Raw genomic sequence first — 71577 nt, forward strand, 5'->3', positions numbered from 1 at the left:
ATGGAGAGAAGAAAGAAGCATCTGACAAAAAAGTCTGCCACCGGGTACAAGTGTATATTTTTCTGTTAGCGGAAAGAGGGGAGATCAAAGATATAACAAACCGTAGGTTAGTGCACATTTGAAATGCAACTTGTTTAGAATGATAGCTCTACATACCATTTATATAAGCTCAAAACTATAAACACAGCCCGCCGTGGCTTGCATACTGAACAAGACTTTCTGCCTGCATGTGGCTGTGAGTCCTTTTCTGAATATAAAATAACCATGCGAAAGTATGTAAAGCAAAATGCCTTTATTTAGAAACTGGCCATAATTAATGATCTCTCACTTCAAAGTCTTGCCAGACTAGTCGGTTTTCCCTGGTTCTCTTAGTAAGGCACTTACTTCTGAAAGTATATATTTTTAATCTAATTAGGTACTAATGAGGGTCGTTTTCAGCGGATAGACTGAACTGGATTGGGAAACTTTTGTAAATATACAAATAGGTTTGCAAGGTTAGCAGCCTCTTCATGGGTCAATTGTTTGCAGGTGAAATACCGTTGGTACATTTTAGGTAGATTATGTCAAATACACTGCATTACTTCAGACTGATTTTGTTTTTCCCTCTTTTTATATCTTGGATGTATAAACATTGTAGAAATGTTGCATAATTAATATCACACAGGCCAAGTTTGTGTTCGGTAGAAACCTCGGGAGCTTCAGACAACACCATGAAGGTTGAGTGGATTGGCAAATTGGCCTTTATTGGTGAGGACAAGGCTACTGGACCCCAACACTAGGTGGACTGGCCAGGGGCCGCGATGATGGGGGAGGATTGAGGGAAGTGGGGAAGGACAATTGTGTGTGGAGAAATGCAAAGCAAAAAGCATTGGGAAGGGGAGTTTGTTTTTATTTTTGCTCAGGCATGTGTGTAGTCCGGGACACATCTGGGGGCTGTCATCTCTCTCGAATTTTGTTTAAAACTCCATTATGCAAAAAGGCACTCAAAATTATCAGGGATTGAAATTAAAAAAACAGAAAATGACTTTCTCTAATGCTGCAGGATGGGATGGTAGCTCCAGAAGCGATACAAGTCAAGCTCAGTCTGAGACAAAGGACTAGGATTTATTGATCCCCCTTTGGATTTAAAGTGTGGTAGAAATGTGTGATTCATATATTTTGTTCTTATGCCAAGTTTGCCCCTTTTCTGTATTTTTTAATATAGTTTAGTAATACATGTATTTCTTATGTAGAAAATGTGTTGTAGAAATTAATCTCACACACATTTCCAACCTATAAAAAGAATAAATGTCTGTATAAATGCAAACATATTGATATTGGCAGGGTGATTGCTTGATTATGGGTATGTTTTCAGCCAAATATTACACACAGATTGGGCAGAGTGAATATAAATATGCTTAGGTAACTGAGTTCTGTTTATTCTAACATTCTGTATAGGGTCCTCCTATACTGTAGAGCGAATGTCCTTTTCCCTTATTTATTTTCTTCAACTTCTCAGAGGTCAGGTCTGGACTGGCTTGGAAAGAAATGCTTTACTGTGAAATTTGATAACACACTGAAAGGTAAAGAGAAAACAACCACAGCTCATTAATATTAATACATCTATTTTTAAAAACTGGAGAATAGGATACATCTCCGACACAGAATGATGTGAAAATGACTCGGCAGAGGCCTTGGCTTGCTTATTGTATTAATCTTAACACCACATCAACAAAAAAAAACTGCAGAGCAATGATTAATACAACAAATGCATTAGCTTATCAGTCAAATCCTTCCCCTGGACAAGAGACGCCTCTCACTGTGCAGCACCGCCATCTGCTGGAGCGAAGACCCCGAGCTCAGCTGTGCTCTTCTCAAGTTCTTTTGAAAGTCGCTACACTTGACAGACGGAGAACATCTGGAGAAGGAAGACTGATTATGCAGTACCAAGGGCCGTGCTCATTTTTGAGTACCTGCTATCATGCATCCATTTTATCCAAGAGATAAAAGCCGGATGGAAATTGATTCATGTTTCCCTGGCTCTTGCCACAGTCAGAGCGCTCTCTTTGTTCCAGCAGAACTCGCAGCCGAAAGCCAGCCCTCAAAACAAGGCGCCACTGACTGAGGGGGGAAAGTCAGCAGCTTCCCTGAGTGAAAACACTTGACATGAGTTGACTTACCCCGAGAGAACTCGGCACAAAGCGAGCTGATCTCCATCGCCTTCTTCAGATGCCCTGCAGTGTAACGAAACCTAAATCTGCCTGCAGTCCTAGATGTCACCTACAAGGCCCGGAGACATTCGTGGAGACATTTTAAGGACCTGAGCTGTCTGTCAGGTTTTTCAGTCCGAAACCCTCAAGCTATCAGTCAAGCCATTCCCAAGCATATGTAAAAGAATGCTTACCTTACCAAAACCTAATTATAAAATATCTCCTGGTAAAAAGGGCCAATTATTGGGATTTAACAAATGCCTTTTAGATAAACTTACAGGAGGAAAATATCAAATTTTAACAAAGTAAACATGAACAGAACAGGCCTATATTGTCCTTTATAAATACATTGATTCAATTAATCGCATACAGCAGACAAGGATCCCTCAAAAATACTATTCTACAGCTCTTTTAATGGAGGTTAAAAGTAATGTTTGCAAGGAGGACAACCCCCCAGTCCTGCATCACTCTTTCTCCAAGCACTACCAATCAGCTACACCCTCACGTACACCTACTATCACAAATACCACGTAACAAGCTTCCTTTCCCCTGTGTCAGTGGCACAATGGTACAATTGTGTGTAGATAGATACATAGGTAGATAGATATGTGTGTGTGTTATTATGTTATAATACAATGGGTTATTTTCTGTGCCAAACCGTTCTACATCTTCATAATTAATTACAAAAAAAAATGTCGCGCTATATTGCGTTTGATATGTCAGAATATCCTCGAGGCCTGCTGGGGCTGCGAAGTAGAAGCAAAACGGGTTCTTGTTTATAAAAATCCTGTTAACTTAACAATATCCACAGTGCTCCTGCCGAACACATTGACATTAATGAGGAAAGTTTTCTTTGTGAATACTTGTTAACTCTATCTTAATCCTCTACAGATTTTTATATTTGTATTTAAGAAGCTAATCATCAATCAGAGTGATGTGTTCAAATCCCTTAAAGCCTATTCTGCTAATTTACTGCTATCACATGATTAATGCTCGCTACTTCCATCTTTCAAAACCCCAGGAACGAATGGAGAGTTCTTCTTCTTGCCTGTCCTAAGACCCATAGGGGATTTATCAGGGTTTCCATTAATTTCCATTCTCTACTGAAACAAAACATCTTGTTTAACACATTAACCTTTTTTACGTTTCACTGTATTTTAGCTAGTTGGTTGGTTAATTAATGTATTAATTGAACTCTGAATTGCATTATCCAATTATCCAATTTACTTTTAATTGTGCAGTCAGTGTGTGTGTGTGTGTGTGTGAAAATATATGTTCTATAACATCTGGTTACAGATATATAGTTTTGCAAGGTAAGAAAACAGCAATTTCAATATGAAGTAAGTAGATGTTTACTGCAATTAGAGAAGGCTTGTCTTGTTGATGTGTTTCAATATATAAAATGCCTAACTGGGAGATGAATATTTACATAGTTACAGCAGTTGTGCTCTCATTATTTAAGCAGGCATAGTATTGGAGGAGATTGAGAGGTTTTATGGGAAAGATGGGATTTGTCAATATGTTAAGGGCCTCTTGTTCTTCTAGAGGAGTGGCAGAATTGTAGCATCAACAGAGAGAGCGCATCCATTTGAAAGAGAACCACATTCCCCAGCAGATGCCCAAAAAGGCACTCGACTTCACCGACAAGTGCTGCCCAAACAAGTCCAGCACAGTGGGATGGCATTGGATACGGACAGTTACACCAACGAATGCATGGAGAAGTGCATCGGGAAGTCATAAGCACTGATTGATTATGTGTAGGACTAGGAGGGGACGGGATCAATGTGTGCTTTGGAGGTGGGGGAGAAAAAACATGCCAAAATAGCGCAGTTAACCTCTGATTACAAAACAGATTCAACAAACCTAAAACAGTGATTCTACTATTGGGAGAATCACCCCCTTGATAAAGACCAGCACATACTAAATCTTGAAGTCAAAATCAAACTGGCAGAAGTGTAGAATTGAGAACAAGGGCAGTGATGTTCAGACTGTACAATGCACTAGTTAGAGCTCATCTGGATACTGTGGACAGTTCTGGGCTCCACACTTCAAGAAAGATATCGCTGCTCTAGAGGCAGTTCAGAGGAGAGCAACCAGACTTATTCCAGGTCTGAAGGGAATGTCCTACTGAGAGACTGAGGGAACTGAACCTTTTCACCCTGGAACAGAGGAGACTACGTGGGGACTTGATTCAAGTCTTCAAAATCATGAAAGGCATCGACCACATCAAACCAGAGGAGCTTTTCCAGATCAGCAGGGACACACGCACCCGGGGACACAAATGGAAATTGGGCTTCAAGGCTTTCAAGACAGAAAACAGGAGACACTTCTTCACACAGAGAGGCGTCACAATCTGAACAAACTCCCCAGCGATGTGGCTGAAGAGACAATTTGGGAACATTTAAAAACAGACTGGATAGGATCCTTGATCACTTAGTTATTAATGGACACCAAACGAGCACAATGGGGCGAATGGCCTCCTCTCGATTGGACACTTTCTTATGTTCTTATTTGTGGATGAAGAGTTATGATACCACAAAACATCTGCATAAGAACTGATATTATGCCATTTTGACTTGCATAGACATGTCTGTATATGTATTTTTAAGCATTTGTTTTGCACTTAATCATAAAATAGGGTTTTGCCTGAGTGAGTTTCAATATTTGTGGATTATATTTATGTTTACGCATTTGCCTTTCAGTTACTCATCAACTAAAACACAATGAGTGACGAATACAAATATCCTTGCATTGTATTTTTGTAAATGTTAACGTTATTAATTTGAATAGGAGGTATTCGACATACTGACAACCGTTGCTTATTAGGTAACAGTTGACTACTAGATAAATACAGCAGTGTTTGACACGCAATCCTCTTGGAATAAATCCTTAATATACGCATACACTTCATTTTCTACCTAGAGAAATCCAAACTAAATTAGCCAACAAAAATGCGGACGGGGGAGCATAATTTTGGCACCACACAAAATACGTGATCTCACAACAGATGAGCCATAGATGACATTCGGTGGCACAATTGCCATATTCATGAGTTCCGGTAAAGGGTTGTTTTTAAAGGTTAAGAGTATATTTCTCCAGCACTTGACAATGTATATCGGCCCTTCTTCCATGTCATTGAAATCCCCTTCAGTGAATGACATTTCCTCAGAATTCAGGTAATGCTTTTATGTACAGAATAATGCATGCAGCCGCCACATTTGTCACCCGGGCTCACCTGCTGACTTTTATCAAGCAATTTCACAGGAAATGCCAGTTGAAGGAAAGCACAATTGAGAATTCAGCTAATTAGGGTGCCTCAGTCAAAGTTATTTGATGAAACTGATCTGAGAGATTGATCTTCATGCTTCACTTGCTTTCCAACTGTGCCTTGTGTTTACTTCCCCAGGCAATTATCATCTGATTGAGGTGGAAGACAACTGTGAAAAGTTGATTCTTTGTTGCATATTTTGAAGGCGCACAACTATGGAGATTTTACGGCTGCTAAACTTCTCCCAAATTACGGGATGAATACTAAAACTGGTAACTTTAACAAAGATGGCGGCAGAAGTTTTACAAAATCATTACAAAACCTGTATTATAATTTAGTATTATTCAAAGTTCATTACATTCGAATCACTCCAATACTTATTTTAAAATAGAATTGATATAGCTGTATTTGAAATAGAAAACGGGGTTTGCTTTCAAATATTACCATGTTTGGTTGTTTTTATTTTAAATAATAAATATTATGGTTATACTATTTATTTAATTTACATTGTATTTATTTTCAGTTTGTATTTTTATGGCTTTTTCCGATCAAAGTGACACAATACAATCTCTGCTTATTTTATATCCAATCAAGCAATGCATTCCAGCAGATTGTATAATTACAGTCAGGAAGGTGCTAACAATGAACAAACTGCTAGTACTTAAGGCTGATTTACACATGCACAAGTTTGGCCCGGTGAGAGAAGCAATAAAGAAATTTAAACATTTAAAAAAAGAGCTAAGGAAATGGTATATCTTCGTGAGTGAGCTTGGCAAGGCACAGTGTTGTGAAGAGGTAAGTGTGGAAATGCAGGGGAGGCTTTTTGCTTTGATTTTCGTCTTCCATGTTGCTTCGCTTCCCTAAGTCATTCATATTTAAATGTCTATTCTCTTGCCGATAAGAGCGCTGGAATGAAGGCTCTTTGCCGGAGGTGCTTCCACAGATGTGGGATCTTGTCTAGTCAACACAGAAGATTTAATTTCATTATTTTAATGAAACAAGTAACAATGAAATGTGTTGCTTTCAGTAAACTCATCCTTCATTCTTTACAACAGAATGATAAGGAAATAATAATGCCAAGCTTTGGATGTGGGATTTAGTTGTTTCTCTTCGAAGCCAACTTGGACAGCTTTTTTTAAATGTGTCTTAATTTATTCTGCTAGACATCCTATCTAATATGACTGACTGACTCGTGTTGAGCAATTAACCTCAGTCAGGTAACCGTCCGATCTGAGGAGGAACTCTAGACGATGGTAGGAATTGTAACTAACTTGCAACTGGAACTCTATGATTTCCTTTCAAGTTTTCCTGTATGTTTTCCATTTTCTCACAGCATGGACAGGTGGATTCTGCACTTCTAGGCTGTATGAGAAGAAGGTGCTCAGTGTCAATCTGTACAGACTGCTCTGCAATCGGTTGTGGACCACAGGCTACGGGATGGTGAAGCAACAAGACATGATCACTGAACTCTGCAATGAATCTTGGCTTTGCTAAGAAAGCAGGATTGTGAACACAAACAGCCTCCACTAAAAAAAGACATACAGATCAAATTTCTTACTGTGTTCTCTGTGTTTTAACATAGTATTCCACAACTATGGTTAACAAAATAAATTATTACTATAAACAAACATACAGGTATATTTAAAGTAAGTGTCAACCTCTTGTATCTCCCCAAGGTTTACCAAAAACATGTGCCATGTATGTTAACATAATATTAACATTAAGTGGGTTACATTGTAGGGTATATACAGAAAAGTATGGTAAAGTAAGATAAGAAAAAAAAAAAAAAACATTCCCAGTGTCGCATCTTGTAAATTAACACTCAGTAACCACCTAATATGAAACTAGACAGAAGAAAATATACTTGAGATTAAGGTTAAGACCATAAAATGCTTTTTTCTTTTTAATTTCATAGAGCAAAAACATCTCCTTTGAAAATAAGAAAGAAGTATGTCAAGGTAAGTCAACAAAAGAGGAAACACTCATTATTTGTTTCATGAGACAAAGGTATAGGAGCACGATGATGAATGATAAAAGGGACAAGTATATTGGCAGAAGAAGGGAAAATGATTGAAGTATATTCTCTAGGGGAAAATAAATACTTTACTGGAACTGTACCCTACACTTACAGTTAGGGACCTGATGAAATATGGTCAGATATGAATATATTAGTGGTTTGAATTAGAAAATGTTAAACCACAACATAAATAAATAAAATGTTGGATAAACTTTGGGTATAAAATTACTTAATCTGACAGGTTAGTGGTGAGTGAGTGAAGAAAATATTTTGCTGCAGAAATTCATTTTCAAAGTTAAAAACCGTCAAACTCTCTACACCAGTTAATTAACTGTTAATTTCTCTCTGCTCTCTTATTAAGAGAAAACTTTTCATTGCCTAGAAAATGTAATATTTTTTGAAAGAGTAGAATATAAATGACCCCTTTTCGAGACTAAATTAGGTAACTACTGCAATATGTCTTTTGCATTTTATTTAAAAAATAACTAGAAACAATACAATTAAAATGACCTTGTTTCATGATTAACAATATTTCTAAGTGTGATATAAAATCCAGGAAAATCAGGTCCTAATATATATAAATATATTAATGTCAATGGAGCCTAAAGGACAAAAGACTGATCAACCAATTATTCATTTATCAAACTCTTCCTAGAGAAATATATTTTGACCCTTTCAATATATGTACCTTGCTTCTACTGCATGTATAACAGCATTATCAAAAAGCATTTCTAATAAATATGTAACTTTAATCTTTAAATATAAATTAGCCCTTTTCAGTCATGGCTCTCTTAATATGGGTCAAAATAATGAGTTGAGTTAAACCAGGTTCCAGGATTATATGCATCTACATGTAGTTGAACATATTCCAACCCTTCATTTTGAATGGTATGTTGTGATTTGATTTAAAAATGACTCAATTATAACTTTAGAGATGGTTGGAAAGTGATTCAGCCTCTGGAGAGAACTGGGCATGCAACCGTAATAGTCAGGTTCTGCTCCCGGGTGTTGTTAACAGTGCAACACTGCCCCCAGGGGGCGGCGCGTCACTCCAGCACAACGGCACTTCTAGGTCAGTTACAGAACAGGTGGATGTAAAATCAAAGCATTTTTATTTTACTTTTGTGAATGACTTTGTGGTACATGGTTTCTTTCTCCAAACTGGTATATTTTATAAAGAAAACAGTTTGAGAAGAAAAGAAAAACCATAAAAAAAATTATAATAATTTCCCAAGATTAAAGTGACATGAAACACCGAATTAAGAGGGACAAAAACATGGTGCTCAGCGGCTCCCTTGACTGTAAAATATGATCCCCTCACGTGGGAAAGATATAGAAGCCTGCAGATTTATACATAATAGGCTGGACTTCTGTGGTGGAATATTAGACTCCGCCCACATAGAACCCTCAGCAGCAGAGCTTCTGGAATGTTTTTTTTATTGGTCCGTTTTTTTTACTTCATAACATCCATGTTCATAATAAATCCACTTTAAACTACACTTCAATAGGGTACGAGTAAAGCTGGAGGCTTCTGTATATTTAAAGGAGTGTATTACTTACAGATCACAGATCATATACATACAACTCTGGAAAATCAATGTTAAGTGGTCTCAATTGTTTCCAGAGCGGTATATAGAGGATGTAGAAGTACCCAGACAAAACAAAAGGGGGTGGGGAGGATGGTGGAGAACAGGAGAAACTTAAAGAATCTAGTCTTTAAAAGATTTTTTTTTTTATTATTTTCAATGTAAAAAAAAAAAAAAAAAAAAAAAAAAAAAAAAAAATCTGGAAACTGGAAACCCACCCATATCTTCACCTAATGCTTTTCTTGTCCCCAAATAAAATAAAATAAAATAAATCATACTAAAATCTATGTACATAACACATACCATACAAAATGTATTCAAAAAGTCTATAGCTACCCAGGTTCCTAAATAAATGAACAAATATCACAAACTCTACAGCTCAACTGTCAAAATTACAGGATATGAAAATCTGATTACAGTAATTTATACACAAAACCCCAGTATTTCACCTAAACTAGTTTCTAAATGTGCCTACAAACATTATACCACTTTCAATGTCTCAGTTTGTATATAAAGTAATGCATATACTTTCACAATAAATAAAAACAATCAGGCACATCTTCAAAAGTTCAAACACAGGTCCCAGTAACAGACAAAAAATATATAAAAAAATAAAAGGCAATACAGTTCATGAAATACATTACACGCTATACAGACAGAAATAAAAATAAAAAAAGTCTGGGCAGCAAACTTTTTGGTGTCATGAAAATTATGTACTTCGGGTTTCTCGTATCTACTAAAGCTTTCCCAGTGAAGCATTTCCGTTTTACAGATATATAGATTTATATAAATATATACAAACAAAAAGTAAAATTCTCATAAAAACATTCTAATTTATATATATTTATTTAAAAAGGAAAAAAAAAATAATGCCAGGAGGGGAAGCTTATGTAGATAAACTTCAATAACTTAGTCGATTTAAAAAAAAAAAAAAATGAAATGACGTTGAATACAGTATCTTATAGCCCTATTTCAGTCTTTAACGTAAAACTAGGATTTTACAATGTGTATAGCACCAGTAAAGACCAGATGATAGTGCGGCTGTACATTATTTTAAAGTATAAATATTAGGAAAAGCAAGGTACTGTACCAATTTATAAAATAAACCAAAAAATCTACAGAATAAGTTAAAGCTTCAGGCATTATACATCTATTTACAAATTTTATTAAATATAGAACTACATTAATATCCAAAAGGTGGAAAGCTCTTTGTATCGTGAGTTATGGGCAATGTCTTGATTCAATATGGCAGTGAGCGTTCGAGTGACTCGTCCTTGGCAGAACAGCTTCTGAATCGAGGGAAATCGAGGAATATAGACTCTAGCACATTCATCAAGTAACAGCGATCAGCTCGTAAAGCAGAGCAGGCGAGGTGGGCTGGCGGCTGGGGAGCGCCGGCTCAGTCGACGTCGCTGAAGTCGCTGGCCGGCTCGCCCTGCACTCGGCTCAGGTGGCTCATGGCGCGCTCGAAGGCGGTCCTCACGGCTTTGCGGACGCTCGAGGTCCGGCCCTCCATCATTTTGATCTTGTCGATGGTCTTGTCGATTCCCAGGGGAACCATTTTTGATTTAGGAAGCCATTGCCTGGGGAAAATCAGATTGTGAATTAAGGACTGGAATCCACAGGCTTCGCTAGGCCAATCTGTTTTCTGGAAAAGCTGGGTTTATCACAGATGACGGACATAATAAAAACAAACTTCTATAGTTATTGCGTGCAGTGCCTCATAGACCCTATTGGAAAAGCTAAGAGTTCATACCCATTACATGACATACAACTGCATGAGATGGTAACACTATAAACATGTATAGATTTCTTACCAGCTCCTTTTGTTGTCGAAAAAGAGAACAAGGAAGAGCTTCTCTTCTGACTTATACTGCATTTGTTCACCTATCCTAAGGACATCCATAGGAGGTATTGGTATTGACACCCCGTTATGGTGGCAACCAACACGAGGCATTTTTGGATCTATTATCTAAAAACAGAAAGGAAGGAAAAAAATATATATTAGAGAAAGTGCATTTGACTTCTAAGGTGTGCGGTGTCTATTTTATAATGCAAACCTACAGAGTGCTAGTCACACTTCTGATGACATGGTAGCCAACAGAGGTTAGTCAAAGTGCTTCTCGGTACTCAAATGAACAGGTGAGGACTTTGACTCTTATCAAGCACCCAACTGTTTCTCTTATAGGAGAAAAGCAACTTCTGAGAGCGATCACCCCAAACACACAAAATGCAAGAATCATGCGACTCAATTTGTAAAATGATCCCAAGGAGACTGAACGCAGCGCAGATCAAGAGTATCTGATGTCAAATATCTGCCTGCACTGATGACACTGCAATTATGAGTTCACCGTTGTGAACCTAGATCAGGTGTAACACAAATCATGGCACCAAGTTCTTGATTGTTAGATTAAATACAACTCCTTTACTTCAGTGTATGATCTTGGTTAGACAAGACCGATCAAATCAATGAAAAACACCGGTGAAGAGTCATGCATCTTCAAGTCAGCTGATGTTCTAAGGAGTTTTAACCTTAATAGACAGGCAGTCAGACTAATATTACCCATTAGAATACAAGAGGGTCACTAATTAAACTGACACTAACAAAGAATACATAAACAGTGCACTATACATTGTAAATGTGGTACTCTTAATCTTAGAATTTGCAATTCACCATAAACACACTACAAATAATATACTTTAAGTTTACATTTTGTATGCAATTCTGCCATCTGCAGGTTGTGTAATGAAATACTAATTTGAGTTTTGTTAAATGGGAAGGTTTCCAAACATCACACATACAGAAAAACACACAAATCCAAACAACAATATTTAAACCACAACAATAACATTTTCTAAGCATATTTCTACACAACAAAATATCCGGAACCAGAATGAAGCACTGTAAGTAACTTACCAGGGCAGGGTAGGATGGGTATCCACTACATTTTGCCCAAACTAGTTTAAGAGGTTCCAGAACAACAGTTGCAGCACTAGCAGGCATCCAGATATTGCTGTTGCCAACTTCTATGAGAGCAGGAATAACGACAATCAAATTATGAGGAGTTCACTGCAATACAGAGCAAAATTCTTCCAAAGCGATGCTTATAAGGATAGAACAGTAACACACAGGATCACACACACATTTCAACATTGCCGTGGATTTAGATACGGTGTATACCATAAAGGCATCACCAATACTTTACAAATCGCCTGGTCCAGACTACGCATCTCCAAATCACCATTTTCTAAATTGATACCTAAGCAAAGCAATGATAGAACGCAAGATAAAAGCCTTCATACAAAACTAACTGCACCCTCACATTGAAATGAGAACAAATCCATTGATCAAGGAATTATTTCTTCCCTGGGCTTTTTCTGAAGCCTAGTTTGAACTCGAGGAAACTGGAAACACATCAAAGGCTACCAAGGATCAAAAAATTCATGTCTGGCAAATATGAAAGCAAAACATTCATTACAAATTAAGACGTAGGGACCAGGAAACCACAAAATCTTAACTGGATCGTTGCCTTACAACATGAATGCATAATAATGAAGGCAACAAGATCACCTGCAGTGTGTTATACATCTTGGGGAGAAAATGAAAGCAAACCTACCTGCCGCAATCCGTGCAGCTTTGGCAAAGTTTCCAGTTTCGATACAAGCTATTAACTCATTTTTGTCTTCAATGGTATTCCTGCGTACAAGGGCTGGTTTTCCTTTGCCACACTTTGGAAGGCTGAAACTTCAAAGACAACACCCCGTAAACAACAGCAACTTAAACAGGGAACAATATTTAAGAAAAATTAAAATAAAATTTCACAATATTGTCTCTTTAAACAGGTAGATTCTCATTACATTCTAGAGATCTAACAAAACTAAGATCAGCAAAAGTGTTTTAATGATTTTTTACATTTTGGTCAGTATGTGAACCACTTAGAAGACACCCTGTTGTAAATACAATATGCTATCAACAGCACTGGGACAAGAGACACATTAACACACTAGCTGGGACCACCCCATGTCTAACAGATGCTGCAGTCCTACAATCAATCATTTCTGCTAGCTTTTGACAGAAGAATAGTTTCTAATGCCTCAAGAGAAGCAGGTCTCGGTGGCCTCCAGTCTGCCCTTCCAGTTGATCACAGATATGTTCTAGAGGACGAGTGTCAGAACAGAATTTCAGTTCTACACGCCACAATACTGGGACATGGTGCACTTAAGATGTACAGGCACTCACCATGAGATCCCACGAGTGCTGCCAGTACACTGTAGTCCAGAGTCTCACCGTGTACTCCTGCTTATAGAGCACTTCATACACCCAAAAAAAAAAAAAAAGAAAAAAAAAAAAAAAAGAAAAAACAGCAGCCCAAGTCCAGACTATAAGGGACTTGGCGACAGCATCACACTTCAGAGCTGTGAAAGTGGAATCTCTACTGGACGTGGCTCTACGGGTCTATGGCCCACTCCGCGGTCCCAGAACCATCGCAGCAGTCTCTGTGCATGTGTGTGTGTAATGGTCTTGTGGGTGGCGGCCCTGCTATGAAGTGCCCTTCCTCGCCACTCCCAGACACACCCGTGTGGCTGTTGATCTCCTGGAAGATGACATTTTAGGTCAGACATCCAGGTTGCCAACACCACAAGCTTGCAGTGCCCAACCCTTCACATTATCTCGGGCCTGCCTGGTTTGGGTTCCCCTCGGACAGGTCCAGCAGTCTTCTACTTCCATGCGACATTCCCCACAGTGGACTTCGGGGACCGTAAACTGTCCGAAATCTCACGGACGGCAGTGTGTGATATGGCAACTACCATTCCGTGTTGAAATGTCGTTAGCTCTGCTCCGTGCGCTACTCTGGCAGGAACTGGCTGTAACAGGTTGTACATTGCCTTTATATACGGTTCAACTAAACATGCCCGCCACACAACATATGACCAGCAAAAGTCTCTGTACACACACATCTAAACACACAATTTCTACAGCTAACAGGGATTCAAAGTGGTTTACATGCTGACCAAAATGTTAAAAAGTTTTTTTGAGAAATAAACATTTCATATAAATTACGTTAATGTGTACTTTGCTGTATTTAAGTGAACTTATCCACATTAACCCATCATTTTGACAGTGGCCACAAAAACTGAAGCAGCCTTTGAGAAATGTTCTCTTGTTAAACATGCCATTAACAGTTGTGTGTAATAACCCTGAAGAACTACACTGTGCATCAACATTTTAGAAACAAAATCAGACATTTCAATGAAAACAAACAAATATAATCAGTTTAATGAAACATTTTACATAATACCCACTAAATCCCAGAAAGTGAAGTACCTTGTGTTGCATAAGAGGCTGCCACTTGAGGAGATACTCGATTCGGAGGCACATCGGCGACGGGGTTCTAGTTTTTTGGCCGGATTGAGTTCTTTGTGTTCCTCATTGCCAAACCCATTAGAGAGCCCTAAGAACACAATTAACAGGGACATTTTTTAATAACACAAGATTAAAAAGATGGGGGACGGATCTGAAGCCTAAAGAACTCCTATTAGTCTTAAAATAGCTGTTTGATTTATCTTTTCAATATGTTGCACAGAGAAGTATTAAAGAATAAATGGTCTAATATGTCCCAGATAACAGAAACCTCATCGTCCATTTCACTACCATTACGAAATGCAACATTCACTTCAGACGCTGCAGACACAGAACTGGCCCGCTTTAGTTTGACCACCAAGAGAGCAGAAAAGGTTTACCCGTGTCAAAGCGCTTCACCGGGGATTCCTCTTCTCCTTCACTTTCTCCACAAGCACTCCGGGACCTCTTCCTTGGCTGGAGAAGAGTCTCCAATCTTGGAATAACCACAGACAAAAACGTTTTGGTTCCTAGCTGCGGAGAACTCGGCTGCGCGTCACCGATTTTCCCAGGTTTTTGTGGACTTACACTTTTAGATTTTCGAAAAAGTACGGAAGTCCGCCTGTTGACGTCGCTCGAGGAGTCTGCCAACGTCGAGGTGGCCACCACACTGACATCGCTGTTTGCCAGCAGGTGCTCCGGAGCGTGCCCGTTTATTAATATTTCCTTCGGAGGGGGGCTGGGACATGTCTCGCTGTCAAACTTGACCCGTTTGTGCAACTTATTGTTCTCGGGGCTGGGGTCGATGGGTTTGAGTGTGGGCGGTTCTGAATTACTGTCAGAATTTAGAGGAGGCAGCAAAGAGTCCGATGGTTCTAGCTTTGGTGGTAGCGACTTGTCTCCTGTAAAACAAAAGGACAAATCCTGCAAATTATAAAAAGGCACAACGCGGAATAATGAACAGTGAACCTTTTAGGCATTTTCTGCTAGACAGTTTCATATACATAGCATTTATAGACTGGTATCTAACACCTAATGGAAGTCTTCTCTCAACAGTGCCTGCAGACATCTAAGAATTTGTTGACAGGGTATTATGCTTGCGTTTCCCAAACACACCAGCTTACTTTGAAATCGTGACAATTTAAAGGGGATATGAACAAATGTAACTACTTTTTAAGTGATAGATTAAGACATCTAACGTAAGTCTACTCCATTTAGCAGAGCACAACTACTGCTTTTCTTTTCTATAGGAGCGATCCCAGAAAAAACACAACACACACCATCATCCTCTGTATTTTGTCCTGCGGGCGCGACCTCTTCGACAGGCGGTTTATTGGTCTGCAGATGTGGGGCCTGAGTCTGAGTCTTCGCCAGGCTGATCTCATATCGTACGTTGGCGATTTCTTTTTTCAACAGCTTGGTGCGCTTATTCCGCGAAGCACTTGATTTCATCGCACTCGTCAGGTCAAGTTTCTCCAGGAGCTCTTGAAGCTGTTGCTCTAAAGGCATGTGCTCTCGGTTTGCTGGAATCAGTAGCCGATCCACTACAAAAGAAGCAAGATGCATACATCACAAATGGCCCCTTTGTATATCGAAAAATAACTTGTATATGGAAGGACATACTGACTACACATTACATACAAAAACAGGTGTTAGAAAGTAAAGAAACACTCCATTGGGGGAAGAGAGAGAAAATAAAAGGTTTATAACAAATAAAATTTACCATCTTCCCAAGAAAAAGGCGGTGGTGGTTCAATCTTTGGTGGTTCAGGCAAGTGCATTCCAGTTTCATAATCGAATCCTATACATTCAGCTTCACGCCGGCTCTGCCTCAACACAGCCCCTCCCTGATCTCTCAAGCGGACGGCAGCCCTGTAGAAGATCGTCTCTTTCGCATTGTACTTCATACAGTTCTCGATAATGAGGTTGAAATCCTCCTCGAACTCGTCCAGGTTCTTATATCCGTGCGATTCAATGCGCTTCCTCATGGTGGAGAAGTCCATGGGCTGTTTGATGTGGTCCAAGTAATCCGGAACCTGGGGAAGAAGATATACACTTAAATCATTTGTACTAATGCGTACAATTACAAAAACATATCCTCTGAAAACACACATTTCTGAATGTGCAGCAGGTATTTTAATCGATCGGTTTTAGTTTCTAGAAAGCAGTTATTCAGAGTGAGCGTATGAAGCAGAGAACAAACCTCTTTAAGGCTCACTGGCTGGGCAAATATCTTGGAAGTGTCCTTCTCCTGCAGCTGCTCGAGGACTGAGCGCAGGAGGACTGTGAAAGGGGTCAGCTGCAGCTCCAGAGCAACCTGATGGACTTTAATCTGTGCGGAAACACAACCGGCCATTAAGTATGCTTTCAAAACCCAGAGAGAACTTTCACAGGAAGCAGAGGCCTCATTTCCTGTGAACTTCATGGCGCACCTCAAACAAAAAATGGGTGAATTATGTTGAAGTATATCTTTGTTTTCTCTCACGCAGACTTTAAATCTTTAAACTCTATGAATGGAAAATAAAAACATGTAAAATAAATGAGCGCCAGAGCTCTGATGAACTGCAATTCAACTGCAATGCGTTTTCACATCAGGTAAGTTATATATAAAATATTAGGCTATTTTACGTCCTTATGACTCAAAATCAGAAATACATACATGGCATTAACTTGTATAGTACTTTCACTCATACCTCTTCTCTTTTTAACTTCTCCCGCTTGCGGATCAGTTCCACCAGCAGCCGAGCTCTCTCCAGGTCGTGCCGCAGCCGGTGCCAGCACTTCAGCTGCTCTTTCAGTACGCGGCTTTCTTCGTCGTTCTCTCGCTAGGAAAACAGAAAAATCAAATCAATGAATCAATAAATAAAATGACGATTGGTGGGGGTGCGGGACATTTATTACATGAACTGTGAATGCTACAAAATCTGTGAAGATGCCTGAAAGAACATTTGTGGGGGAAGATGTCATTTCTAATACTCATCATATGAATTTTTCCAAATGAATGTCTACTGATTGAAAAAAGCAGCAACAACATATTCGACAGGTAATTATTTCACACTTTGATGTGTGTTTAACACAACTTGCACCAGTTATCAGTTGAGCAGTGTTTGAGAAGCGTCTATCATATCGCCGGGCCCAGAAGCGGGTTCTTGTTTTTTCTATCAGTTTACCAACATGCACATTTTAAAAGACTGGCTGAGGATAACAAGCACTGAAATTTCACTTTGCTTGTAGCAGTTTGTTTCCCTCGGATTTCACTATTTATATCATGATAATAAAAATACTATAAAATAACTACACTCCAAGAATGAATGGGATAGAAAACTTGTCTGGTATTCTTACAATTTATATTTTTATTAATCTTTATCAATCCATGTAATAAATTAAACCGTCCCCCTCAATGGCAGAGCAGGGGACGGTCCTGAACGCACCTGCTGCGTGTTTCTCTGTGACTGCAGGCTGGACTGTAAGCGTCTCAGCAGTGGCACGCCATTCCTGGACTGTCTCTTCAGTGTCCAGTAATTCAATATCCGCTCGATGAAAAGCTTCTTCCTCTGAACAGCAACTTGATTGAGAATTTTGTTTAACCTTAAAATAATAAAAATGTTTAGGGATATTACAAAACGTTTCAGTGAGTTCAAGATCATGAACTATTACAACAAACTCAGACTACTCCTAAAGCCCTGTGAAGACAACAGTAAGGATTGCTACAATCTGTACAGGTTTCCTGTTACACAACACATCTTTAGCAATCATTACTTTTAACAATACCAGCCCAAATACATGACACTTTGTACTGTTCAGTTTCCTGTTTCTTGCCGGGTTTACAACATGCATATAAACGGTGACCTTTACCAGGTGAAAACTATGGGGTTTTGTACTGCAGTCTTCAGTTTACCTTGCTTGCATCAATTCTGAAGTCTGAAGTGTTTTTTGTGGCAGAGAGCAGAAAGGACAATTACCTGAATTTGGAGAAAGAGCTTCTTCCCTTCAATACTCTCCTTACCAACTAGCCAGACCGCTAAATACCTCTGCTGGGGCACTTATTGTTTACCACAAGACACAATGAAATGCACAGACAGATATTACCCAACACGTCTAACTTCTCTCAGAATTGTTGGACATTTATTTCCCATTTACCAACCAGTGACTAAGTGCTGCGCAGAAGTTCACAGACCTTTACAAATGTATGAGTTATCAATAAAGTACAATAAAATTAAACAAAACAGAAAATACAAACATGTATACGTAGAGATGATTGAGAATGTCATGTTTTTCAGCCATTTCTTAAGATCAGTTTGTATGGATCTTAAATTTAATTTTTTTATTAGGGTGCAGTCTGCAAAAGAGCCGTCAGCATCGAGTCCAGGCAGGACCTGAAACCGATCAATTACGTGAGCACTTTCATATAGAACAACAACGAGACTGTGAGGACAGAGGGGAAAACACAAAAACATACCTTTGAGGAGGAATACTGGGTACAGATACGGTTGGAACAGCTGCCAAAGGTTCAGCTAGAGCTTTCTTACTCTTTTTATTTCTTTGTCTGCCTTTTAATCTTGTCCTTCCACTTTTTTTCTCCCCCTTCTGACAAAGTCCGTTTTTGGTTTTGGCTTCTTCGTAGATCGTCAAAGGCCTCCTGACGCAGCCCGGCGGCGTGTGGGCATCACAGTAGGCCGTTTTCTTGACCGAAAACGTCGTGGCAGTGTCCGTGACCTCCCTCACGGGCTCCATTTTCATGTACAGGCCTGCCTTTTGAGCACAACTCACGTGAAACGCCGTGTAACAATTTGCTCGGTGGCACTGGATGCAAGCGCCGACGCCCTTCTCTTTACAGAGGTAGCACGTCAGTTTCCACCTAGCTGGGGGGATGTTCCTCACGCCATCGATGGGCTCGATAAATACCGTGTTTGCAAAGCCCACCTCAGGTACCCACAGGGCGCAGACCACGTGTCCCCAGCGATCATCGTCCGTCTTTTTAAAAGCCCCGCCCTTATTGGGGCAGAGCACACAGTCCACAGGCTGGGAGGGGGACTGTAAGCAATGTCTGCAGAGCCACTGGCCCTCGGGGATGTATGGCACTCCGTAACACTCCTGGTGCACGGCCAGGTTGCACATGTCACAGAACAGGATGACATTGCTGTTCTGGCACTCGCCGTCCATGCATATGCAGCACACCGCGTCCTCGTCGATGAGGGACTGGGGGTCCCCCTGGTTCTGGCTCTCGAAGAAGGACTCCTTCTCGAACCGGTCCATGAGGAACTCGAAGACGTTCTGAGAGACGGCGCTCAAGCCCTCACTTCTCCGCTTCTCGTTCACCAGCTCCAACCAGGCGTAGTCTTCCTCGTCCATATCATACTCAACCTCTTTGTCGAGCTCGTCCGGGGACTTCTCGACGAACGTGTAATACGAGGGAGGTCGCCGAGGGGCCGGCGGGGGGTTATACTCCACAATGCGGATTTTGGGTTCCGGGAGGGAGCTTCCAGACGCCTGCACCCCATGTGCGTTTAGCAGTGCGGCGTTCTTCTTTTTGAGGTTGTTTTTCAGTCTTTTGGATCTCACCAGTATCTGTGGTCTCTCGCTGTTCTCTTTATTGCTATTACACTCGCTCAGCTCTTGGGCAGTGAGGTCATCTTCCGATATGATCTCTAACGTGTCGAAAATACTTATTCTGTGCAGGCGGCCATCAATCTCCATCTCAACCATTCGCTGGGCTTGCGCGTATGTCAGAGTCTCCCGCGTCGGGGAGTGCTTGATGTTACAGGGCGAGGTGGACCGTTTGGCTGTTGACACTCGATGATGCCTGCTCTTCCTCCTCATATTGGACACCTTAAACCTAGGGAGACAAAATCAAACGTGGAAATTAGAAACTCACAAACAAGGACAAACTTGTGCCAATTTACTTGTTTCATGATTTATAAAAAGCTCTGAACACCATTTGTAATCTCTGACTTTGAGAGCGCTTTTTGATCTACAAATGAAGTTATTAGGGTGCACAACAGATAAGGTGAAACCACTTGGAATTTCCAACTATTCATGACATTTTTTATTATATTCCTCAAGTAGCTTCTTGTGCATTATGCCACAATGGTCTTTCAACCCTTGTAGTAACACAAACAAAGATGTCTTTAAACAGACACTGGCTCAACGTGTTCAGTCTGATGAGAATCTACTGCAAATACAACAAACCTTACAGTAGCCATCTACGGACATCCTTGTATTTATGAAAAGCACAGCGTGTTACAGTAAAGTGAAAAGTGGGACAGTGCTAAGTATAGGTCTACCACATTTTAAATAGGGCAGGTAATGGAGCATAACAAGAAAGCAGGGCACAAGATTTTCTTAATGGTACAGCATCAGAAGGAAGTGGAGAATACCCTATTAAGAAGCCATGTAGCAGAATATGTTGAAAATAACTCCACTAATAAACAGACCTACTGGTGTGTTTTTCATAATCTACGCTGATGGTGCAATAGTGTCAAAAGGTCAGGGAACTGTACATAGAGCCTGGTTTAAAATGTATTAAGAATACTATATTTCAAATGGATGTATTACAAGACAGTTAACATCTAAATACATTCCTTATTCAATTTATTTCTAACAATTTAATGTTTGAGGTATCTGATATGAATAAAATAATGTAGGAGGGTGATTCTTTTTTACTACATTTCATTTTAATATTAAAATAATTCAAACAATATTGTGAATCAAAGCTTCTATTCCGTTTACTATCAATATTCACCTGCGACACCCCCTTACTGAGCTGCCAGTGACAGGATTATAAACTAAAGGTTTGGTGACAGTTTGTTTTCCTGGTTATGCAGCATGTTCCATTACACTTATTCCTCATTTTGAATACAGCGTTCAATGCGTCTGTCAATGCACCTCACACTTTACAAAACATATGTACTGTTACTCAGTTAATCTAACAAAGGGATAACACTGGCCTATAAAACCAAGGGAAGGCATTAAACCTGACTGCTCTGCTTGGCTGTGCCATGGGTCTGCTCCAGGGGGGGCTGTTGCACAATGTACACCAGCTCTGAAGGATGTACACAATCCATACAAATAGAAAAAACCCAACGCAGAAGACAGTGTGGCACTCCCGTAGGTCCTACAGCAAAGGTCAGCAACTTTGGAAAGCACCAGAAAAACCCTGTGAACCTATTTAACAGGTCTTGCCCTGTAAGAAGAATCCTAACTCGAATGAACAACTTGCAGCGTAATCTCTTTACAATTGATAGCCTGAGCATTTACAATAGTGAACAGTCAGGTTTGCCAAGACAGTATTAGACATGAATATATACCACAAATTACACTTTTCATAAAGAATACAATTCATATATATGTTGATACACATATAAAACTAAATTAAAACAGCTTGATGTCTTTTTGGAACATAAAAGTGGAAGTAAATTCAGTTGCCTGTGCATGTATAATCAAATATAAATCAGGCACAATTAAACAGGGGAGAGGTTAGCAGTTGCAGAATAATGTTTATATCATTGGGTGGAAGGGAAAGTCAGGGAAAGTTGTGTGCCTTCAAAAAACACTAAGAACAGACAGTGAGCCAACACCACAGAAAACAGCTGCACTACACAACTTCCACAAACTAGCAACACAATCTAAATTACAGCCTACACTGCACTTGGCACTAAATGAAAGTGCCCCAGAGAGCCTGTGTGTGCAATAGTGCAATCATGCAAGTGGTACATATAGTAAAAACCCTCCAGGTAACGCTGGAGACGCCCGCAGCAGCACAAACAGCCGTTTTTAAAGGCCCTTTGTTAACCGACCAAAACCAGGAACTTGTACAACAGCAACTGTATCCCAGTGCTGGAATACTGCCCGGGTGCGTGACGTCACTGCACCAAACATTTTCCCGGGCCTGTTTGAATCAATGGGACACAGCAGCCTCGGGTTATACATTTTAATCTCTCCCGGCGAGGAGCCCGGCTGCCAGGGCCCCGTGTGGACCCTCTGTGCCCGGGAGGGTTAATGATGCCCGGTGTGGAAGCGAGACGGAGCCTGCCTGCGGCCTGGGGTGCCTGGGACAGTACACAATAATAAAACTGGAAAAGACAAATATGGCGTCCAACAAAACAAGAGAGCGAGTGTACACACGCCAAAAGTAGCCGTATCCCCCCCGGTCTGGGCCAGAGCCGGGGTCTCCGGGCACCTCCCCGACCCGGGCAGAGCGAAGCGTGTAAGCGGGGGAAGGTGGAGGGCACAAACCTCGCAGTCCCACGGGTCTCGGCTCCCCCCAAGACGGCGGCGCTCGCAGCAGCAATGGCGCTGTGGCCTGCGGAGCGGCTGTGATTCCGCACTCTCTCGTCCAACGGCCGCCGCTCGGGCTCGCCGCCGCTCAGCTCTCCGCGCTCGGGCGTCGCCACCGCAGCCGGGCGGGTGTGTATCGCGGGTCGGTCCTCGGCGGGCAGTGAGCACGGAAAAGGACCATTCGGAAACCGAGGTCGTCCGCTTGCCAGTGCCGAACAGCAGCTGCCCAGCGCTCCTCTCTCCCCCAACAACAATGCGGCGGCTGGAGGTCCCACCCGCCACGCAGCACGCAGCACGCCGCGCACAGGCGCACCGAGCCTGCGCACCGCCAGCAGCACGCCGGCCAATCGCGTCGCTCTCCAGTCACTCCGCGCACAGCAGTCTTCGTCACTTTTATTATTATTATCAGAATTACGATCTGTGCACACCGTCTTATTAAAGAAAGATATTTCTACACGCACTATGCACTGGCATTGCCCTGGCACAGTTGTTGCGCAGCAGTGTGTTGTGTTGATGCACGCTTTCAGAAACTGCTGAGAGAGCTTTGGGTTCAGAAAGTAGATGTAAAGTAATGCTTTTGCAACCATATCTCTGTATTTTTTCCTGCATTTAATCAGTTTGTATTAACATTTGATTCAACTTGAATACTTAAGCAGGCACTAAGCGAGTTTCCATTTGGGAAAATAAAATAATAATAATAATTATTATTATTATTATTAATACATATTATGCATTTAAAATGACCACAAAACGAGTGTATTTATATCCGTGTTCGAGTGGGTGGGCGTTTGCAGCATTTAAAATTTTCAAAAACTGTTTTTTTTTTTTTTTTTTTTAAAGCACCTGTCTTATAAACGGGACCCCCGTGCGATTTCAAACGCCGGGAGAAAATAAATAAATACACCAGATGCAATTTAAATGCCAATAGGTTTGTCGTTTTGCCCCACCTATAATGGCGCCTCCCTGCCCCTGGAAGTGACCCTCCAGGTCAAGAAACCCCGTATATAGGGTTTAAATTAAACTAGTGCGCTAGAAAGAGATAAACACACATTAGCGATGGATTTCAGCGCCACGTTTATTAACTACGACACTTCGCCGCTCCACGACGCGCCTGGGGGTCGCCGCCTGTGCCGTGGAGGGTAGATGTGTGTTTATAGAGGCGAAGATGGGTCATTTCCCAGTGCCGAGGAAGCGTAGTGAGGATAATGTTTTTGTTTTCTTTTTATTACTACATCGCCATTTTGGAAACCCTTAAACCCTGTGACGTCATAAAAGCACGTTCCTTCCGTCCTACGCGCTGGAGATCGCTGCCGCTGCCGAGTGCGAACTGCAGAGGAGACAAAGCGACCAACTAATTGACTCTTCGCTTCAATTAAATACTTTTTAATTTAACTGTTTGGTTCCCGAAGCCGACTGCACACCAGCTCAGGGCGTCCAGGTATGTGTTTCTTTTGATTGGGCCGGTAGACCGTGCGGGGTTGACTTTTGCCTGCAATGTGTCCGGGGGTGTTGGGCTGATCCGGTTCTCCGGCTGGTTCTCCCAGTGTTCTGCTGCCAGGATCTGGTTCTGCCTCAGCAGGTTGAGTTCCTGTTTGGCCTACCATGGCAGGGGCCTGTGCTTTTGCTCTGGAGGCATTGAAACCCGACGTGTCGGTCTCGTTGGCGAAATTGAAATGTCACCGTTGGAAGTTTGGCTGCACTTTGGATCTGCACTTCTCTGCTTTCTTTTCCTTTCCTCGGGTTTGGATCGCTGTCACCACAAGTTAGATTGCCAGGGCAGTTTGTGTTTGTTATTGTCCATATTGTGACAGACGTAGGCCTCTCTTCTATTGTTCGGCTAATTTGTCCAGCTGACAGGGAAATGGATTTGGACACCGCGGATCACGGGGGACTTTCTTGTTCAAATGAGAGCCCCTGTTTGTTGTGAGGTGAGCGGTGGTGCTGGACGGGTGCAGGTATAGGACATCGTGCAGTAAAAACGGGGGTTGCATGCATGTCGGGTGAAGCTGGCTGCGTATGGGATGTGTGCGGTTTTGATGAAATCGACCCAGTTTGGTACACTGTGGCTTGAAACTGTAATTGTGCCGCTTAGGGGTCTTTTAACCGGAAAAGTTGAACATCTTGGCATTGCTGAGCCCGTTCATGCGCCTCGGCATCAGAGGGGGGAAATGTTTGATTTGAACAATGCAGAAGGTGTATAAAACGCTTTATTTTGGGTGCAACTGATGTATTTGTGTTTAGTTGGAGGCAAATGAGCGGCTGGTTTAGGAAATGCTCAAGAGGGGAAAATGCTCCCTTTCTGTTGAAGTTCCGGGTGATGGCTTTGCTCATGTTTACAGGGAATTCAAAAACCATTTCCAGTTTGTTCTAACTGTAGATTATCGACCACTCATTTCTCCAGTCTTATTATTTCAACTGTAACTTGCATTACTGTTGCCTATTTTAAAACCGTTCTGCTGATATTCATAGAAAAATAGTTGTTGTTATTTCCCCAGTATTTATTTTTAAATGTGTGTTTATATATAAAAAAAAACATTTGAATTGTGTGCTTGTTCTGCAGGCACCAGTCTGGGTTGTGTAATAAATGTCCTGCACAGTAGTATAACAGTCAATGTAAACATCAGTTGTAATCGAATGTATTCACAAACTTAATATGATACCATTATCTGTTCATTCATTAAGTTGTATTAATCAGTACATTTAAGTTATGATTTATTAATGATTTAAAAATAACTGCCAACCAGCTTCTCATTTTAGTCACTATAGTTCTCCCTAGTTCAACAAACTTTGAAAATATTATAATTGATAGATTAATAATCATGAAAGCAAATCCGTTATTTCAAATTAAGGATCTAAATGCTTTACATTATAACTGTAGGCTATATGTGTGTTGATCTGTGTATGTATGTGTAGCTACTGCTAGACTGCATTTCTCCTTTAGCACCTGTGCTTTCCATATTCTAAAATATATAAGTATTGTTTTTTAGTATTTTAGGCCTAGTAGTCTTTTTTTAAATCCCAGGTAAGTTGTCAATGCATATGGACTTTTCTGCTCCTCTGAGGAGAAGCATGACTATATAAATGCCTTACAACATAATGGGGGGGGGGGGAAACACATTTTGTTTGGAGATGCTTAAAAAAAGAACAGCCATATAGTTACATTTCTTGCATCAGCCAACCTTAATGTCCACAATAATAATAATATATCCATTGTCTGCTAAAATTCTCTATACTGTCAGTTTCTTATGGAAGGGTTATACAAAATCAAAGAAAATGGGTTTCTGATTTTCAGTTTTGGATGAAATGTACATCCACAACCCTGGGTTTTGATGAGAGACACATTTCTAGCATGCCTGGAGTATGAGTCTAACCCTGCCCTACTGATTCACATGGGTAGCTGCACTGTCTGATAGGAATCTTCCCTCCTCCTGTAATAAAACTTAACTTACTTATTTAGTAGTAATAATAGTAACAATGAAGCTTGTGATTTCTATTTTATATATCATACTTTAATTGTCCAATGTAAAGCCTTTAATTGGAAGGGTGTGTAACAATCTGTCTGTGACTGTGTGTGATTTGGGGATAGTTTGCATATGTAGTAGTTTGATTTTATTTTATTACATTGGCACTTGATATGACCAAACAACTGATATCAGAGTAACACAAACACTTTCTAGTTGCAAATACTAAATCTTGTGCATAGTACATTTGAGAAGCCTCTAGCAAACAGAAAACCTCTAAGGTGGTGTGTTTGTAGTTTACAATTGGTGGCTTAAAGTTTAATCCAGGACTTCTAATGTGCCTTACAAAGCCTTAATCAAGATGTACAATTTTCTAATCACCTTGTGAATTTCAAAACATGCAGTAAATTGTTTATTTGTGCTTTACACATTACATGCATTATAATTAAATACAAATATATAAATAATTTAAATTATGTCAATAATGTGCATGCATTGTTATGAACTAAAAATATCACACCCTGAAGCTAGTTTTATTTATGTATTTCTCATTTGCTCCACAGGTGGTATTGCACAACAAAGGAAGACTAATGATGCCGCCAACGTTAAAGTAATCGGAGAAATTAAACACACCTGGAATAAACCTTCACTTTTCCTAAATTCCATTAGACATCGTGATGAACCTTTAAAGCACTGAATTACTGAACCTTTTAACAAAATAGAGACCCATGATTCTAAATCATAGTACGAGTTCTTGACTGGCTCTTTTTAATAAGGACATTTGTAAGAAAGCAGTATTATAGTCTGCTAAAATGGATGGCGAAGAACCCATATCTCACAGTGGTGATGATGAAACCCCAAAACAAAACAATTTGGTGGAAAATGATCTAAAGACGGAGGCTGAAGAAAATACTGTGACAGACGAGGAAGGGCAAAAAAATTACGGAAATGTATATGACACTGATGATGGTGCTCTCTTTGACGCTATGGATACAAAATCTGTTTCATGTTCTCCAGAGGCTAAAGATTCCCCCTCTGAGACCTCTTCTCCTGAAAGGCTGTCAGAAGATACACCCCCTCCGCTCTCCCGTGACCAGGCATCGATAGATGCAGCGGCTGATGTGTCTTCTTCTGAAGAGATGTGTGACCGAGAGGATTCGGTCACCTCTCCTGGTGTAGAAATGGAAGGCCCAAGTTTGAATGAATTCCAACACTCAAAGAAAACTGAAAACCGAAAGACTGGGAAGGCACCCAAAAATGATGATAAAAGCCTGCACATCAAGGAGGAACCAGAAAGTGTTAGTGATGAAGGCATCAGTGAGCAAAGTTCAGCCTTAAACAGTTCCTTAGGCCAATATGCTAGTCGAGACAATGACGAATATGGCAATTTGCTTACCGGGTACACTAGTACACTGTATGACGTAGCAATGGATGCTGTCACACAGAGTCTTTTGTCATCAATGAGAAGTACTGTTAACCCCCGGAAAAAGTCTCCCGCCTGGAATCATTTCTTCATATCTCCAAGAGATAGTACCAAAGCAATCTGTATGTACTGTATGAAAGAGTTTAGCCGGGGTAAGAATGAAAAAGACCTCAGCACGAGTTGTCTGATGAGGCATGTGCGGAGGGCTCATCCCACTGTTCTTTTACAAGAGAGTGAATTCCCATCAAGTACTTTAGCTAGTCCTATAACATCCTCTTTAATTCCTCCCATAAACTTGCCAAATAATGGAGAGCTGACGGCTAGTTCAACATCTGGGTCACAGAAAAACGCTGTGTCTTCGGCGGAGAGCGCTGAAGAGGTTCCATCCAAAGAAGTGTTTCCTGTTACACCAAAATCAGAGAAGAGTGCCAAAAATGACAACTGCATGGCCTCATCCCCACATTCCAGTAATAATCACAGCGAAGACGCGATGGACGGTGTGTCCGATCGCATTCTCGCAACTCCCAAAAATTCTAACTCTAGGAGAAGATCAGCTGTCTGGAAACATTTCTACTTATCCCCAGCTGACAGCTCCAAAGCCGTGTGCATACACTGTATGAATGAGTTCAGCCGAGGAAAGAACGGGAAAGACCTGGGGACGAGCTGTCTCATCCGCCACATGTGGAGAGCGCACCGTGACATCGTTATTGAGGAGAATGGAAATGGCTCCAGCATTCCCCCACCGTACACGACGCCACCTACTTTGTTGCCGTCGTTCCAGCTTCAAGATTCAAGTGATGCAAAGTTCAGGAAGGAATCTCCATTCATGTCCTTATCTCCCGAAAGGATGTCTGAAGATGTACCGCAAAATCTCAGCGAAAACATGGACATCAAAGAGGAGTCCAACGATGCACCTTATCACCTACCTTCAGGACAGTCGTCCCTAGACACACCCGGAGGCGCAATGTCTTTGTCAGAAGGACTGAGTGAGAAAGATTTGCCTCTAACCTCGTCTCCTGATGACCTCTCTGAAGGCACCAATTTAAACGTAGATCAGAGTTCGGTTTTCCAACAAAACAAGAAGATCATGAAGAGAGTGAAATCGGAAGTTTGGCACCACTTCATCGTCTCCCCAGTTGACCATCTTAAAGCGTTATGCAGGTACTGTCCGTGTGTCATAAGCCGGGGAAAACGAGGAGACTTTGGAACAAGCTGTTTGATGAGACATCTGATGAGGAGACACCCCAACGTTCTCAAGAACCCAAAAGGCACGTATGACAAGGTTTCTTCGTCTCCTCGATCCCCTTATGCAACTCTGGCTGCTGCCGAAGCCCTGTCATCGAAAGTGACTGAGAACTCGGTAGCTGAGGATAAAAAACCACATACGCTGCCGGTTTTCAGCAAAAAGACTTCCAAATTGTGGAACCATTTTTCTATCTGCACCACGGACCCAACGAAAGTGGTGTGTTTGCACTGTAGCCGTACGATAAGCAGAGGCAAAAAGACTACAAACCTTGGCACGAGCTGCCTATTCAGACACATGCAAAGATTTCACGGCCACGTTCTTGAAAATAATAGCAGCATCACAGGCGTTGCGTTATCTTCCTCTGCCAACCTGCAAGCAAAGCCCGAGCTGATGGATACTACATCGTACGAAGACAGCAGTGAAAGATATAATGAGTACCATCCAGTTGCCAAAAAAATTACCAAACTCGTTGCGGAAATGCTTGCATTAGACCTTCAACCCTCATCCCTCGTGGAGAACGTTGGCCTCAACAGATTACTGGAATACTTGCAACCACAATACGCTCTACCTTCGTCTTCGTATTTCACCAGCACGGCCATACCGGAAATGTATGATCGAGTGAAAGAGGTGATCGTCACCCACCTAAAGGAGGCTGAAAGTGGCATCGTTCATTTTACCACAAGCATATGGGTCAGCAACCAGACCCGGGAGTATCTGACTCTCACGGCTCACTGGGTTACGTTCGAATCCTGTGTCCGACCTCAGGGGCAAGACTTCCACTGCTCCGCTCTCCTCAGCGTCTCTCAGATTGACTGCGACTACAACACAATGAACATTCAGAAGCAGCTCGAGTATCTGTGGGACAGCTGGATCGTTTCCTCAGGTCTAAAAATCGGCTTCACTGTAACTGATAACCAGAGCATTGGGAACGTGCTTGACGACAACGAACACACAAGCATGCAGTGCTTTGGCCACACAATTGACCTCATCGTTAGTGAAGCCATAAAGAGTCAACGAATGGTTCAGAACTTGCTCAGCATCGCGAGGAAGATCTGCGAACGCGTGCACCGCTCGGCAAAAGCGAAAGAGAAACTGGCAGAACTGCAAAAAGCCTACCACTTGCCTGAAAATCAGCTAGTTCAGGACGTCCCTTCCAAGTGGAAAACCTCCTTTTACATGCTTGAACGTTTAGTCGAACAGAAGAGAGCCATCGATGAGATGTCCATCGAGTGCAATTTCAGGGAACTTATCAGCTGTGATCAATGGGAGGTGATTCAGTCAGTTTGCAACGCTTTAAAACCGTTCGAAGTTGCGTGCAGGGAAATGAGTAATCGGACAGCTACCCTCGGTCAAGTCATTCCACTGATCCACATTCTCAATAGGAAGATAGACATGCTTTTTGACGAGACCATGGGTATAGATAACATGCTGAAGTCTTTGAAGGAGGCTATGGTGAGCCGCATGTCTGCTACACTTCACGATCCCAGGTTCACTTGGGCCACAATGTTAGACCCCCGGTACAAGACTTCGTTATTCACAGAAGAAGAAGCGGAACAGTGCAAGCAAGACCTCATCCAGGAACTAGAAGCGTCAATGTCTACCTCAGCCGAGATAAAGCCTTTGGTCTCTAATGGATGTAGTGACGTCCCTGCTTCGTCGCACAGCGCTGTGAGCAGCAAGGATAATCTGTGGGCACTTATGGATGACATCAGGAACAAGATCAAGCAAGAGGAGAGGCCCAAATCCTCCGAACTTGCTGTCCTTGAGTACCTGGAGGAGGAAATCGTCGATCAAAGCTGTGACCCCCTTGACTATTGGAACCTCAAGAAGTTCCTCTGGCCGGACCTCGCCAAAGTTGCCGTTCGATACGTGGGCTGCCCCCCCAGCATTATTCCAGCAGAGACGCTGTTCAGTACCGCAAGTAAAAACTGTACCCTGAATCAGTCCAGGCCTATGTTGGAGAATATAGAGAGACTCATCTTTTTAAAGGTTAACCTTCCCTTAATATATTTTCAGTACTGAAAAGACTTGTAATACTACTGTTTGACACTTGACAACTGGAGGAGGCCTATGCCCCAGTGCAGTGTGTGTGGGGTGGGGTGGGGTGGGGGTGAGGGTGTCGGGAGGGTGTGATTAGCTATAGGTCGGGTAAAATAATTGTTGCTGTATTTTTAATTTTATTTAATTTTATTTTTTCAACTTTGTATTTTGTTTTTCTTTCACTCTCCTTGTGCCTTATGCAAAAACTCTTCAGGTCAAAATGCTGTAAATACTTAACTGATCAAACAAACAAGTTGTAGTCCATACATTTAAAGTGAATATGTATTGTAGAAACTAGATGCCTACATACTGTTTTTGGAAATTAATTCATGGCCCAAAATGAAATGCTGTGACTGAAAGATGTGAAACAAATACAGTAATGTAATTTTATTTTATTCTTTCATTGTGAAACTGTGGCTCATGGTACTGTTGAAATTAGAACTAGTTTCCTTTTTAAATTACTGAAAACATTTCTGAACAGACAATGTATTTTAGTGCTGCATTCGCAGTGCAAGCAATCTGTTTAAAATCTACTTTTATCTCTTAAGCACAATTAAAGTTTACTTCTGAGGGATTAAATTATGGGTCACTGTCCAGTAAATATAAAAATGTACATTTATAAATATTCATTTCCGTACATAATTTGATAATTGTGTAAACATTCAGACTGGAAACATACTAATTACGTGGTAAATTGTAAATAAAATCTTTTCCCTTGGATGTGTAGAATCAAGTCTTTGCAGTTTTATATTACCTCGGCTGGGTGGACCCGTTTTGGGCACTTCTTATGAAATGTAGATCTTAAAATAGTGAATAGCATAGAGCTAATTTAAACCACAAAAGTTTTTTTTAATGCATTATTGGATTTAATGTTTTACTACAGTACTTGATCTACTGATTCCATATTTTGTTGTGTGTGTGTGTGTGTATATCCATGTGAAAGTGGACACAGTGTGATGTGATGCCACTCACATCGCTCCGTCACGGGACTGGTCTTGGGTGTAGCGGCTGTGTTGTGCAGATCAGGTGCGTGGAGGTTTGCCCACAACTATGGATTGAATCAGCGCTGGAGTCGCGCCTCACGCTGCATGTCCATCAATGAGTACTATTTAAATAATGTCATGTTCATAAGAGGATCAGGTAAAAAAAAAAATGTTTTTTAATTACTTCAGATTTACCACGACCTCATTCTAACCCCAAACATACAATGCAGTCTGTAACCGTTTTTATCTGAAAGGTTAAACTCAATCTGCTATTCAGTGTACAGTGTATTTATTCAATTTTGTTACCTTTTTGCTGGATTGATGTCACTGAAAATAATCTGAGATCACTGTTTTTTTTTTGTTTTTTTTTAAATGGAAGTATGATTCTAAAAATATTTCTTTGTGTACGTGTTAACAGGTTTGTTTGGATATTTAAAAAAATCGACATCTTGACGGCGATTACTATTTTGGAAAAATAAACTAGTTTTTATGTGTTGTATGAAATCGAATGTGCCTTTTACTTCCCCGCCCTGAAAAAGTAAACGGGCCAGACCTCATTTCAGCTGAATTGGACATGGGCGTTAGCTTATTGTTCTCGTGTTATACAGGCGAGAGGAACAGACTCGGACGTGGTTTTGGAGCAGCGGGCGATAGATCAGATCAGAAATGGTCCTAGCACACTTCCTCTGATCAGTAAGTCCATGTTCTTAGGTCGTGTAACTTATCCTAAATCACAACTTTCTCATCATTCAACAAGATCCTCTGTCACTTGCAGGTACCGAGATCAGGGCATGGAAAGTTACAAATAATAAAATAAACCACAATCTATTACCATCTTTGAAAATGCTGATTTCCATTAAGTACTTTTTAACCATTACACCAAGTCAGCCAACTTATGATCATATTGATTTGATTTTAACAGAGGGAAGCCTTTTTGGTGTTACATTAACATATTCTCATAGACACTGTAATATTGTTCCTGATCATGTATTTTACTGAAGGTCCAAAGAGTGTAAGATTTGCCACAGGTAAGAAACTTTTCTGTGCAGAGCTCACCAGCACATAAACCCATTATAAAAACTCTTGTATGAATCTAAAACCAAGGGATGCATAGATGTGTCGTGTCTATCCCAGCCCTAGATTTTACTATTAATGTTCAGTAGCATGATATGTTTAAATATAAAAGACTATCTATCAAACAGTGCAAGGTTTACTTTTCAAAATTAAAACACTCCTTGAAACAATATATCTATATACACTTCTTGCAGAACACCATTCTTTCAAAAACTGTGTGGGGAACCAATCAAAGGGCGTTCTGCTTCCACCATCGTACAAAACCCTGGCTTTTATTGTATCTTTATATAAAATGTTCTATATCACTATGAACAAGTATACAGCGGCTTGCAGAATTGTAAACTTACATATTACACTTAACATCAACCATGCCATTCCTCACCCCCCACCCACTCTAGCTCAAGTCTTATGCGAGATTTTTTCCAGTAGCACGAGTTTATTTTCCAGTTTGATCCGAAACGGGGGTAACTCAAAAAAGTGGAAGACGAGTTTGCTGAAGCCAGGCAGGAGGGCAAGGGTCCGGTGAGTCTGTGCGAAGTGAGCCAGGTGGGCCGGGTCCGCTTCCATCAGCACGTGGGAATAATTCTGCATCAGCGGGTCTTCCGGTTTAAGATCTTCCCTCTTGTCGTATCTGAAAGAAGCGCACACGGAGTCAGTCCAGCAGCAGCAGTCCTACACGATACAGTCCTTGATTCGTCCGGTAAGGTCCACACATCAGGGGGGCTCATTATCGAAATCAAAATCATTATCACTGACGGTATTTTACCTCCAGTTATCGTTAAGCTCTAGAAAACGTGAAACTCCAGTTTGTGCAGCAGTGACATCAATGTGAACCGAAACATCTGAACAGGAGAGAAAAACAAGGTGAGGCAGAACAACAAACTACCCGAGATCATATCACTACACTTCAGGTCAATTGCCTTTCTTTTTAATTCTTTTGTAAATATGTCCACCAGAATGCAAAAACAAATATTGAAAGAGTTGAGGGTAAACACAGGAGACGGGCATTTTAACTCACAGTTAAGCATATTGTGAAAAGTCTAACTAGCCCCTAGCCCATTGAAACGCAAATGTTTTCTCTCTATTAAACGCAATACATTTCAGAAGTCACCTTATATGTATTAGAATTGCACAAACCTGCAGATGATGGTATTATCGTGTGTAGTTTTTGCAATGCTCTTCCACCAGGGTAATTGAAGTAAGAAACATACAATGACATGCTTGTATATGCAACATTCATCATCAAATGTCCAATCACAATCAAAGAGCCCATTTTATACATCCAGGACTTGTGATAGTTATTTAATCTGAAAAAAATAATAATTGATAAATCATCATGAAGAAAATCGTGTATAGAAATAACTTTACTAAGTGTGGTTACTGATAAAACTAGCCAATACTGTACAACAAACATCCCAAACAGAATAATCAACTGATAAATTCCTTCATCGATTAATTAAGAAATGTAAACACTTACACGTACGAACAACCCCTGGCCGCGACTATATTGAAGACTGGGATTGTGTATATAATAAAGCGCAGTTCCTTGTGGGGCAGGAAAGAGTACAGGAACACAAATCCCACCGTAGGGAGGAGCAAGGCTCGGGTCCTTCTGTCAAGCAAACCGAGAGGAACAAACAGCGCGGACAGGCCCAGCGCCCGGGGCAAGGCGGAGTAGAAATACCACGCGAAAGGGGAAGTTTATACAGATGTCAAGGAAGTGCAAAGCTGATCACTGATCACTGAATGTACAGCAGATTGAGAGAAAATGAACACGCTTGTCTTATATGCATCTGAATAGCTGTTTGCTTGAAATAGTAGTCTTTTAAAAGAGGTGGGTTTTCAGAACCCCGCTAATCTTTTTAGCATCTTTTTAAGCGTCAGCTACACTAGTGGCTTAGTTAAGATTACATTGATAAAACCTTTTGATAAGGTGCTACTAAAACTGACACTGTTTAAGTGCATCGTTGTTAGGGCTGGGCGATATGACTTAAAAATAATCTCTATTTTTAGAAGTTTGGGCGATACACAATATATATCTCGATATTTTTTGTTTTTATCCAATCAAGCCACAAAATAAGACCAAAGACATTCAAACTACAAGTATTTTGTTAATCCTCCAATAAGCAAAACTAACAAATACTACATGCAGGCTGTCATGGTAAATATATGCAGAATGTAACACATTACAGTGCAAGTGTGTGATTACTATTACGTGTGTTATGTTGTTATGGGATATATATATATATAGTTTAAAAATAGCTGGCGTTACAATAGTTTTAATAAATTTTAAATGCGGGGTGCCTTATCCCAGGGATTTTATATAGAACAATTATCCGGTCAAGGAAGGAAGGACAGCAGCTCCCGTCTAAAAACAGTCCATATTCACTGATGTCTCAAAAATTATTTATTACAGAAAAAGTGAACATCATAATGCTTACACGTTTCAACTGATCTTCCTCAGAGCACATACACACATATACACAGTATGATTTACTGTCACATAATAACAATAACACAAGTAATAGCAATCACGCAACACATGCGCTGTAAAAGGTCCAGATTCAGGGAGATTTAGCACCCCAGGTTAATAGTGGCGCATTAACATCTGCTAGACAGAGACATTTCTCCTCTGACTGTCGCGTCTCGATTCTACTTACAAATACAGCAGGATGTTAATACAAAATAGTTATAATATTATATTATTAATAATAATAATAATACAACTGTTGAACCACTTCACCATCTTAATGAAAATAAAATTATACTTTCTGCATGTGTTTGCATTGCTTTACAATTAATTAAAATGCAAACAAAACGTTATTAATTTTATACAAATGATATCAGTCTAAATTAGCGTGGGGTGGGGGTGCCTGCATATCGAGTTCAGCCCGGCGACGAGAGCGGGGCGGACCGTGTGCGCTTGCGCATTAAAGAATCTCTTGGTTGTGTTATTGTGTGTCAGTTCTCTCTCCTCATGTCTGTCTGTTTTTCTGATGCTCATTTCTACCTGCATCCAGCACGTGTGGAAGAACCGGGAAGAACGCAAAGCGTCCTATTGACGAAAAATACTGCCGTAAAGATTGCAATTTGCGACACCACGATATAAACGATATAGCATAATATGAAACGATAGACGTTTTTCTATCGTCATTTGATATATATCGTCATATCGCACAGCCCTAATCGTTGTGTACATAACAGTCCATTCGGTTGTAGACGTTAGCATGACTGTTGAATTAAGACTGAAAACGGCAAGGATATTCCCCAGCTGGAGCTCCTGTTCAACACAGTGTTGTACCACAGGACTTGTCCTTCGGGCCACAGCAGTTGCTTCCAGAAGACAGAGTCAACACCGACAGTTAAGGCTGAAAATTAGAAATACTAAAAGAATCAAATGGACATGACATCGTTTAGCACAGTCACCTGTCTATTCCTCTCATAAAACAGTGTAGTGAGATGACATTAAAAACAATATATATATATATATACATATACATTTACGGATTTAACTAGAACTAAACCTAATAAGACAGTAGAACCATGTGAATCAATCAAATAGGGGATTCACATCTTGTTCCGGTCTGAAACAAGTCCCAATATCAGGAATTAGAAAACCAAAACACTCACTTACCGAGACACCCGATCCCAGCGGGAACGGCACAGCAGAGCAGGCGTGACACAGACAGCCTTCTCCCCATCAAAGACATCAGCAGCATCAGCCCCAGGAAAATGCTCAGCTCGGATCTGAACACGATGATGGCGAAGGCGGAGAGAGCGATGAAGGTGCCGTGCTTGTGCTGCAGCCAGGCCGTGAACGCCAGCAGAACTGAAAGGGAAATCAATTCGATTCCCACTCGTTTATTGCAATGAAACAGAAAATGAATGAAGACGTAAACTTACAGAAGCATAAAACTAACATTAAAAGACATTTAACAATGACAAATCAACAGCATCCTGTTTATCATAGTATTAAAAGAAACACTAACATTTCACAACCATCAGGAAGTGCAATTATACAGTATACCAAGTGTACCTATGGGAAGGGCGAAGACATTCGGGAGCGTCCTTGTGCTGTAGAACATCAAATGAAACTGCGAGGCGCATATGAGGCAGAAGAGTCCCGCCACCGTCGACCCAAACAGCTTCCTGACCTCCTGCTGCAATCTCCACAGAGCCAGCGTCACACAGAGCCCCAGGCAGCCTCTCACTGGTGGACACACAAACCGGTTCAGAGGCACAAGATCATGTCGGCGTCAGACCAGGGGTCCATTCTGGGTGGAACTGGAGTGTTTAGCTTAATTTCAGAAATGGGATTTTAATTGAACCATATGAGAGATGGGGGGATTGGAGATAGAACTGGCATTTTGAAAGCAGCATGTACAGTGCATCCGGAAAGTATTCATAGCGCTTCACTTTTTCCACATTTTGTTATGTTACAGCCTTATTCCAAAATTGATTAAATTCATTATTTTCCTCAAAATTCTACAAACAATACCCCATAATGACAACGTGAAAGAAGTTTGTTTGCAAATTTATAAAAAAAAAAAAAAAAAAAGCACATCTACATAAGTATTCACAGCCTTTGCTCAATACTTTGTTGAAGCACCTCTGGCACCAATTACAGCCTCAAGTCTTTTTGAGTATGATGCTACAAGCTTGGCACACCAATTTTTGGGCAGTTTCTCCCATTCTTCTTTGCAGGACCTCTCAAGCTCCATCAGGTTGGATGGGGAGTGTCGGTGCACAGCCATTTTCAGATCTCTCCAGAGATCTGGTTCAAGTCTGGGCTCTGGCTGGGCCACTCAAGGACATTCACAGAGTTGTCCTGTAGCCACTCCTTTGTTATCTTGGCTGTGTGCTTAGGGTCATTGTCCTGTTGGAAGATGAACCTTTGCCCCAGTCTGAGGTCCAGAGCTCTGGAGCAGGTTTTCATCAAGGATGTCTCTGTACATTGCTGCATTCATCTTTCCCTCGATCCTGACTAGTCTCCCAGTTCCTGCCACTGAAAAACATCCCCACAGCATGATGCTGCCACCACCATGCTTCACTGTAGGGATGGTATTGGCCAGGTGAAGAGCGGTGCCTGGTTTCCTCCAGACATGACGCTTGCCATTCAGGCCAAAGAGTTCAATCTTTGTTTCTCATGGTCTGTGAGTCCTTCAGGTGCCTTTTGCATACAGGCCTGATTGGTGGAGTGCTGCAGGGATGGTTGTTCTTCAAGAAGGTTCTCCTCTCTCCACAGAGACACGCTAGAGCTCTGTCAGAGTGACCATCGGGTTCTTGGTCACCTCCCTGACTAAGGCCCTTCTCCCCTGATCGCTCAGTTTGGCCGGACGGCCAGCTCTAGGAAGAGTCCTGGTGGTTCCAAACTTCTTCCATTTACGGATGATGGAGGCCACTGTGCTCATTGGGAGCTTCAATGCTGCAGAAATTTTTCTGTACCCTTCCCCAGATCTGTGCCTCGATACAATCCTGTCTCGGAGGTCTACAGACAATTCCTTGGACTTCATGGCTTGGTTTGTGCTCTGACATGCACTGTTACTGTCGGACCTTATATAGACAGGTGTGTGCCTTTCCAAATCATGTCCAATCAACTGAATTTACCACAGGTGGACTCCAATCAAGTTGTAGAAACATCTCAAGGATGATCAGTGGAAACGGGATGCACCTGAGCTCAATTTTGAGTGTCATGGCAAAGGCTGTGAATACTTATGTACATGTGCTTTTTTTGTTTTTTATTTTTAATAAATTTGCAAAGATTTCAAACAAACTTCTTTCACGTTGTCATTATGGGGTATTGTTTGTAGAATTTTGAGGAAAATAATTAATTTAATCAATTTTGGAATAAGGCTGTAATATAACAAAATGTGGAAAAAGTGAAGCGCTGTGAATACTTTCCGGATGCACTGTATCCATTCAATTTGATGTCTGTCCAGTTACACCTAATTTTTGTAGGTATAGATTTCTCTGAACAGATTGGGGGGAAAACAAATCAATATATCAATACCCTGTGCAGCCTGGCGTGTGCCCTGTTACTGGATGAAACAGTTATTGTAAATGGATAAATACTTATTTATACTCAGTTTTTGATTTCAGTTTCCACCATAAAGAGGAGTTTTGAATCACTTAGCATGTCTAATAGTAATTATATATGACTCATCCATTGATCTCTTGACATGTGAGTAAATTAGTATTACACCATATAAAACATAAACCTTGACCAATTATATGATTCTCAAAACTTAAGAGGTGGCACAAGTTGTTCTTACCTATTATTTGTGAATAAAGCTTTGATGCTTCAAGTAGGTGCAGCAGGTACACCAGTGGTGAGCAAAGCAATGAGATGAACAGGGGTCCGAGAAAAGTCCTGGGGACAACGCCAGGAAACGCATTGTGATCATACTGTGGGGAAACACACGCAACACAACACTTTCATTTGCGCAACAGATACATGCACCGAAGTGCTTTTCATTTGTATGTTAATCAATGTGAGACATGTTAATATGTGAATGTAAACACAGTCAAGAAGCTACACATGCTCCCTCACCTTTTCTAAGTCGAGTCTGTGATAAAGGATGTCATGCGTCGCTTGCAGATTAAAGCTTTCTTCCACCTTGGTAAACGGGCACAGTGTTAAATGCGCGAACACGGCAGAAAACAACAGACCCAGCAGCGAGCAGCCCGCGGGACTCCTCTTCTCTGCCATGACGCTCCTCTGGGGGTGAAAGTTGAAAGGAAAAAAGGTCGCGGTCTTGTTGTGGCGCAGACGTGCGCAGATCTGCGCTGCTCCGCCAGTGGGATCGGTGGGATTGTGCAGATCTGCGCAGAATTGCGGGAATCTGCGCTACGGGAATGCGACCATTCGTGAGGAGACTGCGGGCAGGGCTGTCTATGCACTGCCTGACTGTGATGTGTTATTTTACAGATCATCCATATTGCATTGTTGTATATACGATATATAATCTGCACTGCGTCTTCGAGTGGAGGTCTGAAACCACGGTAGCAGCAAGGATAGTTGTTTGTATATATATAAATAGTTAAATAAAAAATAGGCTAACTTTTAAACCCAAAATGGATGCACCATGTGTGGGAATGCGTTGATATGTAAGTCAATGGGCAGACGTCTGACAATGCTGGTTTCATCATACATGTACAGTTTATTTGTTATGTAGTTCCCCCCCGTGTCAGTGCATTGACTACAGTTTTCACACATTATAATCAATACAGAAATGTAGTGCACTTTTCGTGCTATACTATATATAAGCAGGCGGTATGAGCTCGGTGTGCTTTATGATGTCATAATGCCCACTGGCGACACTGTCCCGCCGGTCGCGCCTGTGTCCGGACTCTTGAAACGTCCACACGTGGGCCGCGCATTGTCCCACGCGTGGAGCTCTGTGATTGGCTCTCCTCTTGATTGATTAGCCACGCCGGCCAATCAGCGGAAGCCACAATCTGCACAAGAGCCTGACGCGGAAATCTGAATTTGATGCATTTTTTTAAGCCGGGAAGCAGCAATCAGTGTATATAGGCTGTGTGTGCCTCGGCTTAAGTGACCTCTGCTTTTAACACTGTTTCGGGGGAGGTGCTGGGTATCATATCCATGCCGTTTCTAGGACCATACGATTTTAGCCCGAACTATAAGTGTGCACCAAATACAATTAAATGCTCTGACTAGGTGTGTTGTGTGTGAATTGAGCTACTAGTGCGATGCAGTCGTTTACATGTGTGGTGACGTTTCTGTCACTTGCTGTCCTGTTGTGCTGTCAGCGTGTGGATGCCAGAGACGTAAAGGAGCCCTGTGTGACGTGCAGGACCATCACTGACAACTTCGCAAAGGTGAGTGCGCTTCTGTACAGGACAAACGATGCGTGGGACAACCACAAGCCATTATTGAGTGTATTTTATAGAAGTAAATCTGTGTTTTGAATGATGCTTCATGAGATCCTACAGCTTTATGAATGTTTGTGCTGGTGTGTATGAGTGTCCTTCATTACATATATAATGCATTTGTTATTGTTATCATTAATGGTAAATGGCGGTATATCAAATTTTGTAATGGCATTGGAAGAACACCAATTTGTACTCCGAATTCTAAATTGGAATAATGGAAAAAGGAACGATTATTTCTATTAACAATAGGTTTTGTTTTTGGTGATTGAGACTTTTTAAAATTAGTTTATGAAGGTTTATTTTCTTTAACCATGATGTAATTTGTCACGAATAATTATAGCGACAAAAGGAGTGGACGACCTATTCATACGATTTTGCATATTTAAGTGCAGAAGCTGAAGTTCCATCATCGATTTGGAATGCTTATGTATTCACGCCCACACACTTATAACATTTGTTTAATCAAATTAGGACATTTGCATATTACTGTCCTTTTTTACTTTTTCTTTTAAGGGATTCGATCGAACTGCAAAGAAGAACTTTGGAGGAGGAAACACTGCCTGGGAGGAAAGGAAACTGTCTAAATATGAAACGAGGTATAAAACCAACAAATTGACACTTAATTGATTTAGATTGATACTTTCTGTTCTGTACTTTGATGTCTGTGGAGTCTCCTTGCTATGTGGTTGACCGTCATCTGGAGTTTCTGCACAACAAGCCTGGCAAGGACAAAACGCACCCTGTCAAGGAGTTAAATTGCCATCTCCGTTTCCTGCAAAGGCAGGTGTTTAAAAACCGCCTGTGCAAACAGCTCTTTTAGATCATGAGCTCCTATGTGACGTTCTTGGCAGACGGAACATGGGATGCTCAAGCTGAATAGCCACATCCAATTCTAGTTTCTTAAATGGAAACCTAACCAAAATGTGTCCCCATTTGAAAATAGTGTGCTTTGAAAATTTGTATTTGTGTAAGACATTCCTGAAAGACCCCTCTGGAGTCTTCTCCCCAAACACACCTTTATTTGAATTTTGAGCAATGTTTCATTCTAGTGAATAAATTGAAAGGTTTTGCGTAAATTTTATTGAATTCGGGGATCTGTGCCAATACACACGTCTGCAAATCCATTGCAATCTAAGAATTGGCACACGTCGCCTGAACTGCAATTGCCTTGGGTAGTTGCTACTGCATCTAGCATGAATCAGTGTTCAATAAACTGTATTCAATAATTTAAAACCTTTTAATAAACAAGGCACAAACAGAGATCGTTTAATATCTCTGGATTGGATTAGCCATGTAGGGCAGCAGCAGTACTAATAATCATTGCTGTTGGGTCATCTGTTAATGTAATGGTTTATATTTGATATTACATCATGCTCGCACTAAAGTACGAATTTTTGGCATTTAAACTGAAAATGTAGGGCTGAAATTGTGCATGAGTTTTTGCTCTGGACTTTGAGTCCTCCAGGATGATTTTTTTTTTTTTCTCCCCTGCACATCAACTTGGCATTGTATAAACTGGCTTTGGTGTAAGAATTTAATTGACAGAGGCGGTCTGTGATTGTGCACAATTATGACAATCTCTTCCATATAAATGTTTTGTTCTTTCTTTATACCCCCCCCTGTTTTGCACAGTGAGATTCGCCTTGTGGAGATTATTGAAAACCTGTGTGACAGCAGCAGCTTCGAGTGCAACCAAATGGTAGAAGAGCACGAGGAGCATTTTGAGACCTGGTGGTTCAAAAAGTTAGTGCTTTATTTATTTTAATTAATCTAATATGTTGAAAAGTGTGGGATTTAAAACCAGGGCTGTGATGTTCAGACTGTACAATGCGGTAGTTAGAGCTCATCTGAATACTGTGGACAGTTCTGGGCTCCACACTTCAAGAAAGATATCGCTGCCTAGAGGCAGTTCAGAGGAGAGCAACCAGACTTATTCCAGGTCTGAAGGGAATGTCCTACTGAGAGACTGAGGAACTGAACCTTTTCACCCTGGAACAGAGGAGACTACGTGGGGACTTGATTCAAGTCTTCAAAATCATGAAAGGCTTCGACCACATCAAACCAGAGGAGCTTTTCCAGATCAGCAGGGACACGCGCACCCGGGGACACAAATGGAAATTGGGCTTCAAGGCATTCAAGACCGAAAACAGGAGACACTTCTTCACACAGAGAGGCGTCACAATCTGAACAAACTCCCCAGCGATGTGGCTGAAGAGACAATTTGGGAACATTCAAAAACAGACTGGATAGGATCCTTGGATCACTTGGTTATCTATGGACACCAAACAAGCACGATGGGTCAGATGGTCTCCTGTCCTTTGTACCCTCTTCTTGGGTTTCTAATATGTATTGGAACTTTGGAAAGGATCTTGACTTTGTTTTGAGAAATAAATGGCGAGATTATTAAAGTGTACAGGAGGCATGAGTGGTATTGCATTTTGAAGGATGTAGCTTTCGTATCGTACACCTAATCCTGTACAAGTATTTCAACCACATGATCTAAGCTATATCCTCCTCTCTCTTCCCAGGAAGGAGAAGTACCCTGACCTGTTCAAGTGGTTCTGCATTGACACCATTGAAGTCTGCTGTCCTAAAGGAACATTTGGCCCGGATTGCAATGGTAAAACGTCTGTGGTAAAATGCAATTTATTAAGAGCTTATTCCTTCCAGTTCATGCATGAGATTTTTTTTATTTACTTCACGCAGCAGATGCACTTTTCTGCAGCTTTCGTCGCTTATGGTTTAAAACGTGTGCTTTGGCTAATTTCAGTTCACACAGTTCAGATTGCCAGTGCATTCGCCCTCATGCATTTACAAAATCGTATTATAACGTGGTTTATAGTCTGGGCTTAATCTAACCAGTCTCTGTCCTGATGGCGATGCGCGTTGTCTCGCCATAGCCTGTGTTGGTGGATCCGAGAGGCCCTGCCATGGCAGCGGTGTCTGTAATGGTGATGGCACGAGGAAAGGGACGGGCAGGTGCAGCTGTAATCGAGGATACCAGGGCGAGTTCTGCTTGGACTGTGCGGCTGGCTTCTTCAGCGAAGAGCGCAATGACACGTTCTCTCTCTGTACAGGTAATGATGGGGTTTGTACGTTTCAGTTTTTTCTGTATATTCCGTAATGGCTTTGCATCTGGTTTGGCAGTCCTGATGAGATGCATTTTTAGAATTACAAGGTTGTGTGAAAATATTCGTAGTAAACTGGGTGATTTAATATCGAATGTTGTGAGCCCATGGGACTGATCACATGGTTTCTGCCTAGTCAATGCCCAGAGAGTGGGTGAAATTCAGTTCAAAGTTACAGCAGCAAGACTAAGAGACCAAAAAGGAGAAAGTAGAAGCAATGTATTCCCACCCCCAGCCATTAATTGAACATAATTAATTGAGATGATTAAATCAGAATTTCAATTTCAGATCAAAGTTGGGGCTCGCCTATTTGTGTGTGCGTGTGGGAAATTCTCTTCACAGAGAATTTAAACGTAAAGTTATGAAGTTGAATTCATGTCTTTTTTTTCATTTTGGGAAGAATGTCATGTCTCTTGTAAGACATGCACAGGAGCGACTAACCAGGAGTGTGAAGAGTGCAAGACTGGCTGGACTAAAGATGATGAAGGAGCATGCAATGGTAAGCAGTCAATGTGGAGCTTCTGCAAAAAATACCAAGGATGGTGTGCAATAATAAAACAAGACTTTTGCTTTATCTTGCATCCATTACATTTGTGTCTTCATCTAACACTTTGCCAAACTGTTCCGTCTCGTGTAATATCACAATAATGTATGTTAGTGGAGGTGTTCACTTGTGCAACTGTGTATATTTATGCATATTTAATACTTCAATATAACCCGTATATTTAAAGTCGCTTTTAGAGTCAGTTGGTAAAATGAAGATGATCTACAGTCGGGGCAGGGAAAGTCCGTGTGTTTAGAAACTAAGCTGGATGCGTCGGGAATGGAGACCATTTAGGCCAAGACCTCCGCAGATGCCCTTTCTCAGGATCAGCAAATGCACCAATTCTATTTTATGTCCGTCCTTGTGGTCTGTGATTTCTGTCCCAGTGCAGCCCAATATTTGATAATAGAAAGTGGACTTTATTAATTTACCTGAATGGAAAGGTATACAAATAGCCCTTTTCACCACGTCATCAATGACCGTGTGTTGTGGCTTGTACCCATGTGATTCATTGTTGGTTTATTTATAGATGTGGATGAATGTTCAAATGAAAACTCTCCATGCAAAGAAGAGCAGTATTGCCTGAATACACCAGGTTTCTTCTCCTGTAACGGTAAATTGGTGCTTCCTATAACCTAAATGTGTCCATCTATAGATTCTGGAAACATCTGCAAGGAATTGACCCATCTGGAGCAATTCACTGAGCCAGATTAATCTACTATCATACAAGAGCTAGTATAGTTATTTAGGTCATATCCTGTTTTGCATGTTAATGTTAGTCTTGCCATTGTAACTGAAGATGCTGAACCATATAATAAAAAGCAGATTGTCCTGAACAAGGCTTATAATTGATCAGTATGGAGAACTAGAATTCCTGCACCCAAGAAACAAAATGGGATCCTCGGCATCATTGGAGACTTTGGTTATTGTGTGTGTGTTTCAGCGTGTGATAAAGCGTGTGCCGGCTGCGTTGGCAAGGGCCCCGAGAACTGCACGCTCTGTGCCTCTGGCTACGATGAAACTGACGGGAGCTGTACAGGTACGAGGATCGGAAAATAGCATTTCATTATAATTAAAAGTAAACCTTAAATTGGGCGGGTTTGCTGCAAGATTAAAAATGTGACCTTTAGTGGTGTTTTTTCCACTTTGGCTTTTACCTGTTCCTTAAGCCTTGCTTTGTGCTTCTGTAAATGGTACAAATTGTACATGGTTGTGTTGCATTCATTGAATGATGCATTTAAAACTTGTTTTATTAGATATTGATGAATGCAATCTCGAGGACAAAGTGTGTGTAAGGGAGAACGAGGACTGTGTCAACACCCAAGGCAGCTATAAATGTTATTGCTCCAGTGGATTTGAAGACAAAGAAGGCGTCTGTGAAAAAATTGAAGACGCGGGTAATGAGTAATGACTTAATTGAAAATGTGTTCCGACCAGTAAATGTGTTTACAATGTGGGTTTACATTCTTCTGTTTCTGGATGTGTCAAGGCTTTAAGAGCAGTTGGATGTTGTCTGGATGTTGATTTGAATTGTTGTGAAGTGAACAATCTGTATAGGCAGCTTTGCAGGCTGTAACACACTGTACAATGTAATGGCAAATGGTACTAAAGAACGTATTCAAAGCATTCTTGTAATTCTGTTCACGGTCACCTGTGAAGGAATATACATTTTCTGATTTACTGTATTATTATTATTATTATTATTATTTTTTTTTTTTTATATTTTGTTTTACAGAGGAGAACGTAGAAGAAACTTCAGATTCCTTACCAGACTCTCCACCAGCATCACCCCAAGAGCCGCACGAGGACCTATAACATCTTTAAACCGAGACCATTAACTTATTTGGACTGTGGCACTTATATATAACTGCACTATGTGGACCATTTTAGAGAACATTTGAAATACCTGTGGAAAAATGGCAAATTATGAATAAAGATGGGGAAGAAAACTATTTTCTAATCAACGGTAGATGCAGAGTGTTTTATTTCACCAGAGACTTATTTCTGGACGAGGAAATATTAAAATGATAGGAACCTAAACTTAAGATTTATATCATTCTAATTGAAAAACTAAAAATGTGGTTCTAGCCATTTCAGATTATTTTTGTAATTTTTAGGGATGACCACAAGGTGATGCTATAACCCAATACAAGGATGTTTTTCATCGGTTTCAAACTGCCTAAAACATTCAGGAATGGAATGTTTCCCCAAGACATTTCAAGCGCTTTGATCTTGTTTTAACCTTTTGTTTATATTCCTTGCATTGTCTCTCTCCTTCCACACAATCCCTGTACAGTACTTTAATAGTACAAAAGAGAACTCTGTGGTATTTTAAGTACTTCTCCGGACATTAACCATGATTCATAGCTCACCTCCAACAGCATTGGCAGAACTGATCTCTCCATGCATTCCTCCGCAAGTGAAGTGTGTGGAGGCCGGTCTTTTAAGCATGACGGAGGTCTGTTTTGAGGCAGCAGAGTATGGGACTCCTGTGTCAAAGTTGTGGAGTGCTGTTCCCTTTTTCACAGACTTTAAACTAGACTTCGTTTTTAGGAGTCTTCGTGGTATAGATGGCACACAGTACCTTGCATCTGGAATGGCCATCTCCAGTTACGGAAGGCCAGAATCCTGCACGTTTTATAGATGCCATTTAAATCTGTAGGAAAACCTATGCAGGTTTCTCTGAATATTATATGACGGACCGTGTCATTGCAAATTTGATGTGTAAATCGATATTAAAACCTTTGCAATTAGTTAATTATTAGCCCTGACACAAGCCAGAACTCCTGTCCTAGCAAACCTTGAGATCGGAAGCTAAGCCGACACATCCTCTGATAGTGAAGCAGGTTTTCTAGGTCAAGATTTGGTTTAAAAACTTGGGAGTGCAGTGATTGTACTGCATAGAAATGAAAAGATGGGAGCAAAAGTAGAAATGTCTTAAATTGGATGCCAGTGGTCTATAATTCAATGTGGCTAATTCACTATAATTCATATGCTGCCCAACAAAATAATGATTGACAGAAAACTGTACCATCTTTCCATGGAATTCTTGAGAATGAAATTCTAATTGCCAAGATCTTACAAACGAAAGCCTTTGTTATCAACCAAATGTCTTGTCTGTATATGATTCCTGCCTAGGGCTGGGAAGAAGCTGATCTTGGCCCACCTCCCCAGCCACTACTATCATGTTTTTTTTTTTTTTTTTGTCTTGTTTTCAAAGTATGTTGTTTGGATTTGAAGTCGGCTGGCATGACCTCATGGCAGCTGAATGGCATGAGGATGTTGCCTCTTCACGTTGGGTGGCAGTGCTTTATGGGGATATTTTTATGAATGGAAAGGAAAGTCTTTCTGCTGTTGCCAAGTTTTCTGATGACTGTTTTCCAGGTAAACATGCCATAAAGCTGTGAGATAAGAAGTGCAAATGGTTTTAGCACTTAATCTGGTGTCAATCACTACAAAACATGAAATGCCCCACAGTTTGCTTTCATCAAGGGTAACAGAGATGTATATTGATTGGATAACCCCCCGTTCACTAGTGTATCTGAAACAGGATTGACCATACAATAAGTGTGTAGACAGACACTTCACTTAGCACAACTATTTGTAAAGATTTCTCAACAGTGCAGCCTTTCATTATTCTGAAGAATTAATTAATCAATAAATAAACAATCAAACTGGATACTGAGGTAAGCTGTCAAACCATTCCTTTGTCATGGTGCACATGCAGCATTGGATCAACGATTGAAACAACTGACAGATTTCCTACATTGTGTGTTATTTTCTAAATTCCTGAGACAAATGTTCGGTAAAGTGTCCAAACGAGAGGAGGCCATTTGACCCATCGTGCTCATTTGGTGTATAACTATTAACTATTAATAACTTTGAATGTTCCCAAATTGTCTCTTCAGCCACATCGCTGGGGAGTTTGTTCAGATTGTCATGTCTCTCTGTGTAAAGTGTCTCCTGTTTTCTGTCTTGAATGCTCAATTTCCATTTGTGTCCCCGGGTGCGTGTGTCCCTGCTGATCTGGAAAAGCTCCTCTGGTTTAATGTGGTCGATGCCTTTCATGATTTTGAAGACTTGAATCAAGTCCCCATGTAGTCTCCTCTGTTCCAGGGTGAAAAGGTTCAGTTCCCTCAGTCTCTCAGTAGGACATTCCCTACAGTTGTTTCAGTGTTTTATTTTACTGCTACATGCTGTTGCATCTCCTTTACCACTGACCTACATGACAGCGGTCCCATAAAGACTCTGCCTTTTCATGTCCATGTCCTAACAGATGGCAGCACTACCCACTAAGTACATATTAGTGATTCTTCTAAAGAGGAAAAGTGATATAGCTCAGGGCTCTCTGTTTCATCCTGTATTGTGGGTAGCCCGTGCTAATCAATGACAGTTGTGTCTTTACATGTGTGCTGTTTCACAACTCGGGATGAACTCTTATTGGTCGCTGCACCACAAGAGGGCAGTGTGTGTTTAATTTTGAATGCCTTTGTCGGGAAAACATTGTGTTGGATTCAGGACTTAAAAGCAAAACTGTCCCTCAAACTGAAGCAAAGACCTGTGGGTCTGAACGCCTGGGAGAGTCTTCTGAGAGCCCCCGTGTCATGATTAAACATGAGCATGTGTTCACAGGGAAAGGTTTTTTTCCATTCGAGAGTTACGCATGGCTTTCCATTGCTGGAGTCCTGCAACCCTTTCCCTCACAGGCACCCCAAGGCTGTTTAGATGTATAGGTTAACCACAGTAGCCACTGCCTTAGTTTTATTTAGCATATGTGGCTTTTGGGCAAATCATTTCAACTGATGTCTTTACCACTGTGAGGGACTTGAAGGCCCCCAGGTAGCATCGTAAACAAACACTGGGACATGGTTTGTTTGAACTTGTCCACAGGAGCAGTTTCTGTCACTGTGAAGGCCCCATTGATACTTCTTTAGTTTACTTCTTTACACAACGAGTTGTGGGAGTCTGGGGCAAATTATCCAGCCATGCCAATGAACCCTTCAAGAGACAACTGGTTGAAACACTTGGATCAATTCTTTATAATCAATGCAACCAAATGAGCTGTATGAACCTACAAGCCTCCTTTAATTGGTAACATGTCTTATAATCTTATATTCTGATGGACAATGGGTTTTATTATTATATAATTATATAATTCAATATTATTATGATTGAAAATGTACTGAGCTCTATCCTCTCTACTTACAAAGGATCACAAACATATCAGATTCAATACATATACTGGATCCTGTGATTTTGGTTTATCAGTATTTAAAAAAATGTGGGAGGCTATAGTGCACTGGATGTAGTTTGAAATAGCTACTGTAGTTGCAATGTGATGCTCAGGAATATTGTATGACTTAAATTAAACATCAGAAAGGAAAATGTGTGCGGGGTCAAACACAGGCCATATAGCGACTGATATCCAATTCACGTTCACTTGGTAGGGCTGCTCTTTGGGAAGCAGATGTGCAATGTGCTTTTCTACAACTTCACTCTGATGTGGTTAGTCCTTCTGTGCAGTTGGACTTCAAAGCTGGGAAAATAAATATGTACAAATTCAATCAGCTTCTTGGCAGTCTATGAAGGATGTGTGCTTCTTGAGTTTGTATCAGTGTGGACAGATTTGATGAAGACAGAACCCGTATTAAAACGAAAATGTACTGTTTATAAACACCAGCCTGTGCTTCGTGGGCATTATCAATTAGCATGCCAGAATATGACTTACAGTCGACCAGATGCTAATTGGTCTGGCTGTCATCAATCTGAAGCTGGTGCACGACACCTTTCATTCGACGTGATGACAAACAGTCGGGGAATGTCACATTAAAATAATCAATCATATCAGGAAATATGATTCTAACCCTTTCATAATCTGCTTTTATGTGAGGCATATGCTAGATTTGTTTCATGTATTTGGGGAGGATTTAATTAACAACGAACTCAAACGAAATTAACTTAATCTTAAAGTCTTTTGGGATTACTAATGTTGGGATGATTTGAGAACCACCACCGTGAAGTGTCAGTCTGATGTAAACAGGCAGATAATTAAGTGTAGGTGATCAGGTAAATGGATACACCTGGAACTCATTCACGGTTTTGTTTCTTCTTTGTTGAGCGACTGATTAGAGCACTAATGATAATGGAACCACTTTCATGGACAAGTAGAAGCATTACTCCTAATATTAATAACAGAGGGCAAAGCAGTTTTGATCTGTATCTAATTTTCATTCATAGGTTCCAGCTTTATGATGAGCTTTTTAATTAATGTTATTGCAGAGGTAGTGGAGTAGCATTTGTATTTGTTTTATTTGTTGAACACCAATGCATTTACCAATATTTGTTGTCGTCGCTCAAAACTCGAAGGATGTCAAACACAACTGGCCGGTGCAGAAGCTAATATCTGAATTTGCGACTGAAAGTTTAATTCAATAAGTTATAATGACACACACACACACACACACACACACACACACTAACTAATGTTACATAATCATTTAATAAAATAATCATCTTGAATTCACCCAAAATAAATCTGGATCAGCAACTCACAAATTTCTTTTTTTTTTAAGATATGAAATGTAATACAACCTCTTACACGAAGGAGTAGAATTTGAGTTTTTTCACCATTTACAAAATTGGCACGTACACAGATGTCGCCTATGAATGCTGTATTTTAACATTACTGTAGGTCCCTTATTCCAGTGAAGACAAAGCACACAAGCCTGTATTGTAAACTCAACAGAAAGGTCATCTGAGTACAAAATACAATTTCCATGTTCCACTTTTAATGTAGAGGTGTAAGGCATGTTGAATTATAGGGGATGCTCAGTACAGGAGCTAAGCACAATATGCATTGTGTTATAGGTTTACATCATGTCTGTTTGCCTGTCTATGTATCTGTCTATATCTCTGTATATATGAATCTAACATGAACTCGACCAATACCCCAAATGTGTGTGTTTATTTGAGTAACTTACAATATAATAAACAGACTTCCTGACATGTTTGTTATCAAGAAATCACAATAAACAAAACATGTATGAACATGAACACATACATCAAAAGCTTCAGATCTCAGTGCCAATAAATGGCTTAATCATCTCAAAATCCATGATCGGAAACAGCCCGCAGTTATACAAATTAAGTTGTCGAGATACACTGCCAAAGAATGTACAACCCCTATAAGATTTATTTGTTTTAATTACTTTTCTTGCACATGACACAATATCAGACCAGATCTCTTCCCTGCAAGCAAAGGGCATATTTTTATCACAACTGAAACCATGTTGATCAAATTTGGTCAATTGATTTACAGTTAGGTCCATAGATATCTGGACAGTGACACATTGTCATCATTTTGGCTCTGTATGCCACCACAGTGGATTTGAAAATAAACAATCAAGATATCTTTAAGTGTAGACTTTCATCTTTAATTTGAGGGTAGTTACATCCAAATTGGGTGAACGGTGTAGGAATTACACCCATTTTTATATGTGGTTCCCCCAATTTTAGGGTCTCAAAAGAATTTGGACAAACTAACATAATCATGAATTAAATTGTGAGTTTCAATACTTGGTTGACTGCCTGAAGTCTGGAACCCATAGACATCAGCAGATGTTCGGTTTTGTCCCTGGTGATGCTCTGCCAGGCCTGCACTGCAGCTGTCTTTAGTTCCTGCTTGTTTTTGGGGCGTTTTACCTTCAGTTTTGCCTTCAGCAAGTGAAATGCTGATCAATTGGATTGACTTGGCCATTGCAGAACTTCTTCACTTTAAAAAAGTCTTGGGTTTCTTTCGCAGTATGCTTCGGGTCATTGTCCACCTGCAATGTGAAGTGCCGTCCAATGAGTTTTGAAGCATTTGGCTGAATCTGAGTAGATAATATAGCCATAGAGCAGCCATACACACCCATGCCATAACATGCTTCACAGATGAGGTGATAAGCTTCAGATCATGAGCGGTTCCTTCCCTTCTCCATACTCTTCTCTTCCCATCATTCTGGTACAAGTTGATCTTTGTCTCATCTGTCCATAGGACTGTACAGGGTTTTTTAGATGGTTTTTGGCAAACTCTAATCTGGACTTCCTGTTTCCTGTTTACATCTTGTGGTAAACCCTCTGTATTTACTCTGGTGAAGTCTTCTCTTGATTGTTGACTTTGACACAGATACACCTACCTCCTGGAGGGTGTTCTTGATCTGGCCAACTGTTGTGAAGGGGTTTTTCTTCACCAGTGAAATAATTCTTCTGTCATCCACCACAGTTGTTTTCCGGGGTCTTCTGGACCTTTTGGTGTTCCTGAGCTCATTCTTTGTAAGAATGTACCAAATAGTTGATTTGGCCACATGTAATGTTTTTGTGATTTCTCTGATTGGTTTGTTTTGATTTCTAAGGCAAAACTGAAGGCAAAAACGCCCCAAGAACAAGCAGGAACTAAAGTCAGCTGCAGTGCAGGCCTGGCAGAGCATCACCAGGGAAGAAACCCAGCATCTGGTGATGTCTATGGGTTCCAGACTTCAGGCAGTCATTGATTGCAAAGGATTTGCAACCTTTCAATACTGGATTTGCACGTATTGAAACTTACAATTTAATTAATGATTATGTTAGTTTGTCCAAATTCTTTTGAGCCCCAAAAAAAGGGGGGAGCACATATAAAAATGGGTGTAATTCCTACACCGTTCACCCAATTTGGAGGTAACTGCCCTCAAATTAAAGATGAAAGTCTACACTTAAAGACATCTTGATTGTTTCTTTTCAAGTCCATTGTGGTGGCGTACAGAGCCAAAATTATGACAATTTTGTCACTGTCCAAATATTTATGGACCTAACTGTAGGTGCATATCAATAACAAATATTTTTTAATAGAGGTGGTGCCACCAGGGATAAATATATAATATAACAGTGACTGAACATAAGAAAGGTAATATATCAATAGAAGACTCTTGGCCCATCTAGCTCATTCAGATTTAAACTTTCTACCAACATCTTTTTCATTGGTAGCATCTTCACATCCATTTAATATCAATAAAGGAAATTGTTAGAAACTGCAGAAATAACATTGTGGAAGAAATGGCAAAGCATTCCTTCAATGGATAATGTCCTTTCTAACACTTAAAAAAACATGCAACCGAAATCCATTGAACTATATTTTGTTCACAAAAACAATCGGGCTCTTGTATACAAGCATACTTGGAATCGGAAAAAAAAAAAACGTTCACAGAGAAGCAGAAAGGTGTGGCCAGGCACATCATAGCACATCTAAAAAGTCCCCATTGTGAACTTTGGAGAAAACATTACAGCTGGGTCACATTATTTAATGTCTCCACTTTGATCTCAGGGGCAATCAGTGTGTTTGTTTCAGTTCACATCTCTCACATCTCGAGTAAACACCGTGAACTTTGGGATCTTTGATCTTCACAATGACTCATTCTACAGCAGATTGGCAGTCAGATATCCTCCTGGTTACCACTGACCTCACAGACTAAAAGTTAAATCATGAACTGATGTATTGCTTCCATGGATCTCCTAACTGTAAATTGTTGTCTACAGGTTCCTAAATGTATCAAAAAGCAACAAATGTATTAAAGGAACTCATAATTAATGGAATATATGGAGAAACATGTACGCACAATGTATTGGTATTATTTACACCTATCTTTTCTTTGTTATGTTTCAAGTGGAAAATATTATCCAAAGGGGGATTGGACACTGCATGCTAATATGGAGAACTCATGAATGATTTTTCTGACAAAGCTGCATATTGGTCAATCAAGCAGACTTTTGACTTTTGATTTTAGACTCTGACTTTTTAGCCATGTGACTCCCATGTGACTTTTGAGCAAGAAGTCTTTAATCTCTTAATAATATTACTAATATTCAGTACAGTACGTTACCTGCGATCAGCTGGCGAAGCGCCAATCTAATTATTTAATACCTGTGTATTATTCATTTTGTTGATTTATTTGACTGAGGCTGTCATACAAATCAGTTGTTCTTAATGAGGCCCTGCAAAATACATAGATGAATCAGAACAATTGTGCTAATCTGTGCCTTTCAGTCTAATGACCTCGAGATATTGATCAAACCCTTACAGTAAAAGTGACCAAAATAATCATTAAGTAGATGTTATGATGCCTCAGTGAATATAGTCAACAGGATCCACAACAGCTCTCACTGTTAGTATTAGGTTAACACGTAATTATCAATAAGGTTGTATTGTTCACAGCTCCTGGTGTTTGGAGGCACCAGCTCTCGCTTGACCTGCTTTATTGTGCAGGACATGTCGGATAAGAACATCTGAGTGATCAGGATTGTTGTTGATGTTCTCAACTTTTCCCTCCATGGAATTCTCTGTGAGGGCAGGAAAAATCCATATTTCCTACATGGATTATATTTTTCCAGCTTTTCTTTTTTCTTTTTTAATAAAAACAAAATAAAGGAAAGAATTTAATAAAAAGAAGCTTAACTTCTGGTTCTTATTTCCTCCTTTATAAATGTAAAGCCTTTTAACTTTGTTGCTTTCCCTGAGAAGCCAAATAGATTGCGGGGGCTCCGGCAGTTATTGAAATAATGTTGGATAAACAATACAACCTTACATTTAATTATTTCAGTGTTTTGTATTTTATTTCTGTAATTTTGTCTTTGTTATCCTGAACAAAGCTATTATAAAACAAACCAATGGTTACCGGTTTCTGGTATTATAAAAGGTCATATTACAGCTATTTATATCTCCATGTGTCTTTTTAAAATCTCTAATAACAGTAATAAATAAATAAATATATTATAGAGTACAACCAGCACAGTACTGGCTTTATTGAAATTAATCTTGTTTTTTTCAGGACTGACTGATCTTCAGCCTAGTTATTAATATTTCAAAATTTTACATAAGCATAACTGGCCATGTACAAGTTAGGAAAACTCAAGAGTATTTCCACAATAATGCACATGGCAGTTTGCACCAGGAAGTTAAGTAATTGGGATGGGATGGGCCGTTTTTCCCTCAAAAATGGGTTCACTACAGTTTATTGTATGCTATATTTCTATTGTTGTAGATTTAGATGCACACATAAAAACTTTAATCACTATGAGACCAGTACATTTATTTATAAAGTGCCAACTAATAGTGGTGCCACTGGAGATAAAGATCTTAACCTGTATTCCCTGTATACACATCTTCCACTGGCTTTTTCTGCTAAAAGTTCTGGGAACATACATTTATTTATGTTGTATTGTATGGCATATGATAAAACAATGATAGCAATAACTACTAATCACAGTAAACGTACCCCTGTTAATGAAATAGTAAAAAATAAAATAAACAACAAATGTATACCTACACATCTATTTACACCTATACTTGAGTGATCCGGGAGCTCAGGGAAAACATTGCTATTTATAGATACACCGAAAGTGCTTTTTATAGATCTGTTTCACCAATAATAGCTTGGAACATCCCAGAATAGAACAGAGCAGAGAGAAAGCAGAGGCTTAAAAGAAAGCTCTGACAGGTTTTTGATCCCCATAGTCTAAACCTTGTCAAGCTTATCCAGTTTGTCACTTTGTCTGCTCCAGTGTTCTACTAACATTATTTAAAGACATGAATTAAAAAACGTTTCCTTAACCGTGTGTATATATTAGCAACATTCTTTCTCACAGACATTGCCGCAGTACTATTTGTTTAACCATTTACTTTGATGTGATATATTACCTGCTTTTGTGTTACGATTCACAGTTATACACAACAGTATTTTAATTATTGAATGATTGTAGAAAAGATGGAACGCAACCTTATCAGAATGGCAAACTAAAATGCAACGTTTTTTTATTGGAATAAACAGGAGCCCAAAAAGATGTACAGATAAACTTCAAAGTGCTTGTCCCATGGAATTTCAAATATCCTGCATAGACTCATCCACAAGGAGTCAGGGAAGACGCTAATGATACCCATATTATAATGGGATGGCAAACGGGGATAAAACGACAAACTTTTATTCAATTGCCCTTCACATAAATGATAGCATCTGAATATTTATTGTGAAGTGATTATGTACAAGGGCTTAGATCACAGGACACAGCATCTTGCATTCTGAATGCCCACCATGTTGCTAAGGCCTCCAGAGGTAAACAATTGTTTGGGAACGTGCATGATTAAACACAGCAACATCGCTCTGCTATCTAAATGACATAATTAGCTCAGTAGTGTCCGGTCCTGGATTTCTCCAGTGTCAGGGAGACTGGGAGTACTAAACATCCTCTGGACTGCATGCTGGTGTCACAGGATGTAATTATTCTCCTTTTATGGGTTTCTTGTATTAATTATTTTATTTTTTGCACTTTATTCATAGATTGATCCCTTTTCCCGTTTTTCTCTTCTCTTTTTTCTATACAAATGCGTTATTGTTTGCCAGTTCATTTAATTGAATATGCACGTGTTTTCTCTTCTAATTATTACCTGCAGGAGTTTCTTTCTTTGTGAGCTACAGCTTATTGACATCCGCGCACTGATTAGGGCATCTGCTGACTTCACCTTTAACATTTGGCTTTAAAAACAGCTGTAGGTATTCAATTCCAAGCAGACCAGTTATCATGCTTACTCCATCGATGCAAGTCAGTGTTGTTAGAAAAATTTGTCATGAGTTCCCTAAGGTCCCACCCCTCTCTGGGTAGGTGTTTCTGTTTTAGATAACCCAGGTGAATGCTGGTATCCATTTTTAACACTGGGCTGATTGTAATGTCAAGTATGCTTTCAAAGATACATCAGTAACGTTTGCACTGAGAATTGTACAGTAATAATACTTGCTCCCTAGTTTTGTGCCTTGAAAATGTGTTCAAATAATTTACCCCACTTGCTGCAGTCCCCTCCCCTCCAAATTGTCCTCATCGCCGGAGCATTCAGCGTTCTGTTGTGATTCTGTAAGCCTCCCCTAATCATCGAGATGAAGGTTGGTTTCGCTGGCCCAGCCATGTGCACTGAAGGTCAGTCTCTGCCCTCATGTCAGCTGTAATTAGGATGGCAATTGCTCTAACCATAAACACAGACGGCCAGCGTCTAATAGCGAGCCACAAAAGAGGCCAGAGGAAGAAGTAACACACTCCAACTGGTCAAGTCCAAGCTTGGCTGTTCACAGACACTATAGAGATTGACTGGGAGAGAAATTGAGGTAAAATAAACAGGCTCTTGTTCATTGCCGTTAGAAATTTACATTCAGCACAGTTGACCATCTTATTTTTTTCCTCTTCCTCCTTCACATCATTCATCATCTCAACACCATCTCAATGTGACCCAAGCTATATAAAGACTTAGCTGAGCATGTCTCCTTTAACTGTACAGAACATTTTCTTGGGTGTGAGTCGAATCTCAGCCATTCCTCCGCACGAATTCATCCTCCTGCCACCTGCTCTGAAGCACTTGTATATTTCCTTCCTCAATTCTCATTTCTAATTGGATCCAACAGCCGGCTCTAAACAGTCTGAGATGAATCTGTTTTGATAGCTCATCGAGGACACCGTGTCATAACTGACAGGACGTGGCATGTTTGGGACAGACACCTGCTGTGCAAAACAACCTTAAGAACAAAATGATCCTGGAAGGAATGTTAATTCTCTTTGTAGAGATAAGTAATTGGAGGAATGCTAATTCCACGTACACCAAACTAATTGTCAGGAAAGAGCAAAAAGCTTAATCCAAAAATGTGAAGCCCACAGTTGTTTTTTCCACATGCTTAATTAATTTCTAGTATTGGCATGTTTGATATTTTAAACCCTTTCAAATTCCAATGTAATACTAATGCAAAGTGATTAAATGATTGCTTGTTAACAAAATTAATCTCTTTTCTAAATATAGACGATAAGGCTGATATACCCTTCTTGGCAGCCGTTCTCTCTTCTTGAGATGGACAACCTAGTACTTGTGTAACGCAGGTGGAAACTGGATCTACCTGCCCTGGACTGAACATTTCTGCCTGCAGGGCTACTGGAAATCAGTCACCTAAGCCTCTCTAATTTATTTTTATTATCATTGAGGTAGTGAGTGTAAGTACTGAAGAATGTTTATGGAGCGCTCGACCACATGACTCTCCTGGCTACTGGCTGCGATTCAATCTACAATTACCAGAGCGGGCCCCTCGGTCACTCCTTCCCCGACGCTTTTCCATGAGCTTTCTCCTCAAGCTTGAGCCGACTGCCGCGATCATAAATCCCCTCCAGTTATTGATCTATGCAACACCTGTTTTGTGGAGCAATGTCAATCCTCAGACATTGTGATTTATGTCAGAAAGATATACTGTGCATTACTGATGCAGAAGGATATGCACTAAAAAATCCTTAATTATGATAAACACCCAAAAGGTAATCTGTTTCCAGGCAGGAGCCAGTGCGGTAAGTTACTGTTACCATGTTTTTGCCACAATTGTACCACAATTTTAACATATTCTTACCAATATTTACCAGGTTTTTACCGCAGAACACCACCCTACACTTTACCATTTGTAACCATATTTTTACCATGGTAAACTATACTTTACCACGTGTTTACCATGCTACACCTTAATATATATTTATCACAGTACTCCACACTACAATCTTGTAGTGTCACAACCTCAAATTTGCCACATGGTCCCGTATTACATTTCTTATCCCTTTGATTACAAACTATCACTGATATTAACTTGCATTCTACTATAAAAAAAAATATATATATCCAACAATATATCATGCAAAAGGTATAGTCATGTGCAGAAAAAATATCTTCTGATGCTTTGAATTCTAGTTTATTCTTCTTACGATTGTTATTTAGTAACATCAAATCATGTGTATCACTGCGTATATATTTAACCAGATCAAATAGGTACTTTATAAATGAAAGTGTAACTTATTGTACAATAAAACAATACACTCCAGCATTTCACTTGAAAAGATTTCTCCAGTGTAAAGCCCTCACACAAGGTATTATAAAGTGATTCATTTATTTGGGATTCTTTAATGCATGAAATGATGGGATGCCACAAAAATCAAAGTCATTTGTGATGAAAGAATTTTAATTGATTTAAATGTCCAATTCCTGCCAAACAGTTTTGGACTCGGATTCATTCAGTAATTAAAATACCAGTCATACCAATCAAATACCACCATTGCATGTCATTGGAGTAGAAATAAATACAGCAGACTGAATGACTGAGTCAACAGCATCCATTCAGTGATGCGGGACAGCAATGAAAGAAGCCAAAATAGTAGAGTTTACACACTCATAGCAGGTTGTAGAAAATCCATATTGCATAAATGTATACATTTATTATTATTATTAATATTATTAATAACGCCTGCAGGATCTCTCACATGGGCATATTTCAACATGTATGTGATATATTCTTATTAGAAGAATAGTGTTTAATGCTTTATTTTGGCCTTGGGTATCAGCAAGGTTTGGTGATGTAGATGACACAGATATTATGAGATCAGTACAAGGACGATCTGAGGGAATTCGGCATTCAGAGGCATGTTTGCAGGTACACAGCAGGCAGGTGCCAAACTAGCAAAGACCAGTGGTGTTGGCAGACGGCGAAGACATCAGTCATCAGTCGATCGGTAATGGAAAAATTAAGGGAACATCTGTGCCAAGGGAGACAGCTGTGACTGCAGAGATGGGCAGAGGGGGAAAAAAGATGGTTATACAAGCTTTGTGGTTATGATTGCCCTCAAATAAAAGCTCTGATGGAAGAAGTGTTCGACGCAGGGCAATACACATTCATCTGCACACGACACACGGGTGACACAATTGACGTAAGGAGGACGTACGACCAACCGTACTAGGTATTCTCAATGAGATATGTTTTTTTAGATAAATACAGTATATGTATATGTATATTTTTGTTCACAGTCTATTTTAATCTTTACTGAAATATTAATTTAAAAGTTGAAATTATCATGAAGTGGAGAGCACTAATCAAAGAACTGTAACATTTTGTAATCTTATTTGTGCAAGCATACAGGGGGATACAGACATAATTCTGTAGCCCTAAAAAGGACATTTATTTGTCTTTCCTTTACACTGCCACAGCTAGCTTATACAATGCACAAGGTCACTGCTAATCTCTCCTATCTGTTCCATACTTTGCCAAGCTGAGATACTTCCCTTTTGCCTTGAGACGACTTCTGCTTTCAAGTTGTTTCCATTTTGTATTAGGAGAACTTCCACTGCGAGCATTTGTTTTGAAACGAAATACGGCTCCGAGATTATGCAAACAAAAACCTCAGAAAGAGGCAAACTGGGAACAGATGTAGAGTACAGTACCACACACAGAGAACGCCCAGGTCTCCCCTCCGAAACAAGCGGCTCTCTGTGGAAGCTGGCGTCACCTCAGTTTATGGCAAACAGACGGGAACTTTGTGATTAAGGTATAAATTTCCACACTTTGCTCCAAACTGGCTCTCCTGGAAACAAAAAAGCGACTGATTGCTCAGTGTAGCTCTTCATCTGTTGCCATAGGGACCAGGTCAATAATGTCAGAAACACAGGAAGAGCAGAAATGGTGGAGTTTTTTTATAGATGTATGCATTAGCACAATGCATGTTTTGTGGTGGATCTCTTTGTGCATTGTTTCGCACAACCGCACAAGTGTGTTCTTGCCAGGTGAGTCAAGCACGACAAGGGAAATGTTTTAATGTAGTGTGTTAGAGGCCCTTTCTACATACTAGCAGTATCAAGCCGTTTTTTCCTCTCAGTTTGATTTATATTTTTTCCAAAGTGGATCATAAACACCTCAGCTGTGGCTTGATATCATCTAACTGTAGACTTGATTAAGCATTGTAATCTAAGGCAAATGCGTTCACTTGCCACCTCCAGCTTCTGGTTTTAAATATTTAATTCAGACTATAGTTTTGAATCAACAGTTTCTGGTTTCAGCTTGTCCACTCAATGAATGCTGACAATTTAATGGCTGCTTTTGATGGCATGCAGTTATTGGATTTGACATCCTGGAATTAAAAAGTCTAAGGTCTAGACCAAATCAAAACTTTGACCTGCCACCAAATAGCAGAATACAAACCAGGGCCCTGTCGCATTTTCATTTACTGTCAACTACTTATAAATCAAAATGCATTGGGTACAAGTTTATGATTAACGATTTGTAAGTCACAATTGTGATTTAGTCTAGCCCTCAGTCTTATTTTCTCACCAACAAACTGTGTAATCAATCAGATTGTATCGGCTGAATGCATTTATATCGCCAGTCACATTATTAAGAATGATAAAGTCATTAAATCGGTTTGCTGCGTGGACAGAGGGTGGCACTGTGTGAACATCATATCCACACGAGAACAGGACGTTTCACATTGTACATTTCCTTCTGCCAAAGCCTATTCAGTCTGATTTGAATACTCTTTAATGGCTTCCCCCTTATCACCTTGCGCAGCCTGTCCGATAGAGCTTATGCAAATATACAACTCCATTATACCTTCAAAGGCTTTTGACAAGCGCAGTATTTTCTAATCAAAGCAGCTGACCCTGAGTTGCTGAAACAAAGTCATGGAATCACTGATTTAACACCAGGAGTTCTGGACAATGAACTGATTGGAGACATGCCTTAAAGAGTTAAAACCTTTTGTGTATCGATTACTTGTGAATCCTCAAATGTATTTCCCATGTTTTTGTCTAAGAACATGTTTTCTTAGTCCCGTTTTTGTCTAAGAACTTGTTTTTTTAGTCCCTGTAAGTGAAGGGCTAGGAAATGGCTTTTATTCCTTCTTGTGGCAACCAAACATGTCTTATTTTTTGCATTTCCAAATACAGCGCAACATGTATCTAAAAAATAATAATAACGACATACATGTCTCATTTCTTTAAAACATGTACATCAACAAAAGTGGTTGTTTCCCAATTGCCTGTTAATTTATGTATGAATGTGTTCATTGTGTATTGAACATCTACACCTTTCCTGTGAAACATGGCTTTGTGCTTGTAAAGTGCATGTTGATTTTAGAGTAAAATATTTCAGGGCATTACCTCTGGGATGCTAAGGAGGGAGCTGTCATCCCACCCGTGGTAGACCTGGAGAAAGAAATAAATCACATCTCCAGATATGAGTATCTGAAAAAAACTATCACATAGTAAAACATTCATACTGACATTTCTATTATTGACAGAAATGCACAATTCTGTCAGTTTGCAATTAAGTTTTAGACCTTTCTAGGAAATTTGAAATAAACCATCTCATGTTTACCGGGCCTTCAATTCAGTAGGTATTGCAACAGAAGTGGGAGTAAAATTATTATGATTACAATGTTCATAGGACATGGAACTCGAAACGTGACAGTGATCAATAACATTATTTTTGCAATGCATGATAAGTTATTTAAGTTCACTAACAATCAGTCAAAACCGTTTCACAGACTTGTATGACCAGCATGAAAGTGAGGTAAATAAATAGCTCAGCATCTAAGTAGCTGGAACTTGGTGTATTTTTTTAAATATATATGTATATACAAACTCACAGGAGGACATTGTGCCCCTGATGGAATAAATGAGGCATAGAAACAACTAGGAGGCGTCATGTTGTTTGAAAACAGTCCAGCCTCTTTCACAGAGCCGGCGTGTCTCGGGGGGAAGAATGAAACACACATTGTGACCCGGGTAACCTGCGGGAGCCAGAAACCCAGCCGGGCTGCCGACCAGGGGAAGCGACGCGCCCAGCTGAACACTTGAGTGATTATGCGATGTTCATTGCCTTCCACACACACAGGGTCACATGACTCGCTGTTACAACTGGAATTTCCAATCTTTCTCAGTTCAGTTCAAGGTCCCGGTCCAGGAAATGTCGAGGTGTTTGTAAACAAAGGGGGAAGTGTGTGTGTGTGGGGGGGTTGTGTTGTGTAAAGAACAGGATCTGGTAAAAGGGAATTGAACAGGGTGAATCGGAGAATAAAGTTGTAAGAACATAATACATTATCTTTGACTGCAGTGAAACCAGAAACTGGTCCTTATACAAGAGGAAATAATTGTTCATGTAAATATATCGATATGTATTTTATTCCTTTTCTTTTTTTTAATTTAAACATCTTTTATATGGATTTTAAGATTCTCTCTGTCTCTTGATTTCTGTCGAGTGGCAGTGACACATTTACACACCTCCTATATCCCCTTATGCAAGTCGACCTTGGTAAATGTACCATCACGTTTTTGCAGTATTAACATGGTTTCAATGTGGTTCTGGCATGTTTAAACCATGGCTTACTCACACCCCACTGTAGTAAAGCCGAGTGTTGAACGCATGGGAAACCACAATACAACTGCATATGCATGTCACAAGTGCATGCATCCTATAATAAATCCACCAAGGCTAACTTGCACAAAGGTTAACTCAGTTCAGTCAGTTGGAATCCTGTTCTCTTTTTTCTCCTGGCGGTACGCAAGTTTAACTACCAATCACAGTTTCAAATGAAGGGCGTGAATACTTTCCACTACAGTAGTATATGTATGTGTTGTTACAGTTCATACCTGAGGTGTTCTTTGGGACCAAGGGCAAGACTCGATAACGATAACGGGGCATCACAAGACAGACCTCTTCACAACATCACAACATCGCAAACTGTTCATCACAGAAGCTTTCATATGAAACAACTTGAACATGACCACTGGTGCAACTGAAGCGTTTGCATATACAGGCCTAATTCAGTCTCCTCCCCCAACCCTTCTTTCATAAATTCAGCCTGATTTCAGAATGAATGGATTGATAAATAATGTATTCCTCAGAGCTGCCAGTTCCTCACTTGAGCTCCGTCCACAGACAGACTCCAACCATCTGATCGCTGATAGAGACAGCAGTATCAATTATTGCCTTGGGCGGCCTGTGCCTCTTCTGAAATATGGCCCTTGTTACACAGGCCTGTTAATCAGAATAATTATTTGCATTTATATGTGTGTTATTTCGAAATACGTCAAATGCTTGTGGCCAATTGTTGTTGTTTAGTCCTTTAACTTAAAGTTCAAAATGGAGTTTGCCGGTCAAAAGTTCTTCGGCTGGTCAATCGTATATTCCTCAAAATCTGGAGATTACACAGGATCATGTGCTGGACTTTAAATCAGATTTGAACTGGACAGCTTGTTGTGGGAAGTGCTGTGGAGACTGTAGATTTTGACCACGTGTGTCAGCTAGATGCTTGCCATTTGTGAGGTGCACTGTGACACCACATGATCGAGGCATGACAGTAAATTGACAGACCATTACAGACAATCGGTGTGATTTAAGATAAAACGGAATAATAAGCAGGAGAGACAGTAGAAAAGTAATAACAGCTGACTGCCTGAGGACAAACAGACGGCTTTGTTGCCAAGAGGATTCTGGGTAAAGCCTTTTCAAGCTCGCCGCAGAATTATTAGTTAAGTGATACTCTTGATGTATTATTTGTTATATGCTTTGATGTATTGCTTTCACGATAAAACTTACCGTTGTGATATTTACTAATTCAGTGATTAACATCCTACCAAAATGGAGGAGAGGTAATTTTTTCCAACCACTGAAACCATTACCAGTAAGAAAGATATGTATATCTGGGGGAACTACATTAATACACAGGTTTGGAAAATAACACTGAAGGAAGTGTGTCAAAAGTCAATGGTCACCTGCTAAACAAATACAGCTTAAGAAATAACAAACGCTGTCCATTGCCGTAACATGTATTGCAGAACTGTTCTGTTTTTTTTCTCCCCACATTGCACACATTAAAAATCTGTACTCTGCACTGTGTGTTGCAACAGAGTTTTTGTTCCAGCACACTTTCCAAAGATTAACAGTCTGTTTGAATACTTGTGCCACAGCTGACTGTTGAAGGAGCTCTGATGTGAACCACCTGGATGTGGAAACAGATTTGGAGTTAAGGCCCACCGAGGGCTGCGTCACATGAGCAGGATTACAGGGTCACACTTGAGTTGGACACTAAAATACAGTGGGTGACCCTATTATAGGGCGCTTAAATTGTGAAACCTCATTTTCTTTTGTTCCTGTGATGTCAGCCTCCATAGTATTCATCTCTGGGATTAACAAAAAGTGCAACAGTTTGATATGAGCTAGTTATAATAGATGATTTCTTGTGAAACTTAATAGCGTGTCTTTGATCTAAACATTCATTCAATTAATATGTAAAGGGAGCAAAAGCACATATAAGCACTTAATTACCACCAGGATTAGGCACTTCTGACTTCAATTGACCCTGTTTGTGAAATGCACTTTCAAAGGGACAGGTTTGCTCTGTCTTTGATTTAGAGATTTGATGTGCAATTGAAATCAGAAGCCCGTTGATTGCTGGTGAGGAAAGGATAAGCCTGGCCCTTTCAGACCCTCAATCGGTCTTCCCTTTCAGTAGCAACTGCTTGTTTGTATGTCTATTCTATTCTATTGACATTTACCTATTGAGAGAAACTTTGATTTCTCTTTAAAAATGCCTCACAAGACACTCTTGCTGGTGATGAGCAACTATGGATGCCAGATTGCCTTGTGTTTTTGAGCCATAGTAACAATACAGCCCACCAAGTGATACATTTGTGGGGGTAAGTGAGATAAAAAATACAGTCAAACAAATCTTGTCTTATATTTAATTCTGAAGCCGAAAATAACCTTTTTAACTAATTCTTAGTGAGATAACAGGAAGATTGTTTGGGTGACGCTGTAACGTGAACATGTGACTTGATAAACAGCTGATAAGATGGTCATTCTTGTTCTTTCCATTCCTAAACACCTTCTCTGTACAGTAAACAGAAAAAAAGAAAAGTAAACATAGCTTTTAAATAATCCCTGTTCATAGCAACTATGAAACTTTATAGTAAATCTGTGAGAGGAAAAAGAAAACCGTTCAATACAAATATACCACTTGATCTGGTTTCAACAGAATGACTAGGCTTTGGGCTGCTTGTTTTGACACGCAGCAGTAACAGTTTTATTTTCCAAAGATGGCAGAGCTTCTATAGAACAGAGTTTACTGATAAAAATAGCAACTGCTCTTTCTGTAAAAGCCGCATGTGCTTTTCAAATGCGCTACTGACCTTCACACCCTAACCTTTTGTGTTCATGAACATATGATCTCCTGCTTTCTGACAACACCTCTGAAGTTTTCCCTATTGATCAGAATTTGTAATAACAGCAAAATAAAATGGTGCTACATGAAACGGTAACATAATACCTGACCTTGGGAGAGAAATACTACCCATTCTGTGTGTCCACCAACAGTTCAGTCTATTGTGCCCACATTCCACATCCTAGTCAATGGGTTTCTTTTTTTAAATTCCTTAATAGAAAATAATAATAATAACCCACTTTTAACTCTTTAAAATGTACCTCTCCTTTCTCTCTTTCTCTGGAGCCTCTAGTATAAGGCAGTTGCATTGTATTTATATATCATTATAAAATATACTAAGTTATCAATTAACAATTAATTAATTAATAGTATATGTGCATTCAGTCTCAAGCTTGTACTTCTTCTCAATAAAGAGCAATCTCTGTGTCACATCCACATTACAGAGAGCTTCACTAGCTGGTGATGTGGGTCTCCCAAAAATAGTTTACTATGAAATTGGTATTGTATTGTTTTGACATGGTATTGCTTTCTTGCTTTGCTTGTTTTCAGGTTCATAAATTCAGTCAGTGTGTTCTAGTACGAGTTCAGTTCGCGGAAGTTTTGTTCGGTTATTAATATCACGCGGAAATTGAGTGTCATATATAAACACATTTCTGTTAACATAGAAACAAATATATTTGTACAAGGGTCGTGAGCTTTTTTACTGTTTGGCATACCTACAGAAATGTAATGTTTTCATTTTAGCTCTGGACAAAAGTTCATATTGTACTGGGAAATGTTTGTGTGAATTGGCTTTCTGGAAGAGGAGGCAGGTGTTTCACTGTCATTTATGAGGTCATCCTGTAAGAATAACATACATATGGGATGACATTCATTTAAAACAACCCCATTTATATGAAAGACAAAACTAACTACTTCAGGCAGATTGTACTGGAATAAGAAAGTTTCTATTTTCCTTGTGAACAAATTCCCCAAATCTCCTGTGTTGTTGGAAAGAAGAAAAGGATAACTCTGGCTTCACTGTTTATCCCGCAGTTGTGGACACAGCAACACTTCATGTTGTCTACGGAAACTCGGTTGACTTGATAATAATAACAATATGTTCAGTAATTAATGCTAGACCCCCTTTAATGAAACAAGGACACACGATGCAGATCTGTGTTTTAATTTATACTCTCTAATGAATTGTGAAATATAGGCATTTTAAATCATTGAGCAGATGCTAAACGTTCAGTTCTGCTTTATTGAATTAGTACTGTACATATAGGGGTCTATTTTAATATCATGTGGCATGTGTTTCATCGATATATTTAAAATTTAAAGTCTGCTATTTCCTTTTATTTAGGCATTCTGATTTCTATTTCTCTTGGGATTCCATCTAAAATCCCAAGTTGGGGATTTGTATTTTTTAGGATGTTTTAATGTTGTTTTTTTTCTTTGCCTCACTAATAGCACTGAATAAGGGCTGACATTTAAAAAAATAATTACTAGATTTCAATAAAGGACATCAAGTCATGAATAAAACATGTATCTCTCCGCATATATTTAAAAGACCTTTAAAGCCCATGTAGGATTTAGTGTCTAACTGTGTTAATACTTCCCTTTTTGATTGTATAACTGTTTGCTGAAATTACATTTACCAACTTCCACAGATTCATTTATACTGATTATGTGTTAAGAACAGGTGCAATTTTGAAAAACATAATATATATTTTGTTATATTGAGGGCAACATACAATATATCACATTATTTATATATGTATATATGTGTGTGTGCGTGTGTAGCAGTTCAATAATGGAGATCAGTTCATGCATATTACATTGATTATTCTGCGAAATTTCAGCTACCACCGCCGAGCCCACCTCCAACATGTCCACGCCATTGTGCTCAAGGCAACGCTGACAACTATGCACTTTGGCGGTCAGTATTTTCACTCAGACTTCATTAGCCATTATGGGATTGGCCAGAAGACTGTGCTTTGTGTCGTGATCCCCGGGTAGTGTTGAGCTGTTGGTTCACGACAGACTCAAAGTCTTAGGAAGCCGCATATTGTGACATCAAGCCATCATTACCTGCTGCCACAGAAGTCCATGTTATAAGTGTATGATTAGATGGTTTCAGACCCAATTATCTACAATATGTGTTGATTCTTGAAGTGTGGAGCCCAGAACTGTATAAAGTATCCAGATGAGCTCTAACTAGTGCATTGTACAGTCTTAACAGTAGCATATATAGGACCAGTTTATTTGTTTATACACTCACCTAAAGGATTATTAGGAACACCATACTAATACTGTGTTTGACCCCCTTTCGCCTTCAGAACTGCCTTAATTCTACGTGGCATTGATTCAACAAGGTGCTGAAAGCATTCTTTAGAAATGTTGGCCCATATTGATAGGATAGCATCTTGCAGTTGATGGAGATTTGTGGGATGCACATCCAGGGCACGAAGCTCCCGTTCCACCACATCCCAAAGATGCTCTATTGGGTTGAGATCTGGTGACTGTGGGGGCCAGTTTAGTACAGCGAACTCATTGTCATGTTCAAGAAACCAATTTGAAATGATTCGACCTTTGTGACATGGTGCATTATCCTGCTGGAAGTAGCCATCAGAGGATGGGTACATGGTGGTCATAAAGGGATGGACATGGTCAGAAACAATGCTCAGGTAGGCCGTGGCATTTAAACGATGCCCAATTGGCACTAAGGGGCCTAAAGTGTGCCAAGAAAACATCCCCCACACCATTACACCACCACCACCAGCCTGCACAGTGGTAACAAGGCATGATGGATCCATGTTCTCATTCTGTTTACGCCAAATTCTGACTCTACCATCTGAATGTCTCAACAGAAATCGAGACTCATCAGACCAGGCAACATTTTTCCAGTCTTCAACTGTCCAATTTTGGTGAGCTTGTGCAAATTGTAGCCTCTTTTTCCTATTTGTAGTGGAGATGAGTGGTACCCGGTGGGGTCTTCTGCTGTTGTAGCCCATCAGCCTCAAGGTTGTACGTGTTGTGGCTTCACAAATGCTTTGCTGCATACCTCGGTTGTAACGAGTGGTTATTTCAGTCAAAGTTGCTCTTCTATCAGCTTGAATCAGTCGGCCCATTCTCCTCTGACCTCTAGCATCAACAAGGCCTTTTCGCCCACAGGACTGCCGCATACTGGATGTTTTTCCCTTTTCACACCATTCTTTGTAAACCCTAGAACTGGTTGTGCGTGAAAATCCCAGTAACTGAGCAGATTGTGAAATACTCAGACCGGCCCGTCTGGCACCAACAACCATGCCACGCTCAAAATTGCTTAAATCACCTTTCTTTCCCATTCAGACATTCAGTTTGGAGTTCAGGAGATTGTCTTGACCAGGACCACACCCCTAAATGCATTGAAGCAACTGCCATGTGATTGGTTGGTTAGATAATTGCATTAATGAGAAATTGAACAGGTGTTCCTAATAATCCTTTAGGTGAGTGTAGGTCTCTATTTGGCCAGCTATAGGTCTATGACATGGACCAGTCATTCTAGATTTGGATCTGAAATACTGTGGCACATTTCCATCAATGGTAACTTATTATTGTATAAAGAGTTAAACTAAATAAATCAGCATTGCCCTTCAAAGATTATACTAAGCAGAGGATGGTTGCTCACAAGAACAGGAACAGATGAAAACGGGCCTCCGTACGCACAGGCCAAGAGACCGGAGGTTCATTGAAACTGATGGGCTTTGACTGCATGCATAGCTGGCCAATGTAATGTTAATAGAAGCCAGGATGAAATCTCCAAGGATCTGTGGTATTTGATTCAACTGTTAAGGGTGTTTACCATCCACTTCAGCAGATGCCAAGGACAAATGTTCGTGCTTGTTTTGGTTGATCAAAGCAGGCAGGACTGAGGCTTTTCTCATCGGGAAGCAGCGAGTCGGAGCTGAACCGTGAAAATCCGCTGTAGATCGTGGGGGATTGCATGCAGGTGTCTGCGGGTGCATTCAGACAGTATCACCCCAGTAAGGGTTAAATAGAAAAAGAAAAGAGAGAAGACCACCTTTTGAATCAGTATGACAGTGTGACACTTATGGTTTTTGTTTGCAAAACTTTGTAGACCACATAGACAATGGCCATATACACCGATCAGCCATAACATTATGACCACCTGCCTAATATTGTGTAGGTCCCCTTTTTGCCGCCAAAACAGCCCTGACCCATCGAGGCATGGACTCCACTAGGTGTGCTGTGGTATCTGGCACCAAGACGTTGGCAGCAGATCCTTTAAGTCCTGTAAGTTGTGAGGTGGGACCTCCATGGATCGAACTTGTTTGTTCAGCACATCCCACAGTTGCTCGATTGGATTGAGATCTGGGGAATTTGGAGGCCAAGTGAACTTGTGATTCATCAGACCAGGCCACCTTCTTCCATTGCTCCGTGGTCCAGTTCTGATGCTCACGTGCCCATTGTAGGTGCTTTCGGCAGTGGACAGGGGTCAGCATGGGCACCCTGACTGGTCTGCGGCCACGCAGCCCCATACGCAACAAACTGCGATACTGACACCTTTCTATCAGAACCAGCTTTCACTTTTTCAGCAATTTGAGCTACAGTAGCTCGTCTGTTGGATCGGACCACACGGGCCAGCCTTCGCTCCCCATCTGCATCAATGAGCCTTGGCTGCCCATGAGCCTGTCACCGGTTCACCGCTTTTCCTTCCTTGGACCACTTTTGATAGGTACTGACTACTGCAGACCGGGAACACCCCACAAGAGCTGCAGTTTTGGAGATGCTCTGACCCAGTCGTCTAGCCATCACAATTTGGCCCTTGTCAAAGTCGCTCAGATCCTTATGCTTGCCCATTTTTCCTGCTTTTAACACATCAACATTGAGGACAAAATGTTCACTTGCTGCCTAATATATCCCACCCACTGACAGGTGCCATGATAACGAGATTATCAGTGTTATTCACTTCACCTGTCAGTGGTCAAAATGTTATGGCTGATCGGTGTATATGATCATTAAACTCTGCAGAATGAAACATATTAACTAATTCCAGC

General features: G+C 40.3%; 4 protein-coding genes and 1 long non-coding RNA gene across 9 annotated transcripts; 2 read left to right on the forward strand and 3 right to left on the reverse strand.

Annotated features, from left to right (window-relative positions):
- Positions 1 to 9189: 9189 nt before the first annotated feature.
- On the reverse strand, positions 9190 to 22940 carry brd1a (bromodomain containing 1a). Of its 3 annotated transcripts, XM_066723558.1 has the most exons (13): positions 22637 to 22940; positions 18861 to 20237; positions 17833 to 17989; positions 17095 to 17226; positions 16605 to 16733; positions 16125 to 16437; positions 15682 to 15945; positions 14803 to 15303; positions 14387 to 14513; positions 12678 to 12805; positions 11978 to 12087; positions 10878 to 11032; positions 9190 to 10643 (listed from the first exon to the last, which is right to left on the reverse strand). In XM_066723558.1, the coding sequence occupies exons 2-13, from the start codon at positions 20219 to 20221 to the stop codon at positions 10460 to 10462; spliced, it is 3561 nt and encodes a 1186-aa protein (XP_066579655.1). In that variant the 5' UTR covers positions 20222 to 20237; positions 22637 to 22940; the 3' UTR covers positions 9190 to 10459. The 3 variants fall into 3 exon arrangements, 2 of the variants coding, with proteins under 2 accessions (XP_066579655.1, XP_066579657.1); XM_066723560.1 differs by lacking the exons at positions 9190 to 10643; positions 10878 to 11032 and having other exon boundaries at positions 11986 to 12130; positions 22637 to 22760; XR_010822310.1 differs by lacking the exons at positions 9190 to 10643; positions 10878 to 11032; positions 11978 to 12087 and adding an exon at positions 13301 to 13926 and having other exon boundaries at positions 22637 to 22760.
- Positions 22941 to 23691: 751 nt separating this feature from the next.
- On the forward strand, positions 23692 to 30907 carry zbed4 (zinc finger, BED-type containing 4). 2 transcript variants are annotated; one of them, XM_066724374.1, is made up of 2 exons: positions 23692 to 24116; positions 26703 to 30907. In XM_066724374.1, the coding sequence occupies exon 2, from the start codon at positions 26952 to 26954 to the stop codon at positions 30828 to 30830; it is 3879 nt and encodes a 1292-aa protein (XP_066580471.1). In that variant the 5' UTR covers positions 23692 to 24116; positions 26703 to 26951; the 3' UTR covers positions 30831 to 30907. The 2 variants fall into 2 exon arrangements, with proteins under 2 accessions (XP_066580471.1, XP_066580472.1); XM_066724375.1 differs by lacking the exon at positions 23692 to 24116 and adding an exon at positions 24153 to 24606.
- Positions 30908 to 33156: 2249 nt separating this feature from the next.
- alg12 (ALG12 alpha-1,6-mannosyltransferase) lies at positions 33157 to 39629 on the reverse strand. The gene is made up of 9 exons (XM_066724377.1): positions 39456 to 39629; positions 39178 to 39310; positions 36942 to 37115; positions 36540 to 36734; positions 36169 to 36273; positions 34383 to 34605; positions 34043 to 34212; positions 33672 to 33747; positions 33157 to 33536 (listed from the first exon to the last, which is right to left on the reverse strand). Exons 1-9 carry the CDS (start codon positions 39612 to 39614, stop codon positions 33305 to 33307), a joined length of 1467 nt encoding a protein of 488 aa, XP_066580474.1. The 5' UTR covers positions 39615 to 39629; the 3' UTR covers positions 33157 to 33304.
- A 730-nt stretch (positions 39630 to 40359) lies between these two features.
- On the forward strand, positions 40360 to 46437 carry creld2 (CRELD disulfide isomerase 2). Of its 2 annotated transcripts, XM_066724378.1 has the most exons (10): positions 40363 to 40747; positions 41315 to 41397; positions 42434 to 42544; positions 43330 to 43421; positions 43702 to 43878; positions 44330 to 44428; positions 45003 to 45086; positions 45417 to 45512; positions 45730 to 45870; positions 46209 to 46437. In XM_066724378.1, the coding sequence occupies exons 1-10, from the start codon at positions 40619 to 40621 to the stop codon at positions 46286 to 46288; spliced, it is 1092 nt and encodes a 363-aa protein (XP_066580475.1). In that variant the 5' UTR covers positions 40363 to 40618; the 3' UTR covers positions 46289 to 46437. The 2 variants fall into 2 exon arrangements, with proteins under 2 accessions (XP_066580476.1, XP_066580475.1); XM_066724379.1 differs by lacking the exon at positions 45003 to 45086 and having other exon boundaries at positions 40360 to 40747.
- A 13050-nt stretch (positions 46438 to 59487) lies between these two features.
- LOC136771533 (uncharacterized) lies at positions 59488 to 63268 on the reverse strand. Its single transcript, XR_010822340.1, has 3 exons — positions 62960 to 63268; positions 62472 to 62516; positions 59488 to 60103 (listed from the first exon to the last, which is right to left on the reverse strand). It is a non-coding gene; the product is annotated as an uncharacterized LOC136771533 (long non-coding RNA).
- Between the last annotated feature and the right edge of the window lie 8309 nt (positions 63269 to 71577).

The sequence above is a fragment of the Amia ocellicauda genome, chromosome 15, assembly GCF_036373705.1.
Source record: "Amia ocellicauda isolate fAmiCal2 chromosome 15, fAmiCal2.hap1, whole genome shotgun sequence".
In the NCBI taxonomy this organism is placed as follows: domain Eukaryota; kingdom Metazoa; phylum Chordata; class Actinopteri; order Amiiformes; family Amiidae; genus Amia; species Amia ocellicauda.

Bases quoted from the DNA above. Each gene is read 5' to 3' on its own strand.
- zbed4 (XM_066724374.1), top strand. From the start codon at position 26,952: ATGGATGGCGAAGAACCCATATCTCACAGTGGTGATGATGAAACCCCA.
- alg12 (XM_066724377.1), bottom strand. From the start codon at position 39,614: ATGGCAGAGAAGAGGAGTCCCGCGGGCTGCTCGCTGCTGGGTCTGTTG. The intron at 36,274-36,539 runs GTAAGTGAGTGT...TCTAATTTTCAG, and splicing joins CGCTGGGATCGGGTGTCTCG to CCTTAACTGTCGGTGTTGAC. The intron at 34,606-36,168 runs TATCCTTGCCGT...CATCTGTATAAA, and splicing joins CAGGAGCTCCAGCTGGGGAA to CTTCCCCTTTCGCGTGGTAT.
- brd1a (XM_066723558.1), bottom strand. From the start codon at position 20,221: ATGAGGAGGAAGAGCAGGCATCATCGAGTGTCAACAGCCAAACGGTCC. The intron at 16,734-17,094 runs GTATGAGTGAAA...GTTTCCGCACAG, and splicing joins AGAAGTTAAAAAGAGAAGAG to ATTAAAGTCCATCAGGTTGC. The intron at 16,438-16,604 runs GTTTGTTCTCTG...CTTCTTCCCCAG, and splicing joins AGCCAGTGAGCCTTAAAGAG to GTTCCGGATTACTTGGACCA.
- creld2 (XM_066724378.1), top strand. From the start codon at position 40,619: ATGCAGTCGTTTACATGTGTGGTGACGTTTCTGTCACTTGCTGTCCTG. The intron at 41,398-42,433 runs GTATAAAACCAA...TGTTTTGCACAG, and splicing joins CTGTCTAAATATGAAACGAG to TGAGATTCGCCTTGTGGAGA. The intron at 43,879-44,329 runs GTAATGATGGGG...CATTTTGGGAAG, and splicing joins CACGTTCTCTCTCTGTACAG to AATGTCATGTCTCTTGTAAG.